At 40.7% G+C, this 72,089-nt stretch overlaps 1 protein-coding gene across 3 annotated transcripts; it reads right to left on the minus strand.

Moving 5' to 3' along the window:
- Positions 1–44,200: 44,200 nt before the first annotated feature.
- Positions 44,201–55,146, minus strand: SNRPB2 (small nuclear ribonucleoprotein polypeptide B2). 3 transcript variants are annotated; one of them, XM_070732602.1, is made up of 7 exons: positions 54,788–55,146; positions 54,041–54,120; positions 53,131–53,303; positions 50,449–50,586; positions 48,987–49,040; positions 48,350–48,438; positions 44,201–45,281 (listed from the first exon to the last, which is right to left on the minus strand). In XM_070732602.1, the coding sequence occupies exons 2-7, from the start codon at positions 54,102–54,104 to the stop codon at positions 45,122–45,124; spliced, it is 678 nt and encodes a 225-aa protein (XP_070588703.1). In that variant the 5' UTR covers positions 54,105–54,120; positions 54,788–55,146; the 3' UTR covers positions 44,201–45,121. The 3 variants fall into 3 exon arrangements, with proteins under 3 accessions (XP_070588703.1, XP_070588704.1, XP_070588705.1); XM_070732603.1 differs by having other exon boundaries at positions 54,777–55,134; XM_070732604.1 differs by lacking the exon at positions 54,788–55,146 and adding an exon at positions 54,653–54,734.
- Positions 55,147–72,089: the final 16,943 nt, after the last annotated feature.

Raw genomic sequence — 72,089 nt, forward strand, 5'->3', positions numbered from 1 at the left:
ACTGTATTTGTTTTTATAGTTTTCAAATATTTTTTCAGTCAAATAGGCAATTTTTAACAGCGGTGTTTTTAAAATCTCCTTTGCCATGAATGTTTTCTGTTTTAATATTTAAAATTATAAACAGAGTTTTATAATTTCTTTTTTCTCTTTTCTTTTAAAATAAAGTTTGGTTTTATATCTCTCTCCTCTTCAAAAAAGGGAGAGGTAAAGGGTTGCCCTTTGTTATTTTTTTTGTTTATTTTAGCTTTAGAAATGTTGAACAGAGACATAACACAGAAGGAGATGATATAGTGTTAAAAAATTTAAAAAGAGAGAAAGAAATGTATAAATTAAGAACCATAGGAAGCAGCATTAGATAAATAAGTAACATATACCAAAAGTTAAATTAGAATGGAATGGAAATAGAAATAAGGAGTTAAGATTGTGATTATATGAAAAGAAAATGACGGCGCCGGACTTACCCGGCAGGCAGGCTTTGCTGGAAGGACCGGGAGACACCGGACCCTCATGGCGGCCGCCATTTTGGATCCCGAGTGAAGTCTCGTGGGGCGAGACTTCGCTCGGGATTTCGGGCCTGTTTGGCCCGGCTGCTGATTGGTCCGGGCGGGGCCTGCTTGCCCTATATAAGGGCGAGCAGGCCCGAGGCTCAGCCTTCTCGCCCGGACAGCAGCCTCGAGCAGACACATGGCTGTCTGCTCGTGGAGTCCTTTCGGCAGCTGCGTGGGCGGCCGCCGCTTTTGGAAGCCTCGTCGGAGGCTTGAGGTGGCTGCAGCTACTTGGGCAGCTGGGTGAAAGCCCCATCCGTGGCCGGCGGTCCGCCCCTCTTCTCCCGCTTCGTAAGAGGCGGCCGAGGGTTGCGGCCGCCATTTTGGAAGCCTCACCGGAGGCTCGTGGAGCGGTCTGGGGGGGCTTCGGGTCCGGCGTGAAGGCCGGGTCTGTTTCGGCCCTCTATTTTGCCCTGGGGGTGATCCTTCTGGTCGCCTCCTCGGGACCGTGGGGGATCGGGCGGGGGGGATCGCGTGGCGCCCCCCCCCCGTTTTGTGGCCCCGGTATAGGGGGCAGTTAGGCCCTTGGCGGCAGCTCCTTGCTGCTGTGCTGCCTGTGCGGGCAGATGCCATTAGCTGCCCTCTTGGCATTACTGTGTAAAAATAAGAATGAGATAACACATTAATAATAATAATGAAACTGATTATATTGGTAATTTTGGTTAACGCGATTAATATATTTATATATATATATTATGAGCAGACAATTATTTAAATATTTATATAGAAACATAGAAGTCTGACGGCAGGAAGAGACCTCTTGGTCCATCTAGTCTGCCCTTATACTATTTGCTGTATCTTGTCAAAATGGATATATGTTTCTCACAGGCATGTTTAAATTCTGTTACTGTGGATTTATCTACCAAGCTGCTGGAAGTTTGTTCCAAGGATCTACTACTCTTTTAGTAAAGTCATAGTCCAACTTCAGTAATGTTATAGTCAAACATTGATTATTTCATATTTGGTAGCCCCACGGTAGCTGTGCCTTGGAGGGTGATGAGGCCCTTGGCCAGGGCTAGCCAGGAAGGGGGCCCCGGTGGGTCCTGCTGTGGGGGGATACGGTTGGTGACACCCGGGCCCAGTTTCTTGGGGGGGGCTCGGGGGGGCACCTGTAACCAGGTCTGCCCCCCCTCACCGGCTCGTACTGCAGGGACACAGGCCCCTGGGGCAGCTCTTTTGCTAGGGCCTGGTGTGTTGGGGGCGGGGGGGGTCTTGGACCCCGCCAATGCTGGCATTAGTGCCTCCGCCCCTTTTGATGGCTTACCCATAGGGGCCAGGGGTATTAGGTATGGGGGCCACCACAGTGTGGGACCCGTTCGCTGCATGTCAGGGCTTTGCTGCAATGGGGCTTGTTTTCGCCCCCTTTTGTAGGTACAGCCGTGCGTGCGGGAGGGCGAGGTGCCCATGCCGCTTCAGTGTGCCCCTGCCCCTAAAAGGGGACGGTTAAGAGGGGAAGGGGTCCAGGGAACAAACCCCACCTACTGGGGGAAAATGGGCCCAGCCCAAGTATTTAAGCACACTCGGGGGTTGGTTGAGGGACTACCACCCTCGCTCGAGAGCGGCTGCTCTCTTGCTAGGTTTCTCACAGGGATTTAGGATCCCTTACATGGGGGGTAGGCAAGCCTTCGTGTCCAACAACCTCAGGTCGGTTGTGGGACACGAAGACATTGTTCGGTCCAAAGTAGCGAAGGAGGTGGCCGAGGAGAGGGGCCTGGGGCCCTTCCCGGAGCCGCCCTTTCCGAATTTTGGGGTGTCCCCATTAGGGGTGGTCCCCAACAAAGGCGAGTGGTGAATTAGATTGATTCACCACTTGTCTTTTCCTAAAGGGGAGTCAGTGAATGATTTCGTTCCTGACGGACTTTGTTCAGTCCGGCACGCATCCTTTGATGCAGCCGTGACTATGGGTAGGAAGTGTGGAATTGGAGCCCTTATGGGAAAATGCGACATTAAGTCGGCATTTCGGCTCCTCCCCATACACCCAGACGACTTTCAGCTGTTGGGCTTCCATTTTGAGGGAGGTTATTACGTGGACAGAGCTTTACCCACGGGTTGCTCTGTCTCGTGCTCTCGTTTCGAGAGTTTTAGCACCTTCTTGGAGTGGGCGCTCAGGAGGCGCAGTGGTCTGGGCTCGGTCGTTCACTACCTTGATGATTTCTTGGTGGCGGGGCCTGCGCATTCGGAGCAATGTTTTGCTCTAATGCGGGACTTCGAAGCCCGTTGTGCTCAGTTAGGGGTGCCTTTAGCCTCTGAGAAGACCGAAGGCCCCGCCACCAGGATTACCTTTCTGGGTATTGAATTGGATTCAGTGGAGCAATCTTCCAGATTGCCCTTAGAGAAGTTGCTTAAGATCAGAAGAAAGCTCGATGAGGTGCTGGGCTGCCGGAAGGTTACCCTACGGCAGCTTCAGAAATTGGCAGGCATTCTTAATTTTGCCTGTCGGGTGGTTGTTCCTGGTAGGGTTTTTTCCAGGAGGTTGTATGACGCGATGAAGGGGCTCCGTTTGCCCCATCATCGTACCCGCCTTTGCGCTGGGGTCAGGGCTGACCTCGGCGTGTGGCGGGATTTCTTGGTCAGGTTTAATGGTTTGTCTTTTGGAGGCACGAGCTTCTTTTGGAAGCCGAGTTGCAGCTCTGTTCTGATGCCACGGGGACTTGTGGTTTCGGGGTAGTTTTAGGTGACCAGTGGTGCTGGTCGGCATGGCCTCCGGAATGGAGTGCCTCTTCGTTGGTTCAGGACCTTGCGTTCTTAGAGCTCTTCCCCTTAGTAGTGGCCTTAGAGCTTTGGGGGGAGCAGTTTAGGGACAAGACCGTGCACTTTTGGTGACAACCTAGCGGTTGTCCATGTGGTGAATGCCCTGTCCTCTCAGAGTGACAGGGTCATGCGGCTTGTCCGCCATTTTGTGCACAGGTCCTTGTCCCTAAACGCGTTGTTTTTGGCTAGGCATGTCCCCGGGGTGGATAACGGGGTCGCTGATGCCTTGTCCCGTGGTCAGTTGTCCAGGTTTCGGACCCTGGCCCCGTGGGCCCGAGAGTCGCCAGGGGCGTTCCCCGGCCACCTTTGGAGTCTGGGGGGGCTCCCGGGCATAGGAGAGTAAAGGTCTGCTGGGCTATGGCCCTCTCTATGGTGCCTGGCACTCTGGGGGATTAGCAACAGACGGGTGCCGAGTTCGGGGAGTTCAGGCAGGATACGGGTTACCCCTATAGCTGGCCTGCCCCAGTTGTGTACCTGGCCATATTTGTGTCCAGTTTAGGCAGTGTGGCCTTTCAGTTAGGACTTTGAGGTCCAGGTGGCCGGCCTCGCCTTTTGTCTAAGGCGGGGGCTGGTTTGTGGATTTATGGTGAGTTCCGCATAGTGAAGATGCGGGATGGCTGGCCAGGGCCTTATCGCTGGTTGCTAGGTCCTTTTGGCCTTCCATCTCATTGCCTTAGTCGGGCGGGTTTTGGAGTACAGGGTTTGGCTAGGCCAAGCGTGGATCCCGCCGCTTGTGGGAACGCTCGTTCCGCAGTGGCGCCGCCTCTAGTGCGGTGACGGCGTTCTCGATACTGAGGATTCGGGGATGCCGACCGCCGGTGGTCGGCGGCCTGTTTTAGGTTACGAACGGCCAGCTGAGGGTCCGGGGTAAGATCTTAGGCCAGGGCTCCCTTTGGTCCCCTTCTTTCAACCCCGACAGGACGCGACCGATGGTGTTGCTTTGGGTCATTGTGCTTCTCTGACCACTCAGCAACATGGTACCATCGGGGGTGGGGACCCTGCCATCGTGGCGGCTGGGTCCTTGTTGGCTGGCGGGGGAGACGGGGTGTGCGGTGGGACGGGTGTTTCTACCGCTATTGCTGGGAGGGCGGCATTACATTGCTGCGCCCAGGTGGTCCTGGGAGGGCGGCATCCCATTGCTGCACCCAGGTGGTGCTGGGAGGGCGGCATCCCGTTGCTGTGCCCAGTTGGTCCTGGAGGGCGGCATCCCATTGCTGCGCCCAGGCGGTGCTGGGAGGGCGGCATCCCATTGCTGCACCCAGGCGGTGCCAGGGGCGGCACCCCATTGCTGCGCTCAGAGTTGTGCTGGGAGGGCGGCATCCCATGGCTGCGCCCAGTTGGGGCTGGGAGGGCGGCATCCCATTGCTGCGCCCAGTCGGTGCCAGGGGCGGCATCCCATTGCTGCGCCGGGATGTCTGCTGGGAGGGCGGCATCCCATTGCTGTGCCCAGTTGGGGCTGGGAGGGCGGCATCCCATTGCTGCACCCAGTCGGTGCCAGGGGCGGCATCCCATTGCTGCGCTGGGATGTCTGCTGGGAGGGCGGCATCCCATTGCTGCGCCCAGTTGGTGCTGGGAGGGCGGCATCCCATTGCTGCGCCCAGTTAGTGCTGGGAGGGCGGCATCCCATTGCTGCGCCTGGATGTGTGCTGGGACAGCGGCATCCCATTGCTGAGCCCAGTTGGTGCCAGGGGCGGCATTCCATTGCTGCGCCTGGATGTGTGCTGGGAGGGCGGCATCCCATTGCTGCGCCCAGTTGGTGCCAGGGGTGGCATTCCATTGCTGCGCCTGGATGTGTGCTGGGAGGGCGGCATCCCATTGCTGCGCCCAGGTGGTGCTGGGAGGGCGGCATCCTGTTGCTGTGCCCAGGTGTTGCTGGAAGGGCGGCATACCATTGCTGCGCCCAGGCGGTGCTGGGCGGGTGGCATACCATGGCTACGCCCAGTTGTTTGGGGAGGGCGGCATCCCATTGCTGCACCCCAGTCGCTGGTCTTGCTCTTTGGGCAAGGACCGGTACTGCTTGGGGGTCGGTTGGGGACCCGCCAGGCTTGCGGAAGCCTGCGGTGGCTTCACGCTGTGTGGCCCGCCACGTATGTGGTGCGGTCTTTGATCCCCTAGGGATCTTTGTGGGTCGCCATTTCCCGTAGGGCCATTCACCGGGTCAGGTGTAGAGGCAATATGGCCCTGGGAAGGGTAGTCAGGGAATTTAGGTGGGGTTGTAGTGGCCCATCCCCTCATCACTGTAGATCGGCTGTGGCTTTACCGGGCCGATGGCGTTCACCTGTCAGTACAGGGGAACGCCATTTTCTTACAGGACCTGCAGCGGTCTCTGCGTGAGCTGGCGCAGCTAGAGGGGGGAGTCGGGGGGCCAAGATAGAGATCTGACCCCCGCTCCGTGGCAGATTAGGGGCGGAAAACTGGGGGGTGGTTTAGCAACCGCGCGTTCTCCCTTGGGCATCTTTGGGGATGATTGACAGGTTCTCTGCAAGCTCATGGAGGGAGCGACTGCCTGAGCAGCTGGGGGGAACCTGTCTTTGGGTCCTGCACCTTTAAATTCCCGGATTTGGGTTAGCCGGTGGGACCCCCCTCATGCAAAGCATGGCAGGGTCGCAGGTGATGTAGTGGTCCCTCACCTGGACTTGCATCGAGATACGCCCATGAGTTGCCCAGGAAGTTTTTGCCCTAACGTCATTTCCGCCCCGGAAGTGTTTGTTTGACCCTGCAGGTCAATTTCCGGGCCATAGTTGATTATGCTAATATATGCAAATTTAATGAATAAATTATGCAAATTTATGTTAATAAAAATGACCCAGTTTAAATCCAGCTCTTGTGTCCGTGTCGTTACTCCGTCTCTCCAGCAATGACGGCGCCGGACTTACCCGGCAGGCAGGCTTTGCTGGAGGGACCGGGAGACACCGGATCCTCATGGCGGCCGCCATTTTGGATCCCGAGTGAAGTCTCGCGAGGCGAGACTTCGCTCGGGATTTCAGGCCTGTTTGGCCCGGCTGCTGATTGGTCCGGGCGGGGCCTGCTTGCCCTATATAAGGGCGAGCAGGCCCGAGGCTCAGCCTTCTCGCCCAGACAGCAGCCTCGAGCAGACACCCGCCCGCCCTCCCTATTTTGCAGTGTGCTTAAGGGTCGCCCTTAGGGGGCCGAATGGGAATTTTTTGCAGTTCTGCCTCTTAGCCGGGCTGTTTTTTCACCCATTCCACACTGGGGAGATGGATGTGCGGTTAGGGGGTGCCTGTATTTTTATTAGATTAGTTGGCTTACCTTTGGTCATTTGGGTAGGCAGGTTAGGGGCGGAAAACTGGGGGGTGGTTTAGCAACCGCGCGTTCTCCCTTGGGCATCTTTGGGGATGATTGACAGGTTCTCTGCAAGCTCATGGAGGGAGCGACTGCCTGAGCAGCTGGGGGGAACCTGTCTTTGGGTCCTGCACCTTTAAATTCCCGGATTTGGGTTAGCCGGTGGGACCCCCCTCATGCAAAGCATGGCAGGGTCGCAGGTGATGTAGTGGTCCCTCACCTGGACTTACATCGAGATACGTCCATGAGTTGCCCAGGAAGTTTTTGCCCTAACGTCATTTCCGCCCCGGAAGTGTTTGTTTGACCCTGCAGGTCCATTTCCGGGCCATAGTTGATTATGCTAATATATGCAAATTTAATGAATAAATTATGCTAATTTATGTTAATAAAAATGACCCAGTTTAAATCCAGCTCTTGTGTCCGTGTCGTTACTCCGTCTCTCCAGCAAATGAGAAAGGTTATCTAGCCAGTTGTTTAATATAATTAAAACTAGCTATTTGAAATAAATTCTTGGATAGACTGAACTACTGGGAATTTGAAATTTGATTTAAGTTATATTATTAGTTTATTACAATAGATTATATAACCGATGGATTTGTATTGAAGGTATATGTGTTGCCATGTATGTTTTTACAATGAGGAGAAAAATTTAAAAAAACGTTTTCAAAAAAGAACCATAGCAGATGTTTGATTCTTGTGCTATGGGACCCTTTAGATGAAATAGAAACTTTAATGGAAAACTTTAAAAAATTTGATGTGATTTGCAGGGTTTTAAAAGAACAAACCAAAGGCAAAGATGTCAAAAATATGTAGCTACAAGATCAAAGAGAGTTGAGGAATAAAACAGGTTTAAATCTTGAAAAGAAGATAAAATATTTGGGTATTAATATCACAAATGTGAATGGTATGTTGTTTCAAAATAATTACATTAAAATCTGGAATGAAATTAAAAAGGACGTTAAAATGGGGAAAAGACATAATTGTCATTGTTGGAGATAATTTCTGTGATTAAGATAAATGTCTTGCCTAGATTTTTTTAAAAAAAAAATTCAGGCAACATCAGTTTTGACATTTGATGTATCATTTCAACAATGGCAGAAAGACACGTCTAAATTTGTGAAGGGGAAAAAGAACACTTAAATATGAAGCATTACAATATGCAAAAGAAAGAGGAAGTTTGAGTTTACCTGATTTGAAATTTTATTTTGCAGCCTGCTGTTTGGCCTGGATGAAAGAATGGGTGTTGCTAAGAAACAGGAAGCTTTTGTAGTTATAAAAGCATGATTTAAAATTTGGGTAGCATGGGTGTCTATAGTATGATAAAGCTAATGTAGATTTAAAATCATTTTGTTAGATACCCCATACTGAGAATATGGAACAGATATAAACTTAGACTGGGCCTGAAAATACAGGTGAGTCCTTGACTTACTATCACAATTGAGCCCAAAATTTATGTTAGTAAGTAAGATATTTGGTAAGTGAGTTTTGCCCCATTTTACAACTTGTAAACATCTCAGCAACATTTACAACATTTACAACATCTAAGAAGGGACTCTTCCTAGTTTTTTGGACTGTAAAAGGAAAGGGGAACAGAAGTTCTTTCAGACTTGCAAGATTCTATCAATGTGACCTTATAATAAAGAACGAAGTAGTACTTCTGGGTATGTTTATCACCTGGACTGCCTCACAAGAGTGATGAGTTCTCACCCAGACTACATTTCAGAACAACTAAATAGTATAATAATTTAAAATATTAATTTTTATCTGTTCTCAAGGTGTTTGATCTATATTGATTTCAAGAAAACAGGAAAATATAGAAGACACACAATTTGTAAATTTTATGCTAAGGCTGTTTAATCATTTACAAAACTAACCAGATATTTTCATGTTGTGGTTGAGAATATCAAAGCAAGTCACTTCAGAAACATGCAGAATAGTTCCCAAATCCCACCTATTTTAAAAGGATCTATTGCATCTTTTTCCTCCCTATAAAAGAGGCTGAAAATTTGGGTGCATTTTATACTCTGAATGTAGCTTTTTTCAACGATCTTCCCAGCTCTTACCCGCTTACAGGTTTTTTCATTGTTACCCTCTTTGAAGAATGTTTTTCAGCCCTATGTGTTTGCAGGCTTTTTTTCATTGCTACTTGCTCTGAATAAGGTTTTTTTATGCTCTAACCAGAGGATAAAATACTAATGTGCTGAACAAACTAACAACACTACCCAGATGAATACTTGGTAGGCAGATTTTTTCCCCCTATTTTGTTCCCCAAAAAACTAAGGTGCGCCTTATACTCTGGTGTGTATCAGACTCTGAAAAATACAGTAGTTACCAATGGATCCTAGTTCACATGTCTGTATGTTATTAGTATGTGTCTACAGTAGATAATAGTAGTTGCTGGAAACTTGAGTTGCCTCTGTCGAAAATTACTTGGCTGATGGTCACACCAGGCTAGTTGACACAACATAATAAAATACCTGGGGATCATTTGACCACGAGTATGAATGGCCTTTTGAGTCTGTTTGCAATACATCATTCTTGGCTGAATGCATATTTCTCTTTATTGGGTGAATCAACATTTGCTTGCTGGAGTGCCTAAGAACAAGAGAAGCAAACTTTCTCCTTAATGGATTTTCATCCATAACCTGACAAGTGAGTAGCTACTGGATTCCTTTTTCCCTTCCAGGTTTTATTCATCTGTGCCTGTTTGTAAGAGAAAAGCACCCTCACCTTTGCCCCTGTCTGTTTGCACTGCAAAGGCTTAAGCAGAAATTCTCCTGGCTTTTGTTTGCTAATTGTTTTAATTTGCTGCATGGCCAGAAGAGTTAGCAAACTGCTGATAAGCTTTCCTTTAGGCGTGAAAGGAACTGCGTGGTGAGGTGCTCAGCTTCCAGTGGATTAATAGCCTCTGTCCAATGGCTTTGTGAAAGGCAGAATAACTCTTCCCATAAATCATGGGTTCAATGGGACAGTGGGTTTCATGTGACTCTCTTTCTCTGCATACAAGCACAGGAAGAAAAGTCAGTTTCCCACCTCGATCTATTCTGAAAATAGCAGGCAGCGAAAATATTTACTATTTAATCAAATAATGTTATGTCCAAAATACTTTATTGGTAGCAGTGAAATCTACTTACTTTGCCTACAGTATCAGAAGCATGCACTTTTTCACCCTCTGCGCATGTGCAAAAGGCTGTGCACGTGTGCAGAGGGATAAAAGAAAGAAAATGGTGACATCCGGGCGGGTGAGCGAGTATTGCAGTGCTGCAGCTACCACTTCTTCAAACACTGGTGGCTGCCACTACTGGTATGTCCAAACCAGGCTAAACCAGTAGCATTTCACCCCTGCTTATTGGCCACTATTGGAATATTCAGTTATAATGGGAGTGTTCAAAGAAGCCACATAACTTTCTATACTTACAAGTCTTGTTGGTACACTGCCATCGCAATCAATGTAGAGAAGACTCCTACCGATAAAGCAAAGAATACCAAGAGATTTCAAGAAAAAAAGAAATAAATAAATAGATAGATGATAGATAGATAGATAGATAGATAGATAGATAGATAGATAGAGGATAAAGGATAAATAATAATAAATAATAATACATAAATAATAAACAATAAACAATTTCATTAATTCATGCTGCCCAACTCCCTGGGGACTCTATGCGGCTCACAACAGAAATATAAAACATCAATAATAATACAAAAACATCTAACAACAGTTAAAACCAGTTTACATTTCACACAGTTAGACCCCTGTATCCCGTTCATGGTCTCATCTCACTGGTTACCACCATAAGATCAGCAGCCCCAGGCCTGTCAGAAAAGCCAGGCCTTTACCACTTTCCAGAAGGTCAATAGGGTGGGGGTAGTCCGGATCTAAGGAAGATGATAAAAATACTTTTCTAAATAAAAGTTATTCTTATTTCTTTTCATGAAGTTTATCTAAATGTATTTGAAGGCTGGTAAAAATTATGATTGTACACCTATGGACAATTTTCTTACTAAATTTAGTTGACGACAAAAATATTACAGTAGTTCCATCATGTAGATTACAGATAATATTAAATATAGTTTCAGAAAAACTGGAATCACCTAGATCAGGGGTAAGCAAAGTTGGCTCTTCTATGACTTGTGGACTTCAACTCCCAGAATTCCTGAACCAATCACGCTAGCTCAGGAATTCTGGGAGTTGAAGTCCATACGTTATAGAAGAGCCAACTTTGCCTACTCCTGATCTGGATGGTTTATTGATAAATATGAAAGTTTGATAACAAAATGTATTAATAAAATAGGTTAACAAGCTATCCAATTTATTAGAGCAAGTTTCATAAACTTTTATAGAAACTAATGTATGAATGAAAATATATAATAATGGGAGGTTACTTGTCTGAATTGTTGTAATAGCAATAGCATTTAGATTTACTTACCACTTCATAGGGCTTTTACAGCCCTCTCTAAGAGGTTTACAGAATCAGCATATTGCCCCCAACAATCTGGGTTCTTATTTTACCCACCTCAGAAGGATGGAAGGCTGAACCAAACTTGAGACAATGGTGAGCTCTGAACTGCTGAACTACAGCTAGCAGTTAGCTGAAGTAGCCTGCAGTGCTGCACTCTAACTACTGCATCACCCCAGTAATAGCTATCCCAATAGTTATCCATTTCCCACCGTCCAGCCAGAGCTGAAGAAGCTTCTTGGATGAGAAGCTGACTATCTTTAAAGAAAAACCAGAATGTCCAATTGCCTCTTGAAAATAAGTACCTTTGGGACAACAATGATCTGGATGACTGAGAATCCCCCTAGCTATCTCAAAAAAATCTTGTTGTCAAACTATTCTCAAATTAACACTGATGTGTGAAAGTCACTGTGTGACTTTCAACTCTCTCAGCCACATATTTCTCCATTGTTCCATGTCTATCTTATAAACAAAACTTTAGCCCCTTTTCGTATGTATTCTTTCACTTGTTCTTCGGTTTCAAATTTCAATAAAAGTATATGCATTTTAATAATTACATGTTCATCATTTATACACTAGCCTATAATTACAGTATGCAAAACCATAAATCTTTTAGCTACTTTAATTCTAAGAACTATAAAAAATACATTAGTGGTTATATTCCTTGGCCACCAATTCTTCTCTTCATTTTATTTTGTATTCCCATTGACAGAATTTTGTGTCTCATTATAGGTTTGTGTTTGCCTATTATTTCTTGTATATAAAATGCTTCTATTTTCATATCCCAAAAAATTCGGATGGGATAATTGACCATAGGGGCCATCTTGATTTTAAGGTGGGCTTTCCAAATTCTGTATCCAATACTCATGTGACCTCTCTTCCACCCATGAGCATTTGTGTCCACATCATCTGAGGAATGGTCTCAAAGATAGGGAGGGATTCTAGAGCAGTTACTAAAGGAGCAAAAGGACTCAGAACAGGTCTACTCAAGTTACATTTGTTGTGAAAATGTGTAACAGATGCCACAATCAAAAGAAAAATACATTGTGAGGGGTATATGTAGAATTATTCTGGATTCAGAATAAAAAATGTAGGTCCAGACATGTAGTAAAATACCTAATGAAGGTTATAGAGGATATACTCATAGGAAAATATATGTAAGAAAGAAGAGAAGAGAAGATATAGGAATACGTAAAACATATCAATGAAAGAAAAGAAGAGATATAGGATAAAGAAGAAGATATAGGAGAGCAATAGGAAAGGGGACGGAAGGCACTCTAGTGCACTTGTACTCGCCCCTTACTGACCTCTTAAGAATCTGGATAGGTCAACCGTGGATAATCTAAGGGTAAAGTGTTGGGGGTTTGGGGGTGACACTATGGAGTCCAGTAATGAGTTCCACGCTTCGACAACTTGGTTACTGAAGTCATATTTTTTACAGTCAAATTTGGAGCGGTTAATATTAAGTTTAAATCTGTTGTTTGCTCTTGTGTTGTTGTGGTTGAAGCTGAAGTAGTTGCCGACAGGCAGGACGTTGCAGCATATGATCTTGTGGGCAATACTTAGATCATGTTTAAGGCGTCTTAGTTCTAAACTTTCTAGGCCCAGGATTGAAAGTCTAGTCTCGTAGGTATTCTGTTTCGAGTGGAGGAGTGAAGGGCTCTTCTGGTGAAGTATCTTTGGACATTTTCAAGGGTGTTAATGTCTGAGATGCGATATGGGTTCCAAACAGATGAGCTGTATTCGAGGATGGGTCTGGTGAAAGTTTTGTAAGCTCTGGTAAGTAGTGAGAGATTGCCAAAGCAGAAGCTATGTAGGATTAGGTTTACAACTCTTGAAGCCTTCTTGGCTATATTGTTGCAGTGGGCTTTGGCACTTAAATCTTTTGTTATTAGTATGAGCTGCAAACGTTTGGATGATCACCAGACGGAAGTATAAGAACCGTATGTATGGATATTCTTCTCTCTTCAATTTGCTCCACTACTTTCCAGTGACAAGGAATTTGCAAGTTTACATGGCCAGGTGATGGAAGTTGACAGGGACCTTTTTGTAAGGGCATCTTCTAAATAAATTCTGGAGATTAGGTGTGGCTGTCCAAGATGTGGGGTTAAGCAAGAAGCTATCTGAAGAACCAAACACTTTTGCAATGAAATAACAGAGAGAAGCATGTGCACTAGAGCAAGAATGTCAAACTCGTGGTATCCTGTGACTTTTTTTCTCTTTGCTAAACTGGGTGTGGCCAGTGCATGACACATCTGGCCTGTGGGCCATGAGTTTGACAGCTCTGCACTAGAGAAACATTTAAAAAAAAAAAAAGTAATTTGTGGTTGAAAGGGCATGCATTTGTTGAATAAACTTCTGGAAACACCTACAATCATTTTTTAAAAAGGAAACAGTTAAATATTCTAAAGCAGGGATGCACAACATCTGGAACCCTACTCTATTTTTATTTTTATCGTTTGGGGCTCCTACTGGCTAATCCCTAAACATTGGCCATACTATTGTCCGGGGCTGATGGGAATTCATACTCAAAGAATACAAGTTGCTTCTGCCTCATTTTAACACTGTTGGGTCATTTTAACTTTGTTAGCTCCTTGATCTGTGTTTTATATTTCATTTTAAAGTTCTATTTGCTTTGTGGCTTGACTAAAGAACCCCTGCTATGAGTTGGCTATATAAATATACTTAATAAAACAGCCGGAAGATTAAACTGTGCTTCAAACAGAAAGCAACTGCACTACAAAAAGAGAACAAAAATATATCAGGTTTGATGCTTTGATTTGCCTTATGTTTAAAAATTAAGCTCTGCAAAAGCATTACTCCTTTTTGTTAAAATATATATATACAGTGAATTTCTTAATTCATGACATTCCCTCTGAATTGTATTAGCTAAATCCAATTTTCCTAAATCTATCAGGGACTGTATTTCCTCTGCATGCAAGTAACAAGCACCTCCAGGTTAATTTATGCAATATCTGAAGACAAAATGATGTGTTTAATTTCTATGATCAATACCATAGTTAAAGAATATGTTTTCCCAAGCAGTCCAACCACCAGTGCATATAGCAGTGCATGTCCAGGTTTTATCCTCACATGCCTTTTAAAAGTTCTGTCTTCTGCTTTTGTTTTATTCCGAAGACCAACATAGAGGCTATTGATACTCACATGTCGCTGTTCCAGATAAAACATAGAGTTTTCTCTTTTCTTCCAGCATACTTTTCTGAAATGATTTACAATGCCCATACATGATGTTGAATGATGCAGCCAGAAGATGGACTCTGCCCAGTTTTGGCTACATCATTCAACATCATGTATGAGGTATCTGAGGCTGTGCCCAGTCCTGGTCATTTTCATTTGGACTGCAACAGAAATTGGGCTTTTGTAAAGGAACCTGCTACATCAGAGGGCTTCAAACTTGGGAACTTTAAGGCGCATGAACTTTAAGGCTCGTGGACTTTCCCAGAATTCTGGGAGTTGAAGCCCACAAGTTTTAAAGTTGCCAATTTTAAGGACCCCTGCGCTACATAATGCCTATTGGGTGTAACAATTTTCTATGCTTAAAATATTCAGTACTAGCACTTAGATGAACTTTCTCCCATATACAGAAAAAGAAGGAATTCACCTACTGCTTTGGTTCCTCCACTATTAAGAGCCCACCATAATGCTGGAATTGGTAATACTGATCAGCTTTGACAAACAAAACATGCTGACTAATCCTTTGCTTGGATCCATTAATTGTTCTGTCTGGGTTTTCCCAGACCTCAACACCAACTGAAAAAACAGCCAGACACTCTGGTAAAAGCCAAAAGTATTTTATAGCTGGAAAAAATAAGCACAAAGGAAAACCTGTCTTCACAACAGACAAGCTATAATACGTTACAGCAGGGTCCTGATGTCGAGTCAATACCACAAGCTTCTTGCTGGCACCCCCCCCCCCCCAAGGTTTCAATAGTCCAAGGCACAAACCAGGATTGTGAGCCCCCAAAGTTCACAGACAGGTCTCACGAATCTCCAAGATAAAACTCCACAAGCCAGGAAGGGTGGGTCCGCCTTTTATCCTTTCCCAAGAGCACCACACCCAAACCCAGCTGTGACCTCTAATGCTGGAAATACTTAGCCAATTGAGTCCGTCTCTGATTAGCTCTCCTTTGTCGCATATCTATGATGTCTTGAGCATTTTCCCCTAAGGAATCCAGGCTGCTTGCTGGGGAGAGCTCCCCCTGGTGGGACTCTGGCTGTCCTTCTTCTTCAGCCTGGGATTCCTCTTCCTCGTCAGTCTGCACCTCCTGTTCCTCAGCCTCTCCCTCTGAGCTGGAAACCGACAGAAGGTCAGCCATTCCCGGAGGGGTCCCAGACTGAACCACAACATTAATCAGATCTCATTTCAATGGCTTCTTGTGGCCCCCAGCCACCTTACAGGCATCTGGTTCTTTGGCTTTGAAATCCAAAGCCACCAACAGCATATTGGATAAGGCTATAATAGAGCCCAAAGCAGTGCCTGCTCCATTGTTCAAGCAGTACCTTCTAAACACTGGCTTGAACACTGGGCCCTAGCTAACAAAATGAAATTCAGGTTTTAGGCAAGAAAAACCAACTGTACACTAGGTGAAACATGGTTCGACAGCAGTAATTTTGAGAGGGATATTGGAGTCTTAGTGGACAATCACTTAAATATGAACCAGCAATGTGCTGTAACTGTCAAAAAACCCCAATGCAATCCTAGGCTGCATTAACGGAGGGATAAAATCAAATTCATAAGAAGCGATTCTACTACTTTATAACACCTTGGTAAGACCATACTGGGAATACTGCATCCAATTTTGTCACCACAACATTTAAAAAAAATATTGAAATTCTGGAAAGAGTACAGAGAAGAGTGACAAAGATGGTTGGAGGGATGAAGGCTAAAATAAACAGATGAAGAATGGTTGCAGAAACTGGGTATGTCCAGTCTAGGGAAAAGAAGAGCTAAGGCTGGTATGATAGCAGTGTTTGAGGGGGTGCCATAAAGAAGGGAGGGTCAAACTATTTCCCAAGGCAAGGCAAGGCAAGCAGCAATGGATGGAAACTGAACAAAGAGAGAACCAACCTAGAACTAAGGAGAAATTTTCTGACAGAATAATCAACCAGTAGAACAACTTACCTTCAGATGTTGTGGGCATTCCAATACTGGAGGCTTTTAAGAAGGGACTGTCTATAATGCCTATTGGGTGTTACAATTTTTTGTGCTTAAAATATTCAGTATTAGCACTTAGATGAACTTTCTCCCCATATATGGAGAAAGCATAGAAAAACAAGGAAGTCACCATTTGTTCAAAATGGTATAGGGTCTCCTGTCTGAGCAGTAGGTTGGACTAGAAGACCTCCAAGATCTCATTCAACTCTGTTATTCTGTTTGTTAATCTAAACCAGCAGAAGGAAAAATCAAAGGCCCTTTCTCAAGGGGAGAGAGATTGTTTCTGGTAAACCAGTGCTGTTTCAAAGTAGCACTCTTTTCAGATTAGCTCAATTACAGAAAAAATGTTGAACCTATGTCCAAAAGAAGCCTGACGGTCCATTTGTAGTTGGGTCTTTGAAAACATTCCCAGAAGACATTTGTGCAAAACTAAGGCAACGGTTGACAAACAGCTAGTTTAATACCTATAGCCATTGTATTCAGGACAATGACTACTGGATTCCCCCAACCCCTGCCATCTGGTGATATTTTGCAGAAGGACAAACCAAAAAGGGAATCCACCAATCCTTTCCTTTACATTGTTCTTTGTCTCCAGGTGGCCTCATTACTAGGGCAAGAAACATGGCTGGTGAAAAAGATCTCAGTCAGATTTAAAACCAGCTGCAAAAAAAAAAAAAAGTAGAAACTCTTATCAGTATTCCAAATGCCACTGTCATCTCACTACTGTGGTTGGCAGCCTTGTAATTTAAAACTGTTCTGTTATATAACTGAACTCTGGAGTCTCATGATTTTCAAACTTGGCAAGCTTATTATGCATTTTCTTTTTTTCTTCTTCTTTTTTTTGTTTCAAGACTGGGGCTATGAGCTGTGAGAATGGTTTTCTAAATATCAGCACCGTGACTGGGAGTGCTCTAATATGCCCATAGATACTTATTGAACCAAAGGAGCAGTAATGTTATGGTCTAATTAATAAACAACACTAAGATTGCACCAAAATCCACAAGGGAATCAGCCACACACACACACACACACACACACACACACACACTCCTTTGTGCTGTGCTCTGCAGCAGTGGAAATAAAGAACAAATTAAAAGCCTAAAAAAATTTGCAATGAGAAAAATCACACAAAGTCTTATTCGGCAATCATTGCACAGGCTGGACTCATAGCCATTAGTGCCCACTTCAAGGTGAGAGTCTGCAGGAGGAGGTGGGCAAGTGACATCCCAAAAACATCATAGCATCAGTGCATATGATATAATGACAGGGCACAACGCAACTGATCCACGATTCATCATGTGCGTTGTTGATACAATGAAACCATGGCTTCTTGCAGATTTCTGAGATAACACCATGGCTCCTTACAAATAATTATGCTTTCATGCAATCCCTAGCCACTTTTCTTTGTCACTCAAGTATCAGTGAGATTGTGAAAGTGTGCTTTGCATGCCTAGATGTCAGTGTCCAATGACCATTCAATTCAAAGAGATTCTCATTCATAAAGAAGGAGCTCTATTAATACCTAACAATATGCAAAGAGTTTCTCTTCAAAACATAGATATATAGGTAGTTACAGCAGGAATGGATGCTAGTGTGGAGGACAAGATTAACAGAATTAACAGAGTTGGAAGGGACCTTGCAGGTCATCTATTCCAACCCTCTGCCAAAGCAGGAGATCCTACATCTGCCTCTACCTAGGATCAAACTCACAACCTCCTGATTGTGAGGCAAGAGCTCCACCTCCGGGCTACAGCAGCTGTATCCTAGCAGCCAGTCAGGTCCCACAGAGTTGGCCTTCTCCAGGTCCCATTAGCCAGACAACGCCATCTGGCGAAACCTAGGGAAAGAGCCTTCTCTGTGGTGGCCCCAGCCCTTTGGAACAAACACCCTCCAGAGATTCGTACTGCCCCCACTCTCTCCACCTTCCACAAGGTTTTAAAAATTCACCTCTACTGACAGGCTTGAGGCCACTGAGTCTTAACATCTAGTCCTGGCCAATGACTGAATGCATGGTGCATGATGGGATGGATGTGAATGATTAATTTTAAGTATTGGGGGTTTTAGAGTGTATTTTAATTCAGATTTCTTACATGTTTTGCATTAACACTTGTTGTGAGCTGCCCTAAGTCTACTGAGAAGGGCAGCATAGAAATCTAATTAATAAAATAAATAAAATAATAAATATTATTTATCTGTGAGCTGGGGTGGCACAGCAGGTAGAATGCTGTACTGCAGGCCACTGAAGCTGACTGTAGATCTGAAGGTCAGTGGTTCAATTCTCATCATCGGCTCAAGGTTGACTCAGCCTTCCATCCTTCCGAGGTGGGTAAAATGACGACCCGGATAGTGGGGGCAACATGCTGGCTCTGTTAAAAAGTGCTATTGCTAACATGTTGTAAGCTGTCCTGAGTCTAAGGAGAAGGGCAGCATAAAAATCAAATAAATAAATAATAAATAAATATTAAACTAATGGCAGTTGCTGGAAGTCTTCCCAGGAATAGTAGGAAAACGCTGCATTGCAAAGCCTTTGCTTTTGGGGCTGAGAATGTAAACCCCAGCCACATGCATACACTGTACCAGAAGTATGTGATCACAACAGCGCTGGAACAATGCACAGCAACACATAGTAACAAACCAGGATTAAAGGGAATGGAAAGAGAGGAAGCTCCCTGGATCCAAGAGCTGTCCAAGAAACTGCAGTAGTTAAAGAATTAGACTAGACAATTTGAGGATTTTGATTAATGTGCTCGCTCATCCATAGAAATACATTGAGTCCAGGGATGGGTCCTACTTACATTCCCCACCGGTTCGCATTGTTACAAAAATGCACGTTTTGCTTGTGTACATCCACTACACTTGCATGCAGGCACGCATCCCCTCGTGCAAATTAGTTTCAATGCATGCTCAGTAATTAAAAACAAGCCCAAAAATAGCTGAGGAGCTGATCAGCTGGGCTTCAGAAGAAGCAATAAAGGTCTGTACAAACCCAGGGGTGGGAGAGCAGGCCCACTTCCAAGCACACAGAGAAGAAGGTTCTACATGTGCAGAAGAAAAAAATCCAGAAAAAAAAAACCCTGGGGAAAAAAAAACAATTAAAAACATTTTTTTTAAAAAAGATGGCAGCTACCATGGACTGGCACTGACTGGTCCGGTACCATGACATCACCAGCAGGCAGGGGTGGGCTGCTGCCCAGATTGGGGGGGGAGGGGGACAGGGACGCATTGGGGTAGCAAAAATGGAGCTCCACCCCAGAGCATCCAATTTTCACAGAAAGATGTTGAAAGAAAATGCAGGGCAACCGGCATAAGTCACACCCACAGTGTGGTAGTAAAAATTTTGGTAGCCCTTCACTGCCAGTGGGTTGCTACCAATTTGGGCAAAGCGGTCCAAATCAGGAGGAACCCACCTGATTGGGTCCTTTTTTACCTGTCATTTTATCCAGACCAACCTAATCACTGGTACTTGTGGGTAAGTAAAGAGAGATTTCCTTGGAAGTTGTCTTGAGCTTCTAAAGAAAAGGCAACTTATGGATGGATGGATGGATGGATGGATGGATGGATGGATGGATGGATGGATGGATGGATGGATGGATTTGAATGGGAAGGGAAGGGAGGGGAGATGGGGTGGGTTCCACTTGCCTTCCCCACTGATTTGCATCACAACATTTTGTGCACACATGCTTGCTCTGCGTGCATGTGTGTATGTCCCCTCATGCAATTTGGTTTCTGCACATGCTCAACAGCAGGAATCAGCCAGAAACACAGCCAAGGAGCTGATCAGCTATGCTTCAGACAAAAAATTAAAGGTCAGTATTAAGTCAGGGATGGGCAGGAGGGCCCTTTTTCAAGCAGCGGAAGAGGAGAAGCCATTCAAACAGGGAATAAATTGCAACAAATTTTTAAAAAACAGACTGGCACTGACAATGATGTCACCAGCAGGTCACTATCAGTTTGGGTGATCTGGTCCGAACTAGGTGGAACCCACCCCCAGATGGGAGGATGGATGGATGGATGGATGGATGGATGGATGGATGGATGGATGGATGGAAAAAAACATCTTTACTGAAAGCAGCTTGATACCTCATTTTCCTTATGGCAAATCTTTTGGGAGGTCCTTGTCCCATTTTCTATTGGATGCTGTGTAGTGTAGAGCAGTATGAGTAAAGTTAAGAGTCTATTAGAGTTGAACAACTAGTGAATTCAAATAAATAAATAAGAAACTATGGCTCAATTCATAGATGCGATAATTGCAATGTAATCGTGTAATAATTTCAAGCCCACCACAGGGAAAGAGAGTTTATGATTCTATTGAGGGAAAACTGTGTGAAATGACTCAGTTTGGACATCTGGTTCCCAGTTTGAGATGTAATCCTTCACACAGCAGATCACTTGTCTCCTAGAACCATGAAAACCAACCTCATTGCTTAGTCAAGGGAGCTACCCAAGTGTGCATCAAATATCCAAGAACTTTCCAAAAAAGGAAACGAGAATGGTGCTTTAGCACAAAATAATATTTGTGGAGAGCATAATAGATTGGTATTTGGTTGACATGTTGAATTATCTCCTACACCAGTGATTTTCAACCTTTTTTGAGCTGCGGCACATTTTTTACATATACAAAATCATGGGGCACGTTGAGCGGGGGGGCAATGGGGGGGATAAAAAAAGTTTGGACAAAAAAATTCTCTCTCTCTCTCTTCCTCCCTTTCACTATTTCTCTCCCTCTTTCTCTCCCTTCCTCCCTCTCTCCATCCCTCTTTCTTTCTCTCTTCCTTCCTTCCTCTCTTTTTTGCTCACTTTCTCTCTCCCTCCTTCCCTCCCTCTCTTTCTCTCTCTCTTGCTTTCTTTCTCTCTCTCTTTCTTTCTCTCTCTCTTTCTTTCTCCTCTCTCTCTCTTGCTTTCTTTCTCTCTCTCTCTTTCTTTCTTTCTTTCTTTCACTCTCTCTCTTTCTCTCTCTTGCTCAGCTTCGCGGCACACCTGACCATGTCTCGCGGCACACTAGTGTGCCACGGCACACTGGTTGAAAAACACTGTCCTACACTGTAGAAATCAGTCAATGATAGCATGTAGATAAAAAGGAACTGTGTGCTGCCTGTCACAATAATGGTTGTCCAGACTTTTGCAACCCAGATTAGGCTTCCTTACCTGGGGGGGGGGGGGGGGGGGACCCACTATTTCAGGACCAAATGACACAATCTCAGTATCTGGAATCTAAAAAATTAAAAATAATTAAAGGTTTGCAACCAAAGTCTGACGGGTACGGATAAGTGGGAAACAGCATTTCTAAATTTTCCCTTCCCATTACTTCGTAAACAACTTGAGTTTTATCTTACTGTTGCTTTTATACAGAGACAAAAAAACCCCATGCATATATACACAAATATAAAGACTTTGATAGGAAAGTTGCAACCTTAGAAGGCTGTTAACACACGTTATGTCAATAAGAACATTCAGATGAATTAATTCACTAACATGAAAGGAACTTGAGAGAGGGATCTTGAGCAGACACCCATGGATGTCAAGTTTCACCCTGCTGCTTTTATGCTTCAGGCTGCTTTCCAATGCAAAAACAAATGTTCCAAAAGGAAAAAGAACACATAACTACTTGAAGGATTCTTCTTCACCCTCTTACTGTATGAAGACATTTGGGAAAATCAGCTTCTTTCTCTCCTACCACATCAACACAGCACATTTTAATTGCCACGTGTATTTGTGCAACAATGCACACTGACTGTCAGCACAAATCAATACCATCCACCCACCCACGCTGGGTTAGAAATCAGCTACATCGGTTGTGAATCCTGTTTAATGAATCATGGCAACACAGAAGGCTGAAGTTCTTCTCTTACTTCCCACTCAGAGCAAGACACAGTCAGCAATAGCTAAGAGTTGGGGAACTGGTTTCAGAAAGCACACACCATTTGGAGAATAGGTTATTTGTAAGCAGGACAAGTTATACTTTAGTTGCCCTAAAGTACAACTGCCTTTTTAGAACTTGCACCCAGCGAAGTAACTCTGAGTTAGGAACTCCAAGTTATAAGGTTCACAAATGCACTAAACCATAATCAAAAGCTAAGTTCACACCACATTATACCATTTTAAATTGCACGGTGATTCTTCATGGAGACCTGAGACCTCTTCTCTAAACTGCCATCCTTTGCATATAGAATTGCATCGATATCCCCACTTTGATCAGAAGCCTTCCCTACTTAAACTTGTCTTAGAGATTCTCACCTATACAATAATGTTTATGAGGCATCTTCCTTCCTTTATTCTCTCCCTCCAACCACCAGCTGACGTAGACATGTGTTCAGGTGTAATGCCTGTGCTGCTTATAAGGATAAATATAAGGATGGGATTGAAAAATTTTACCAACTGGTTCTCTATCCGGTTGCTGGGTGGGCATGGCCCCTCGGCCTCCTGTATCATGGCAGGGCAGAGGGCATTTTCACTTTTCCCAGACTCCGGAACTTTCCTTGAGCCCTTGGGAGAGCGAAAATGCCTTCCTCCAGGCTCCAGAGGCCCTCCAGAGGTTGGAAACGGGCCTGTTTTCAGACTTCCAGTACTTCTGGTAGGCCTGTTTTTTTGCCCTCCCAGAGCCTCTGGATCGGCCCTTCACTTACCTCGCATCCAAAACAGGAAAGTCCTGGGAGAGGTAGGTGGTGTGGGTGGTGTCAGCCACTCCTTGCAACTACCAGTTCAGTGAACCAGATGTAAAATTAACATCCGGTTTGCCGGAGCCAGTCTGAACTGACTGAATCCCACCCCTGTATTTAAACGTCCCTTATGGAAGTTGGAGCAAATAGAATAGAATAGAATTTTGTTGGCCAAGATTGATTGGACACACAAGGAATTTGTCTCTGTGCATATGCTCTCAGCATACATAAAAGAAAAAAGATACATTTGTCAAGAATCACGTGGTACAAATCTAGAAGTATCCTGTTTTATAAATGGGACTGGATTATAAATCTCAATGGTGATGATCGCCGTAAATGCAAGAGCAAGAAGAAACCATATTTTAAGAGAAATGGAGCTGAAAACTTTTTCATGGAACTTTTTCCTGATTGTGAAAAACAATCACAAGGAAAGGTTCAATATAAAGGCCAGCCTGAAAGGGAACTTCCATTTTAAGTTTCTTTGTCCATCAACAATGCAGCCACTCATGAACTATAAAACTGAGTCACCAGCTCTGAGCTCTCGCAAGTCTTTGTTTATCCTGGAGAGGAACTCTCTTGAGCCAACATTTTCTCTCTCAATCAAATAAGAGGATTTCTGCAGAGCATATACCGTACTTTTCCATAAAACCTTCTGTATACTTGCTGCCCTGTTGTTTAGGGCAATTCTCTTAGTACTACTTAAATGCTATTTCCATATTGAATGCTCTTTCCCCAGTGATTGCTACTTTATCCCTTGTTGCTATTTCCCATTGATTGTTCCTTCCCCTACTGACTCCTCAGTGACCACTTTCCATATTTTCATGGCTGTTCCCTCAACAATGTTTATCGTTTTAAATAATATTTTCCCACTGATTGCAGTTTTCCCTACTTTGTTGACATTTTCCATTTGTAAGTTTTCTTTGTGTAAAATCTACCTCCTTTCTTCTGAATTGTGTATGGTCACCATTATTGAGGCCCATATTCGCTGTGGGATGAGTAGGCGGTAAGAATGGGGAGATAATGAGTTTGTAGATGCACATAGAAGTTAATGAGGAGGGAAATAGACAATAGAAAAGGTTCTCAATTATGTGTGACTTCCTAAAGACCTTCTGACATTCAGACTGGTCATGTAAAGCACAGCCAAAAATTTTACCCAGCTTTCAGTATGCTGATATCCATGATAATTGCACACTTACTGTGGAAATAATGAATATAATTTATATAAATCTTATATTAAAGAATCTGTACTAGGTGGAAGATGTTCCTATTCTTTTGGTAAGTCTTGATGTTAAATAAATTCAAGGCTGTGGCAGCACCCTTAATCTAGATATAGTGTTTTTCAAGCCTGACAACTTTAAAAGAATGGATTTCAGCTTAATGAAATGATAGAGAAGCTAAGTTTGTACTTAATGCAAATTAAAGTGAAATATGTTTACTACCACTTGAATGATTTAGGGGATTTTATTGCTTTTTAATCACATTATAAAAATCCAACTTTGATGAGGCATTAGGCATCAAGATAGCTAGAGATTCATATAAACCTTTATCTATTGCAGAGCTATATAGTTCCTTTACTGAACCTAGAAGGACATCTAGAGGTAAAAAAAGATGCTATTAATTTAAACCTTAAAAGTTTTGTTTTTTCCAAAATTAACGCTGTGCCTATTAATTATATCCCTTGATTACTTTCACCAGTTTGGTTTACTAGCATAGAAACATAGAGAAACATAGAAACATAGAAGATTGACAGCAGAAAAAGACCTCATGGTCCATCTAGTCTGCCCTTGTACTATTTCCTGTATTTTATCTTAGGGTGGGCATATGTTTGTCCCAGGCATTTTTAAATTCAGTTACTGTGGATTTACCAACCACGTCTGCTGGAAGTTTGTTCCAAGCATCTAGTACTCTTTCAGTAAAATAATATTTTCTCATATTGCTTCTGATCTTTCCCCCAACTAACCTCAGATTTTGCTCCTTTCATAACCTCTGTTTTATTTGTTTTCATAATTTTGTCATTGTGTACTGAGAGAATAGGCAAATACTAGAATGGACATTGGATCATTGAAAGATTCCAGTACCAATTTAGCAACTTTAGGTTTCTTATTCTTACCCATATCCCCATTCCTTCCCTGGGCCATGTTGTGTTTTATTTTGCATGGTCTTAATTTCAGGGGTGGGTTCCTACTGGTGCAGTCCTGTGCATCGTTCCGGTAGTGGCCCGCCGATTGCGCAATTTGGGTGCAATGGCTCCGGTGCTGCCTTTGCCAGTTCATGAGTGCCGTCATCCTTTTTTCTAATTTCCATGATTTTTTGGCTCTCTGAGCATGCACAGATGGAAAATCATCCCTCTGCGCATGTGTGGAAGCAAAATCACATTAGAGGATGCACACGCACAAGCATAGCAAGCATGCACATGCATGAAATGTTGTGATGCACACACAGCGCATTGGTAGGGGGGAACCTGCCCTTGGTTAGTTTAATATTGATTTATAACAATCCTGTGTTTTTGGTAGAATATCTAAACCAAATTCCTATGGCATCAACAAACCATTATAAAACAAAATAAGGTTTAGCATGAAATATTAGACCAGCTAATGACAAGTCTTTAGAGAGAGATGGAACAAGTATTGGCTGGATATATAATCAGACATCATGCAATGCTTCATAGAGAAAAACATTTTTTTTCAATTTTTTTCAAAAAATTAATATATCCACCTTTCTTCAGCATCTTTGAATGGTTTACAAGAATTTTATAAATTGAAGATGGAGGTGGAATTAATGACCAAGGCAAAAATCAAGGTCCCAGAGTATAAAACAATTCCTTGGAACCTCTCTAAATAAAGGTAAAATGGGAGATTCTCCACAGGTGTTCCAGCGAAGTTTTTTGTGGGTTTGAGCACGAGGAGACTGTGATATTAGATATTAGACATTAGACATATTAGACATTTTGCCAACAACTACGGTGGAGATTTTTAAGTGGTATTAGCTTTGAAAATCTTACTTTCTAATCACTTTTATAAATTGCTTATTAACTACTTCTATTAGAGTCCTTCATCCCAATATGTTTTTAAAAGCCAGGTGAATAAATAGGACACATTTTATTTGAAAGTACCATAGATCTACAAATAGACAGGCTAAGAAAATGGCTTAGAAAAGGATGTTATACTGGATTTACAAAGGAAACTGCTTTTCAAATTTAAAATGAGAATACAAATAACAAACCAAAATAGTGACCTAGATAATTTGTTCCTATTGAATTTACTAAAGAATCTTTGAAGAACTCTGTATAATCGGGCAATTTTTTTACATTTTTTAATTCCTTGTTTCTATTCTTTCTTTCACAAAGTTTAGTTTATATTAAAGTTTACCATTATAATCAACATTCTTATTAAAAACCAGGCAAATTGGCTGGCTAGCAAAACTAAAACTCTACAGCTATGCATAGTTATTTGTAGTTTATCATGCTCTTCCTTAAACATTGTGCTTTCTGTAATATACATGATAAAATGTATCATGTTCTTCCTTAAACAATGTGCTTTCTGGAATATACATATCCTCTGGTTTTTACTAAAATGCTTTGCATGTCAGCTGCCAAAATAGCATCCTGCAGAGAGCAATAGCAAAGCTGACTTTAGAACTTCAATACCTATACCTTTTTCTGAATATTTTTTCCTATACCATCTGAATGAGTTGCTCTCATCTTCAATGATGTTAGGCTGACAGTACTGCAGTGCATTATATAACATGCCTTTAATTGTAAAAAAAAAAAAACCTAGAGTACAATATTGCCACTGGAGGTCACTACAAACCCACCAAGCAAATACATTTTTTTTCAAACATGAATTCCTTATCAGTCCCATCAAAGATGCACCAACAGTATCTTGAAGCAAACAAAACATATGCAAAATGTAAAGCTAGTTGGTCAATTGAAACAGTGTCTGACAAAATAAATTAAAGTAAAAATTTTAATATAAAGAACTCAGTTTAAAAATTTATAAGGGGTCTACATAACAAAGAAATGTAACAAGGCATGTAAGAATCTTTCACTTCAGCAGGTAAATGACAGAAGTTTCCTAGTTTGTATTCATTCTTACACAGATGACCACATTATTTGCTTTACAGGGGATGCTGCTAATGTCTCCACTGATCACCCTTAGAATGTGTGAGGTCTCCAGTAAATATAAATATATTGTTGTTTTCTAAAAACAAAGAAAAGATAGGACCAGGAATCCAATTTGAATTCAGAAACTTGTATTTCAGTTGATATAGGTTCAATAGCTGAGAACGATGAATGATTTTAACATTTTTGTTGCCGTGAGACATTTGTTAAGTGAAATATGCACCATTTTACAGTCTTTCTTGCCACAGTTAGTAGTTAGTAACATAGTTGTTCTGTGAATCTGGCTTCCTCACTGACCTTGCTTGTCAGGTCAAAAAAGGGCATCACGTGACAGCAGGACACTGCAACGATCATAAATATGGGTTAGTTGCCAAGTGTATGAACTTTTATCACATGAACATCAGGGGTGGGTTCCATGTACTGGTTTACATCGCTGCCACCACATTGCACAGAACACCCAGAAATGACCCTTTGTGCATGCACAGGAGCCTTTACATGTGCGCAGAGAGGTTTTTTGCAAGTCACAGCAACCAGAGGACCGGTTCGGGAACATGGACCACCAACCTATCAAAGACTACTTCAGCTTCCACCACAACAACACAAGAGCACACAACAGATTCATGCTTAGTATTAACCACTCCAAACTTGACTGTAAAAAATATGACTTTAGTAATCGAGTTGTCGAAGTGTGGAACTCATTGCCGGACTCTGTAGAATCATCCACTAACCCCCAACATTTCACCCTTAGACTATCCATGGTTGATCTCTCCAGATTCCTAAGAGGTCAGTAAGGGGCGTATATACGCGCACTAGAGTGCCTTCCGTCCCCTGTCCTATAGTCTTTACTATATCTTATATTTCTTCTCTACTATATCCTCTATAACCTTCAGTTTGTATTATTGTGTATTGGACAAAATAAATAAATAAAATAAAAATAAATAAACCATCACTGCCAGTTTGGTGAATGGCAGTAAATTTCTGCTACTGATTCTAAAGAACCAGTCCAAACCGGCAGCAAACCACTACTAATGGGGATGCTGGAATAGTCATGAGTGTGAAAAATGGTCAGGTCACTTTTTTCAGTGTTGTTGTAACTTTGTATGGTCACTAAATGAACCATGTTGTGGCCCGCCAGCAGCTAGCGGGGCTGGTAGCAGACTCAGACAGTGAGGAGGTTGGGGTGGAACATGGGCCAGTCCTGGAGTCTAGGGAAGCCTCTGATTTATTTATGTATTTATTGCATTTATATGCTGCTCACTCCAAATGGACTCTGAGAAGCTAACAACAGGTATAAATACAATACAGTATAAGTAAAAAACCAATTAAAGACATTAGTGTTTGGTGAACCCAACGAAGTTCAGGTTTGGCAAACTCATCTGAACTTTGCCGTGAAGTTCGGGTGAGTTTGCCAAACCCAAACCCAAATCCAAACAGCAGCAAGCCGCTGCGGCATCCTTTTCTGTAAAAATAAACAAGGAGGTGGGGAAAATGATGCCACAGCAGCGCTGCAAGCAAAAGTAGGTGGGGGAATCCCATGATGGGATTCCGGGAGCGGGGTTTGACTTCTCTGAGACTACTTCCTGGCCAGCCAAAATGGGGAGGAAGTGGTCTCCGTGACGTCAAAGCCCTGCCCCCAGAATCCCATTGTGGGATTTCCCACCTCCTTTTGATGCAGCGCCGCAAGCAAAAGGAGGTGGGGAATCCCACAATGGGATTCCCCACTCTCCTCCCGGGCGGTGGCGTTTCACAGTGTTCGAGCGAACGCCGAATCCGAACTTTATCCGAACTTCTTAAAAAGTTCGAGTTCAGGTTTGGCATGCCGAACACTACAAAGTTCAGCACGAACCCAAACTTTGCAAGTTCGGTTCGCCCAACACTAAAAGACATCACTAAAATCACATGCATTATAAAACCATACTTGCAGCAATCAGTCTTAATTCCAGGCCTGCCGGAAAAGCCAGGTTTTAACAGCTTTCCAGACAACCGGTAGGGAGGAGATAATGATGAGTGCTCTGCATCAGAGGCAGAGATGAAGCCAGGGCCATCCCACAGTTATCAGCTACCCTCAGAGTCACAGATAAGTGGGGCAGAAGAACAGCTGAAGCCTTTCCTGAATTGCGCATGTGCAGAGCTATCAGGAGAAGGGAACAATTAAGGAACAGGGGTTAACTTGGGAGTAAAGATACAAGTGTATGCTGAATGACCCCTCCCATAGGGAATAATTAGGAGTAAAAAGAGAGTGGTGTTTGCAGGAGACAATTAGTTTGTTTATTAGTGTGAAGATTTGTTTATCTGAATCCATGCCTCACAGAAACTCCTTAACAGGTATTTCATTGTACAGCATTGCACCTGAAATCTATCTGCCTGGCAACTCCAAGGACTGATAATGTCTGTTTTTACAATTCACCCTTGAAAGGCTTATTGCCAGGACTTATCTGTATGTGAATGCTAGGAATTCATATTAGCCAAATAAAAACTGTTTTTTCAGGACAAGGAGTCTGTTTCATGCATTTGTGAAACCTAGGCCAGAACAAATTGTTGTAAGTCGAGGACTACCTGTATGCATTTACCAATCTCACTTTTTCTTCTTCTTTGTTTCCTACTTTGGAAGGATAATAATGCAGCAGCACTAATAAGCACCTTCTTTCTCCATGATTGTACCCATTCTAAACATACTGAACTCTCAGTATACCCAGATCTATTCACAGTTACCAAAAACTGAAATACACCCAAATTTTTAGAGATAGACAGAAGCAAGTAACCTCCTACTGACCCCCTCTGGAATGCAAAGACAAGAAAGAGACTTTACATTTTATTTCAATAATGCCTATGGGATTTTTGTGTTGCCCAGACACTATAAAATAGCTGAAAGAAAAAGAAAAGCAGTTCCAATAGTTCGCACTCTTTTCTGGTTTTTAAGGAAGCTCTGCACAGTTTCTTCATGATACTCACAAACCCGACCTTATAATAGTATGTTACTATGAAATCTTGATCTGCAGCAGTGTTAGATAAAAGAGTAAGAACAATGTTCATTCATAAAGTATATTCAGAATCTAGTTATTTTTCATGCTACTTTTTACGAACTTTCAAAAATGAGATGTGAATTTAATCTTAAGAGCCTGATTCAAGGGCTCGCAGGAGTTCATCCATCTTGCCAAAGCCAGGATGGGTTTGCAACTTTAATGAAGACATTTGCTGTAATATCCTGGAACATGGCAATGCTGTTAGAGCATGCTATCTTTTTTTATAAAGACCTCTAATGTTTTTTTATTACTGTTTAGATCTGTACAATCTCAAAGCAAGAAATGTTATGGCATAAAGTATGTGTTAAGTTGTTAGGCAGGTACAGCTGACAAGAATGAGGCAGACTCAGTAGTAATGAACAGCAAGGTTTCTTCAGCACCAACATCAAGAACAGGGAACAGCAGCTTGACAGCTCCCTTTTATAGTGGAGCTGTCAAGCTCTAAACCAATAGCGGGGCTTTGTTTTCCTGCTTCCTGGCTTCCTGTGTCTGAGCCAATCAGGTTCAAATGGCAGCTGGTATGGTCATCAATGTGAGGACTCAACAGTATGATTACTTCAGATACTGCATCTTGCTTAAATGTTCCTTTTGTGATGAAAGAACAACACTTAAACAATAGTGTTGACATCATAGACATCATGCATTCATCACCCTTTGACATTATGCTTTGTCTACAACATTAGATAACCAAGTGTCTGGTTATCCAGTGTAATCCAGCTATGCTATTAAACTAGGGATGTCAAACTGGGGATCCACAGGCCCCATGCAGGCCACGCCCACCCCAGCTCCACAAAGGGAGAAAACATCACAAAAGTCACATGATGGCAACATGATGCTGTAAGTTTGACACCTGTGTATTAAATGAACCTCACTAAAAATAGACTTGAGGGCAGGAGAGAGGTAAGTGGCAATTTTTTTTAGTACTGTATAGCACAATAGTACCATGAAAAGCCCTTGATAAACAGACCCCAGGCCAAGATTCTTGAACAGATGGACCTCAGTTTTCGTTTCTCCAAAAGTTCTCCAAAATTTCTGCAGTGGAGAAGTTGTAAAAGATAAAGTGTGTCTTTCCAATTCCACAGAGTGTTATAAGCAGGAAAGTTTAGCTCTCAGATGATCTTTGATTTGTGAAGTCAACTTGGAGCATAATAGATGGTAAGATAAGAACCAATCTTTAAATAAAAACACCATAAAAACCTGGAGTTCAATGATCTCCTGTGTTCTATAAAACTGGAGACAACAACCTAGAAAAAAAAAAGAAATATAAAAAACAAGAAAAATCTATTATAAATATCCAAGTAGAAAGCTTCAACAGTTGCAATGAAACTGAAGAGTTTATTTGACAAGTTAAGTAGTTTAGCTAAGTAGATTGTATTGGTTTTGTTAAGAATTCTCTGTTTGATGGTTGCTTTCCCTTTATATAACTCATTCCCAATAAACTCTTGTTTATTTCTATGGATTTCTATAGATTTGGCTTTATTGAATTGCAGGATTTTTCTTTTTTAATACATTTTCAGACATTTCTAAAATCCTGTTTTCTCTTTGCCGTTGTGGAGCACTGAATGTAGATTAACGAGGAAAAAAATGAATTTCAACAACTGTAGAATCAGGCTGCAGCATAACAAAAAAGTATTCAGTGGCTGTCTGAATACTTTCTGAATGTATTGCACATATACCTATATTCAAATAACAATATTTGGTAATGACTTCTCAATTATATTAGAAGCACATAATGAGGTTTTCTTATTTAAAAGGTTTAAGATAAATTAACTTGTTCATATTTGCTCAGACTGTAATAGAAAGGCACAGTATCGTTTTGCTAAATATTTTTGGATGACAGACTATTATTCATAAAAGAAATGTGAGGAGTCTGGAAGCAGCCTTCACCTGATGCATGGGGTGGCTGAACAAATGTAGGGTTAAATTAGGATGTGACATGGGAGCACGGGATAGTTGTACGGATATAAATGAGTGGAGTTCATGAAGGCTTATTCCTTTTAATAAAATTAATTCCATTGATATAGGCACCAGTCACCAATACATGATTCTGGGCATCTTACAGCAATTAAAAGCAATATAAACCTAACCTCAAACCTAATCCAATAATAAAACTTAAAAAGTGTATGACACCATGAAACAACCCCCCCCCCCCAAAAAAATCTACAGCTGAAATATAAAAAAGTGAACCTCAATAAAACCACCATATAAAATGCTGATTTCTTTTTAGCATTATGAAAAGAGTTCTGACTTCTTGGCATGCCAATCTTAGTTTGAGATTATTTCTTTTTCTTCCAAACAAGAGAGACTTCTTAACATTTTACTTCCATTTATATGGAGCTCCAGGGGTGAAATTCAGCAGGTTCTGTGGAAATTTTTAGTAGTTCACAGCAATGTACCCTCTAATTTTTTTTCGGTGTGGGCGGAAAAGTATAGTGTCTGAGCGACAGTCCCTTTGGGACTGGGCAGCATAGAATGAATGAATGAATGAATGAATGAATGAATGAATGAATGAATGAATGAATGAATGAATAAATAAATAAATAAATAAATAAATAAGAAAAAATCCCTTCTTTTTTATTAAAAGAAATTAATAATTAAAAAAAAACAAAATCCATTACTATTAAAACTAAATCAACCAGCAAAACCAAAAACATAACTATTAATAAAAACAGGTGAGGGCTGGGGTTTTTTTTCTGTTATTATTTAAGTGCTTTTACCATATGCTTTAAATCAAGAGTCACTTTCTGTTTCTCTCTCTTTCCTGTCATTCTCTGCCTCAATCATTTTCTCATTTCTCTTTTCTCCCCTTTTTTCTATCATTTCTCTCTATCTCTTCCTTCCACTCTGCTCTCTCTCTCGCTTTCTCCCTCTCTCTCCCTCTTTTCCTTCCTCTCTCATCTCTCTCTTTCTTTCTCTCTCTCTTTCTCTCTCTCTTTTTCTCACTTTCTCTCTCTTGTTTTCTTTCTCTCTCTTGCTTTCTCTCTCTCTCTCACTCTTTCTCTCTTGTTTTCTTTCTCACACTCTTTCTCTCTCTTGTTCTCTCTCTCTTGCTATCTCTTTCTCACTTTCTCTCTATCTTGCTGTCTGTTGCTCTCACTCACTCTTGTTCTCTCTCCGTTCTTCTCAGCGGAGGCTGGCGAAGGTGATATTCAATATCGGGGGCGCGCGGGTGGGGGGGCGCGCTCCCTATCTCCATACCAGCCCACTCGGAACATTCAAAATAAGAAAAGCCTTCGCCGGCGAAGGTTTTTCTTATTTTGAATGTTCTGAGTGGGCTGGTATGGAGATAGGGAGCGCGCGCCCCCACCCGCGCGCCCCCGATATTGAATATCACCTTCGCCAGCCTCCGCTGAGAGAACGCCTGCCCCGCCTCTCCTGCAATCCCCTTGCTGAGAGCCCAGGATGAAAGTGCTCTCAGCAAAGGGACTGTGAGATGGGCAGGGCGTGCGTTCCGGGTGCGGGAGGAGCCGCGCCCAAAGGCAGGAGGCGGTGGAGAAGCAGAGGGGGTGGATCGGGCTGGTGCAGGGCAGCGCCGAAAAGCCGAGGGGGCCTTCCCTTCTGCTGCTGGCGCCTCCCTGCCCCCGCCCCTCGCAGGCTGGCAGGGGGATGGGGAGTGCGCAGCCGTGAAAAAGAGTGCGCGGGAGGTATTTGGGGGGGCGCGCACGCGCGCAGCTTTCAGGAAACAGTGGTTCACAGTCTATGGGTCTGAATGGAGCTTATGTAACTTCTCCCCAAAATTAGAGCTGGGGTGGCGCAATGGTTACAGGTGGGGCAGGCTACTTCAGCTAACTGCTAGCTGTAGTTCAGCAGTTCAAATCTTAAGGTTCAAGGTTGACTCAAGTTTGACTCAGCCTTCCATCCTTCCAAAGTGGGTAAAATGAGGACCCAGATTGTTGGGGGCAGTATGCTGATTCTGTAAACTGCTTAGAGAGGACTGTAAAAACACTATGAAGTGGTATATACATTTAAATGCTACTGCTATTATTAAGATGACAGAAGCAGAAATTATTACGTCCCCTGGGGAATGTTGATATTCTTTGCTGTCATTAATTTAAATTTAATTAGCAATGCATTTAATTTGTAAATGCATTCTTAGTGGTGCACATACACACATCCCTCTGTAACATTCAAAAGCCAGGTCTGGCTTTCAACTTGGAAAAAAAATGTTGTGTGTCTATGCTTCAGGATAGCTACATATTGTTATGCTGCATGAATCCAGAATTTTACTACTTTGAAAACTCAATTTCAAACTACAGATTTGATGGTGATTTGGAAGTTGGATCAATCTTAAGCACAATTTTAAAATGAGCCACACTACATTGTTTATTACATTTAATATTTTCTTCCTGCGGCAGGGGAAGTTAAGTTATTTCTAATTTCAGTTAAACTATTCCTTTCCATCCAACATGATGGCCTCTCCCTGAATGTACTGAACACTATTTTTAAAAATGCCTCAGCTATCAACAACTGCTCTTGGTGTGAAGAAGAAAAAGGCATACGGTTATGACACTTTTATACCTTCTTTCTCAGATTTAATAGCAACATGGCTGGGGAGAAATAAAACAGAAAAAGGATACACAGGTCAAAACTCTCTTTTGCTCCACCTTAGCCGATGCCTCAATTCTATGGCTGCCTTAAGTTAAAAATTAAATTCTGGATGACCTGACATTGCACTCACAATAAGACCATACTGAGCCCCAAATCTCTACCTGAATCCTGAAATAGTACAGCCTTGGATTTATGATCTTTTCTCTATCTTGGACATGCTTAAAGGGTTCGGGAAAGGTTGGAATCTAAGCCTGACTTGCACAGAGATGCAAAAATAAAAGAATCATCCAAAGAAATGACTATTTCTTTTCTTATTCAGACTTCATTTCCTTGGAAAGAGGCTTGTGTCTCTTGCAGGCCTTACAGTATAGGCTTGTTAGAGAAGGACAGATATCTTGTTTTACTGACAATGGAAAGAAACAGCACATATTTCATTTGTTTGATCTCTCTGCAAACTTGCTCTAATTCTGACAAGTTATCATCTGTTCAACTCAATAGGAAGCACATTCATTTCAAAAGAGGTTTATATGTGGGAGGAAGGGGGAGATGATTTTGCTTCACTTGAATGGAACCATTTATTATGTGAGAAGACATGCCTGCTGAGTATTTTTCCCCCCTTCTAAAATCAGTCTGAGAGTCTGACTGAAGATACTTTAAATCTGAATGGCTAGAGAGGAAGAGTGCTCAAACAATGAGAACAAACATTTGGAACTCTCTGTGTACAATTTCTGTAAGAACTAAAAGGATTATATTTAAGAAACTATAATCATGTTTTTAGAAGAATACGGAGGAAACTATTTCTTTGGCAGGAAAGGAAAGGAGAGGAAAGGAAAGGAGAGGAGAGGAAAGGAGAGGAGAGGAAAGGAGAGGAAAGGAAAGGAAAGGAAAGTTTGTAGAATAGCTTGAAGACTTGTCAGGAAAATATTTGCTTATACTGTAGCAACAGAAAACAATCTTGCCCATAAACATTGTGTAAATCTTATTCCCAGGGCAATAGCCCAGTCAATAAAACACTCTGCAGAAACGTATTCAATAATTTCAATGAAACTATTTTGTCACACTTGATTAGCTTAGCAGAAATATTCAGCTGAACAGGGAAAGTCATCAATATTTATCATGAAAAATGATTAAATTTAGATGCTAAACCAGCACTACCCAGTGCAAAAATTTACATAGCAATACAGCAATATTTTTCATGCAAACACCTACAGTATGTTTACGTAGCTGGTTCATTTCTTGTCTTTTGGAAATGATCTTCTTTGTTTTCTGAATGACATGTGGTTATGGAACATCTCTTGCAGAAATAATCAACTGTGCTCATTTAATCCTCCTAATAGTCAAATTATGCCCTAAAACCCCCCAAAACCGTTAGAAGTTATATGAAATACCAACAGTATTAAGAACGGTAAAGGACCCCAAACGGGTAGCAAAAGTTGAGCTGCCTGTGTAGCTTCTGGTGTCTTGCTTGCGTGCATGTGCATCCCCGCATGTTTTTGCTTCTGTGGCATGTGCAAGAGGCAAAATCTCATGAGGAGATGTGCATGTGCAACATTTTGGTGATGTTTTTGCTTTTGTACATGCTTCGGCACATGCGCAGAAGCAAAAAATATCACCAAAATCTCTCATGTGTTATGCCGTGAGATTTTGCTTCTTGCACATGCGCAGAAGCAAAAAACATGCTGGGACATGCACATACAAGACACCTGCAGCTGCACATGCAGCGCACTGGTTAGCAGCAATATGAGTAATCCGCCCCTGATATAAATATATATCAGTGGCGGTTCCACGTTCCTGCATCCCGGTGGACTGTGCGCGCACCCTGCTCATTTGGCTGGTCACACACACTATATATATATGTGTGTGTGTGTGTGTGCTTTCGTAGATTTTCATGTGTACAGGTATGATGGTCTTGGCATATTCGTGTTTCTTCCCGTGTAGGATTCAGAAATTTCTGGCGACGTTTCAATGAGGTCCCATTCGTCATCTTCAGGCTGGTGCTTCTGTCCTTGTTCTAGGGCAAACACAGCGAAACCTGAGCTGCCTTCCCTCTATAAATACTGGTGGGTGGGTGTGGTTTGATGGCTTAGCAGCTGCACGCTGTGTTGAAACTTCCTGGTGAGTCAGTGGGGTAACACCCGGGGTCGTTGATGTAACTGAGGTATGCTGATTAGTTGATGTTTGTAGATTGGGGGTGATATCCTAAGTAGTTGGAACTTGCAACTAAGATTTTGAAAACAACTAAGTAGCCTGCAAGCTCCAACTACTCAGGATATCACCCCCAATCTACAAACATCAACTAATCATAATACCTCAGTTACATCAACAAACCCGGGTGTTACCCCACTGACTCACCAGGAAGTTTCAACACAGCATGCAGCTGCTGAGCCACCAAACCACACCCACCCGCCGGCGGTTTCAGACTCCCTTTGCTCCAGGCTGCTCCGCCCTGCCTGTCATGTGGCGGCAGACCGTCTTTGTGGTTTTTCGCTGGGGGGGGAGCAGGAGGACCTTCCTGACTCCCTCCCCCAGCGCCGGACCTCCTGCCCTCCCTCCCAGACAAAAACCCAAAGTGGCCTCCCGAACCCGAACGTTTTCCATCTTACCAACCTGCCACCACCGCCGAGAAGCCCAGCCGCCCGGCTGTCACCTTTTAAAACAGCCGGGGGGCTTCCCAGAAGCCTCCCGAAGCCGAACACCAAACCCAAACATCCGGCTTCGGCTTCGGGAGGCTGCTGGGAAGCCCCCCGGCTGTTTTAAAAGGTGACAGCCAGGCGAACGCCGAACCCGGAAGTTCGGGTTTGGGGTTCGTAACAGGAAAAAAGTTCGTAAGAAGAGGCGAAAATTTTAAGAACCCCGGGTTCGTATCTCGGGTTGTTCATAAGACGAGGGGTTCGTATCTTGAGGTACCACTGTATATTGTAATGAATGCATGGCTGAATGGCTGTGGGGATTGCTAGCTAGATGGCTAGATTGTTAGACAGAGACAGACAGACAGAGAGATAGATAATGATAGATAGATAATTATTATTATTTATTAGATTTGTATGCCGTCCTTCTCTGAAGACTCTAATGATTGATAGATAATGATAGATCGATAGATCGATAGATCGATAGATGGATGGATGGATGGATGGATTATACATAGATAAATAGATAGATAGATGATAGATAGATGATAGATAGGATGGATAGATAGTTAGAAATATAGAAAGAAAAAGAAAGAAAGAAAGATAGATAGATAGATAGATAGATAGATAGATAGATAGATAGATAGATAGATAGATAAACAGACAGACAGATCATCTTTCTTTCATCAATTTTAAGTAGACATTTAATTTTTAAATATGTACAGTATTAGCAAATATCTAATCTGGTGCACTATGGTGAACTTTTACTGTTGCCAAGGAATGTAGTATTAATGCTGTGTGGGAAAACCATAAGCAAAGAAGACTAATTTATAAGTAAGAAAAATTTGGGGCAGGATGAGAGCATCAAAGTACATCGGCAAACATAACCATTTTTCATCTGCTGCCCTATTTTCAGCAACCAAGGAACAAAGAGCTAAAGATCACAGGCAAGGCACTCCTTTGTATTAGTGCTCCTCATCGGCACCCAGCTTTTTGCTAGCAGGATTGTGCAGAAAGAATTGCTCTTTAGAATTGGGAAAGCATATCCAAGGCACAGTAGCAAGATCAGCAAAGGAACTGCAGGTGACATTTTTTCTTCTCTCTTTTGCAAGCAGCACAATCTCCCTTGCAGAAATAAAAGGGAGGTCATGGAGCTTCTTTTTCATCCAAGCATTAATGTATATGTGCCAGGGCAGGGAGAGCGGGACAAATTCAATATATTTGGAAATCAACATTTTATCCTCTTTGAAGAACTGCATGGTTCCAGGAGCCCTGCAAAGATTTCTTTTTGCTAAACAAGCCTCTTAACCAAACTTTCCAATATTCCATCAAGCACATTCTGCACAAGGAGATATTATTAATCAATCCACACTGCAGGTTTGTGCCAGCAGCAGAGACATCATCAATTATTTGCTGAATCTAGACAAAAGAAGGATGACATCATGACTAAACTGTGCCAGTTAAAGCAAACCCTTTAACTCAAGGGGACAACCTGTTCTTCCAAGCAGAGGAAGAATTTCTTAGAACGGGCCGTACCCAAGTAGGATGCAAAGCAGTGTAAATCCTTATATTATTCAGACACCCGTTCTTTCCCGTTCCTCCTGAGTAAAATGGTATTTCCAATTATTACTTTACGAATCAGCAGCAGCAGCTAATAACATACAGCATCTTCATAACCAGGATTAATAAGATGGTACTTGCATGCTTACTCTTTATTAAGTCACCTAAAGTCATTAATGTGAGAAGCTCTAGGTATTCAAATGATAGGAGAAAATAAATCATTTGGAAGGGTCATTTCTGACTTATGTGAATGCAGCAACTCTCTTCTAATCACAAACTTAGTATTATTATTTTTGTAAATGTGATCTTTTAAAAAAAACATGAAGAGTTACTCATGCAGAAGCTTGAAAAAGTCAGGGTCCTTTAAAAATAGCAGAGAGACGCTATGCTCGCATTGGCTTGGAGCCCATTTTATTTCCCAATAATGCCTGGCTGTATTAACTATTTAGTACAATGTTAGACTGGATTGGCTGGAACTGAAAAATCTTATTGATAGAGTGAGGTTATTCCTCACTAATTCTTATGTTCAGAAAAAGCTTCTTTGATTCCTAACAGAGCAGAGGAAGTAAACAGCATGACAGCATTTGCTGTTGTTTTATGCATCATCTTTTTATCCTTTGAAGGATCTACCTGCCTCGGAGTTGGTTTAATGTCAGTATTCCGAGTAATGCACCCATTGAAATCAGAACTCCGAGTCAAGTAGATTCCTTAAAGGACATGTTTATTGGATACATCATATCGGCACATCATATCGGCACCTCGTAAGGACCCCTCTCCAGGGTTACAGTAGAAGATGGTTAATGGTTTTGAAGGCAGAAGAGGGCTCTACAACCAACATCAGATAAAGCGGCAAAATCATCTTGTAGAAGGAAAACTCTGATTTCAAACCTCCACTGCCTTGTGGCTATATCCATAATTGGAAAAGGCTTCAGGAGTAAACCTTGAGGAAAAATCCAAAGCCAGAATCCCAGAAACAGTTCATGACTGAGTACAGCCACCTTCTGATAACTCCTGTGACTCAGCTGGAACCAATCATATTGGCTTTTCCATTTCATTGGATTATTTCAGCGATGTGGAGAGAGAGGATCTGCTGCTTGGGTAACAGTATATCCTCTATACTAACCTACCTAGGCCTCGGGCTCTGGAGAGGACACTCCAACTTTGCATACAGCACTGAAACAACATGGAAAGCAACAGTCACAGGTTAAGTCTTTGCTTGATTGGCACAGAGCGTGATGCCAGGGGCTGCCTTTCACAGTGGAAGAGGTCAATATGCCTTATTGGCATAATGACAAGCAGACTGATAACTTTCAACTGTGCAATAACCATAAGAAACTTCAGCCCTAAAGCTGGGCACTTGGCATGTTCAGACAATGACCCCCAGTTTCTCGGACGATCTACAAAAAATAGATAATGTACACAAGACTTCCGTTATCAATATGGAGCTGAGCAGAGTGCAAATGGACATCATTGCCCTTCCAGAGACAAGGCTGTTGGACTCACGATCAATTAAGGAGAGAAACTTCTCATTCTTCTGGCAAGGAAAACCATCAAATAAGACTAGGGAATATGGGGTGGGCTTTGCTATCAAAAATATGCTACTAGGACTCCTCACTCCACTGTTGTAAGGAGCGAGAGGATTTTGTCCTTACAGCTCCACTTGCTAGCAGGACCAGTCACTCTTATTAGTGCATATGTACTGACTTTATCATCATCAGTAAAGTCTAAAGACAAATTTTACAATGATCTGGTCACCGCTATCAAGAAAGTATCTGAGAAAGAATCACTGTTTATTCTTGGAGCACACTCTTGTATTGCAGCGAGTCTTGGATCCTTTATGCACGGCAAGAAAGTTGAATATCTTCCCAATGTGCTGTGTCTGAAGTATCCTTGGCATCAGCTGGTATGACAAAGTTCCAAATAGCACAGTCTTGGAATGTGCTGGAATTTCTAGCATGTATACACTATTGAAACAGCGACGTCTTTGCTGGCTTAGGCATGTTGTGAGAATGGATGATGGGCGAATTCCAAAAGATCTCCTGTATGGTGAACTAGTGAACTTTTAATCCCTGGATAGTTCAATGGATTTGCAGCTGGCTGAAGCATAGACATCAGAGAGTTATTGTTAATGGCGAGTATTCTGAGCAGAGTCAGGTTACAAGTGGTGTGCCACAAGGGTCTGTTCTGGGTCCTATTCTTTTTAATATGTTTGTGAGTGACATAGGGGAAGGTTTGGTAGGGAAAGTTTGCCTATTTGCCGATGACTCTAAAGTGTGCAATAGGGTTGATATTCCTGGAGGAGTCTGTAATATGGTAAATGATTTAGCTTTACTAGATAAATGGTCAAAGCAATGGAAACTGCAGTTTAATGTTTCCAAATGTAAAATAATGCACTTGGGGAAAAGGAATCCTCAATCTGAGTATTGTATTGGCAGTTCTGTGTTAGCAAATACTTCAAAAGAAAAGGATTTAGGGGTAATGATTTCTGACAGTCTCAAAATGGGTGAACAGTGCAGTCAGGCGGTAGGGAAAGCAAGTAGGATGCTTGGCTGCATAGCTAGAGGTATAACAAGCAGGAAGAGGGAGATTATGATCCCGCTATATAGAATGCTGGCGAGACCACATTTGGAATACTGTGTTCAGTTCTGGAGACCTCACCTACAAAAAGATATCGACAAAATTGAACGGGTCCAAAGATGGGCTACAAGAATGGTGGAAGGTCTTAAGCATAAAACGTATCAGGAAAGACTTAATGAACTCAATCTGTATAGTCTGGAGGACAGAAGGAAAAGGGGGGACATGATCGAAACATTTAAATATATTAAAGGGTTAAATAAGGTCCAGGAGGGAAGTGTTTTTAAAAGGAAAGTGAACACAAGAACAAGGGGTCACAATCTGAAGTTAGTTGGGGGAAAGATCAAAAGCAACATGAGAAAATATTATTTTACTGAAAGAGTAGTAGATCCTTGGAACAAACTTCCAGCAGACGTGGTAGATAAATCCACAGTAACTGAATTTAAACATGCCTGGGATAAACATATATCCATCCTAAGATAAAATACAGAAAATAGTATAAGGGCAGACTAGATGGACCATGAGGTCTTTTTCTGCCGTCAGACTTCTATGTTTCTATGTTTCTAGTGCAGGGAAAGCAACCCAGATAGCGACCACAGCTGCGCTATAAGGATATCTGTAAGAAGGATTTAAAGGCCTTGGGAATGGACATTAGCAGCTGGGAAACCTTGACCTCTGATCATTCAGCTTGGAGGCTAAAGATGCATCATGGCTTTCTCCACTTCGAGGAAGCACTTGTTCGGGAGGCTGAGGCAAAGAGACAGTACCATAATCAGTGAAATCTGGGGGCCGGGCAGAGGACAGAATAGATCTGTCCTCAGTGTGGAAGAGATTGCCATTCTCAGTTTCTCCTTTTTAGCCATGCTAGATGCTATTCTAGGAACTCTTTCCAGAGCACGATACCAGTCTTTCAAGACTATGGTATCGTTGCCAATGCAGACCAGCACAGCTGGTGAAAACCAACTCTGAACCGTTCCCAGGGTTTTCACCTAATTAAGAGAATAAAATTTTCCCTCTCCCCGTGTCACTAGTTACATTGTCCAATGAGTATAGCTGGGAGCCTCCTCTCCCCCTTCACCAATCAACTGTTATGATGACCTTGGTTCCCACAGGAAAACTTTTTATTTTGACTGTTAGCTGGGCTATCTCCTTCTTCCCAGGCTTCGTGGCGACTATGAGGCAGCACAAGATGGCTTCAGCCAGGTTCACTTCAGAGTTGACACTCTTCCTTATGATTAACATTTTGGGACTGCAAACTTAACATGCTCTCAAAAGTAAGTAGGGCCCCTAGTCTCATATGATTGGCCAGACATGGATTAGAAGACCCTACAGAACATATTAGGTGGGTGAAAGAGGGAATATTTGAACACTCAGTTCCATTCGTAGGGAGAATAACTTTTATTTCAGGAAAAGCATCTTCAGTGTCCTACAGACTGATTGCCTGTAAATTTTACCTCTTTTCTGGAGAGGAAGATATGTGAGAATAGTATTCGGCAAATATTGCAAGGGATTATTATTAAGGGGGAAAAGTGCAGACTCAACTCTGAGCAAAACATAAAAGGTTCCTATCAGGGACAATATAGGTTGCAATTGAGACTGGCAGCTCTGTTGCTAAGCAACATAGTTAAATAAAACATCATCTATCAGTGACAGATTTATGTCAGATCCACTGTGGTTGTTAAGCAAATCACCCAGTCATTAAGTGCATCATTAGGTGACTGTGACTTCTCCATTAATTTTACTTTTTAGAAACTGGTTGTGAATCTCACGAGTAGTGATCATGTGACATGCAACTATCATAAGTCTATGTTGGTTGCAAAATGCCCAAATGGCAATAGTATGAATGTGAAAACAGTTGTAAGTTTAAGGACCAGTCTAAAAATTACTTTACAATAGTATCGTTTAAGTTCAAACAGTTGCTAAACAGACAAGTTGTTCACCAAGATTCTATGTAATAAAATAGTTGCATTAAGGTTTTAGTTAGGCTTCTACAAAATTGATTCCTTGGTTATATATTTGTTTAATTATCTTATTTGGTAAACGTTATACAGATATTCACTAGGGATTAATTCATTTAAGATTTGTTTGGAACTCATTTTTAAAAAATGACTTATGTAACAGGCATTTAAATGTTGTAATTCTAAATACTTTTTATTTAGTTGTCTTAACTCTATGTTGTTCTTCATTATTGTTTGACCTTTCTTAGTATATCTTATAAATCAGTGCCTAAGGTCATAAAAAACATTACTTGATTTTGAGCTACAGCATGAATTATTACTAAATATACCGTATCATCTTCATAGGAATACAGCCATCCCAGCTTAACCTCAGCAATGTATGGGATTGACCAAATTCAAGCACAATTCCAGGGATATTAGGAGCTATTTCTAGACATAGGACACAAAGGATAGCCACTCTAGTAATACCCTCCCAAAAAATTGAAATATCACCTTTAGGGCTTAAAGTCAATTGCCTGGGTGCACCTACATTCCTTCTAAATATTAAACCAAGACTGCAGCTGCCAAAGATTGAGTGATTTAGGGCCAATAACTCAACATAACAGTATCTTGGAGGATTGCTGTTTCAGAAATAAGAGCTCTCCCAGCCTACAATACTTTTGGCATATTATTTTCAATTGTGCAGATATTTTGGATAAGCCTTCACACAATATTCTTAGTATAGGAACATTGTGTACAGCAGTGTATTGCTCCTTACCAGGTGCACGTTTTAATAAAAACTGGAAATTTGCAAATTACACAGAAGACAGTGTCTTTCCTACCCATCTCTACATTTATGAATATCTTTACATAACTAAACCACCAGATTTGAGATATTATCTATCATCAGGCAATGCAAGTATCATTGGTTACATTTATTTTCATATTTGGCATTAAGTCAGCCTATCAATTACAATAGTCTCTAAAGAAAAACTTTTGAAAACAACTTTAGATACAAGGCAAGTTTTTTTCTCCCCAATTCTACGAACGTATGCCCATCCATATGTATAGATGTCAATGTGACGAACAAGTACAATCCCACTGTGCCTTATTAACTCCTAATGAAAATTTGGAGGCAGGAGTGGGTGGAAAACCTTTTCTCATCAAAGGCAGCATTTGCTTAGGAGAAATATTTCTAGAGGCCATATTCTAGCAATAAATAGAGATGAGGATGGTCGGAAGCAGAGATCAATACAAAATGAAACGAGGCCACCCACTTTCTTCACTTCCCCAGCAATTATTCTAGGGGGGGAACATGACTCCCCCCCCTCCCCAGTCCCTTGCAGGAAAATATTAAGGCAAAACTCATTCCTTATAAACTTTCTGTGTTGGAACTTGGACCTTTGGCGATGCTAATCATAACTGATAAAAGGTTAACAACTTCAGATTAGAACTTTCAAAGATAGCCAATTTCTAGATTGGTAATTAGCTACATTTAATAATTTTGATCAGATGAAACAGCAATCAAAGAGGAACTCTTAAGAAACAGTTTTATTTCTTATTAAGCAAGTTGAAAGGATCTGAAGATCACAGTATCTTAAACCAATTTATGTACATCAACAAAAACTAACAGGGTCAGCAGAAATGTTAGCATTCTTTGAACATGTTTAGAAATGCAAACATGCCGACTGGATGAAACCCCAAGAGTTTTATATAACACACTTTCCTTAAAATTAAGGAACCATCATTTAATTTATTCAGCTTTGTCCTAAAAAAAACCCATGGCACATGAAAAAAAGCACGTAAACAAGTTCTTTCAAAAAAATGTGAGTTCATTTCCATCACTTTTTGGCATATGTAATTTTCATTGCATGTGATGGGGTAATTTTAAATCCTTGGAGGGCGTCCCGAGCAGCTCCAGCCTGTCCTTCATTTTCAAATTCCACAAATGAAATGTCATGTCTACCAGGAACTAGGCGCACTTCTTTAAAACCAGGGAATCTAGACAAAAAAAAATTATATAAGTTTATATTCTTTATCATTGCCAATCATGGAGCTAGACTTACTCTCTTCACTAATGATAACTTAAAATTGAAGTTCATTATTAAAAAAATAATAATTGAACACTACAGATCTGGGCAAGCCAGAAAAGAAAAAGGGAAAGCAGTAATACTTTTCCACTCAATGAAAATGATGCAATTGACATACAGAAAGTTTGAATTCAGAAAAGTCTCTAATGATAAAGTTCATAATTAATAAAATGAATTACTATTCAATAAATCCTTATGCACCAGATAGTAAATTCAAGGATCTATTTTGTTCAGCCTTCAGCAAATCTGTAATCTGTCCTACATACCGTACTCGTCAAACACTTCTGTATTCTATAATTTGTCATTAAATAATCATTAAAATAAAAAGTCATGTTCAATTAGTGAAATGGAATTAGCAAAAATTAGAGGGAGGCACTTGAAAAAATGAAAATGGGTAAAGTTAATATGACTGCGAGAGAATTTCAACTAAATTGTGGCTTGATGGAATATCTAAATGCAATTGCTTGCCAAGTCAACTCAGTTATTATGTATTATTAAGCTTGTATACTGCCTGATTCCCAACTGTTCTGGCATATGCAGATTTCAAACCAATTCAAAAATTGGATTAAGCAAACTGTTCAAAACAGGCTAAATATTTCAATACTTTGAGTCAAAGTCCTTTACAACCAGAACCAACACTTCGAACAAAAAGGGCAAATGAATTAAATCATATCTGTAATAGTAAGAGATCAACCTCTATTAACACATTATTGAATGTTAGTACCAGAAATATGGATTCATTCAGTTTGAGTAAAAGCTGGGAGGCCTATTCTTAAATCAGAAGCATGGCACTTCATTTCTAACCATGTTCCAGTTCCAGTTTGGTGGCGTAAGAGGAAGGAAAAGATCACCCGCAACTGGAAACTACGGTTTTTATTAAATTGGGACTATTTTAAACAATGTTTTCATCCAGTACTTACACACCAGTGTCCCTGTTAGAATTCTCTTCCTACTGGTACCTAACTTTATTCGAAAGCGTGAGTGAGAGTGGCCAGCATTGAGGACTGCAAGGACAAAGTGGAGAGCAAGTTGGAGGCAAGTTGGAGGCGCTGGGAATAACAGAGCGGTAGACGTTGGCTGGTGGGAGCAGCCAACGCTGAGGGCATTGGGAATGGAATGTTGGAGACAACTGCTCACTTTGTATTGGGAACACTGAGAGCACTCTGGAACTTCGTTATCATACCTACTTCCCCTTGGTGGAATTTTAAAACTGGATGGTGGTGGTTGTTTTGGGGTCAAGGAACAGAGAATGTACTGATTGCAGCTTCCCCCATTATTAATTTTAAAGACCTAAGAAGAGGAGAAGACAGGACTCAATGGAAAAGAGTACAGTTAAGGAACACATATCAAATCTGGGCCCTTTTGAAGAACTGAGACTGTAATTCTCTAGATTTTTAATGGACCCTGTGCAATAGTTTAACACCTTAACTACTGTTTTAACATTTGCAAACCTTGTTTTTAATTCTCAATTTTAATTAATTTAGTAACTATTGGTTATAATATTTGGGGGGGGGAAGAAATGGTGAGGATGCATTATGAATGAATGGATGAATGAATGAGTATGCTTGATTGAAATACATATATTTATCATTGCTATTTTATTACTGCTATTTTAATTGAATTAAGGTGGTTTAGTGATGGATGAGTGGATATCAATGAATGGTGAGGATATTTGGTATGATAAGATAAATGGAAGGACCAGTTTGCCTGGTGCTTTGGAGGCAGGGGGCGGGGAGCCCATCTCTGAGGTGGCAGAGGGCCAGAATATTCCGGTCATGCTAGGGAGGGTCAGATATGGCGGGAGACATGGGGTAGGCCGCTCTCGGGGAACAAGAGCTTGAAAGCGATCCCTTGTTCCGGTCCCATGAACTCAGCCCGGGGTACTGGTGACAAGCAAAATCTGGACCCTGGCTCAGGCTGTTGCTGCTCAATGCCAGGTTGGCTGTTAATAAAGCTCCCCTTATCCAGGATTTGTTCCTGGAGGAGGAGGCCGACCTGGCATGTGTGACTGAGACCTGGCTGGGCCCTGAGGGAGGGGTTCCAGCCACGACCTCAGGGAAGGGAAGAGGAGTGGCTATTATAGCCAGGAACACCATCAGCCTATGCAGGCTCACTCCTCCTGAGATAGTGGGATGTGAGTCCCACCTTGACCTAGGGGTTCAGGTGGGCTTATTCCTTACGTATGTGCCTCCCAGCTGCATGCCTGCGCTACTCGAGGAGGTAGTCAGGCTGGCGGTGGAATTCCACACTTTCCGTAAAAGTCTCAAGACTCCTTTATGTCACCAGACCTGGGGCTATTAGACTTCTGCCCCTGGCCAACAAAAGTTATGTGAGTTAGTGGATTGAATGGGTATGAGTGTTTTTACGGTCTTTGTGTTTTTAGATTATTAATTATTGATTGGATTCAGGATATTATATATTGTTATTGTATATGTTGTAAGCTGCCCCAAGTCCTCGAAGAGGGGTGGCATAAAAGTCCAATAAATAAATAAAGAAATAAAATAAATGTTGTCAAAGAATTTCAGAAGCTATCATGCATAACAAAAAATGGGGTAGGCTGAAGTCAAGATATCTACAAGATACATATCCTTTGACTGAATTTAAGCACGCACATGCACACATATCAGGGATACTGTCACGCCTGGAAGCCATCTGTCAACCCAGAGAGATATAGCCATATAAAATCATGTGCAATCAATATAATATTCATAAACCTTTCAGCTTAAATCAAGAAACCCAGCTTCTTGCATTGTCCACATCATTCTTGAACAACTCTAGGAAATTACTACAAATAAGAAAAGGTCAGTAAAAACTACATGATTTTAGCCCTGTGTATTCATAGCTTTAGTCTATGTAAAATTGTTGACAATCAATCCCAGGTAATTTACTAAATTGATTTCAGGGAGCTACATTTTGAAGTAATTGCATGCAATATTGCAGCTGACATCTTAGGAAAAAGGAGTAAACATATGCACTTACTGATTAAATAACATTGATAACATCATTTCATTTGTCTCTTCTGGTAGGTTGTTGAGGAAAAGTATATGGTTTGGTGGATTATCAGGCACCTGTAATAACAGAAGTGGTAAACAAAGTGATATAATAAAGGATAGAACTGGGAAAAATATAAGCAGTTTCTATATTAAGTTTTAAAGTTAAATAGGAGGTGCTGCATTTGTGGTCATAGTCTGTTATCAAAAAGATATTTATCAGAAGGTGAACTGATAGATGAATGATTGTTCTCTTTCACCTACTATCATCTTTTCCTAAGAAACAGATAACATTCCAACACCACACAAGATAGAAATCAATATTTTTAAAAAACTTTTTATGACTACTTACAGGACTATATATTGACTAGATTTAATCTAGGGAGATAAAAATATTTTTGAATCTTGCAGCAGGTTAACTTTTATTATTAAAAAAAATCTGAAGACAATAAATCAGAATATAAAGAATCTGATTTTTACTGCCTCTGTGCAATATTAAAGTCTGAAGCAAACAACTGGTTACAAATTATTCACAAAAAATATATCTGTTTGTTTACACAAATGTTATTCTAAAAGGTCAAATACAATGATGGGATGTTTAGTTGCACTAAGGCAGTAATATTTACCTGTTGATTCTGTGAAGCATTTCCTTGAGCATTTGCTGAATTTTGATTTGCTTCCTATTACAAAATAAAATAGTGTTTAGAAATCTTTATTCTTTTTAATCACATTACAAAAATTATAAGAATAAACTTTAGACAGATACAAAACAACTGGTTCAATTTCAAAACAGAAATTTAAGAGGGCCAGAATAATTAGGAGGCAATATTATTTAAGGGAACGTTAGTTAAGAATTGACAAAAATCCTATAGCCATAAGGCACCTAGAGGCTATATCTAAGGATCTTTCTGCCATAGGAATTTTACAAAGCATACCATACGTTTATGGGAACAGGAATCTAAGAAATATTACAAGAGTGATGCAGTGTTTCTAAATTTTCAGATTTTTACTGAGCTATAAGAGGAGAGGAAAGTAATTGTCTATAAACTTTTTGTATTTTCCTACTGTTTCTTATGTCTTTTTTTTCATAAAATTTAAAAGAAGTAATTGAATAGTATTTTAATAGCATAAGGATAAAATGCATTTTTAAAGGAGCTTAGACAAGTTACCTGTGGGAGATGTTTTGATAAGTAGTCTTTGGGTTACGTCCATTTGTTTAGCAACAGTTCAAAGTTACAACAGCACTATAAAAAGACTTTATGACTAGTTCTTGAAGGCTGGTCCTTGGCTGTGGCAGTGTCTCCACAGTTATGTGATCAACATTCAGGCACCTAGAGATTTTCTCTTTTGCACTATCCAATTGATCTTTGGTGTCTTCTTCAACTGCCTTCCTTTAGCTGTTTGTCTGAAGCCCTACCAAGCAGGTGTTTTGCTGGCCATGTTGGGCAGGTGCCTCCTGCCTCCCCCTTTGGCACATAAAGCCCTCAGCCAAGTAGCTGCCAGGAATCACTGCCAGGCATTTGGCCACACATAGGAAAGGTCTTGAAAATGTCATCTCATTGCTGCTGAGAGGATTGCCTCAGTTGGTAGTAGGATGTAGAATCACAGCCCTGGCACTTTCTATTCCAAGCAGTGGCACCCAGCTGCCCACAATCCCTAGCACTCACCCGTGGCATCTGCCCTCCATCCTAGCTCTGATCTTCTGACTTCCTTGTCTGGAACTCCTGTCTCTTCCCACATTACAGTTGTGTGAAGTCCTTATAACTGATTAAACATGCTATGACTAAACAATGTGTTCATGTGACCTTGTACTTTACTACCACATTCTGCCACATAGTGACAGAAATTTTGATCTTAATTGCTGTCACAACCCAAGGACTACATGCATATAGATCTAGGCAGTGAACAAATGGATAACATTCAACAGCTTAAATAGCCTCTTCTATTATTCATCTGGTAGCACTCTGAGGGCAACACATGCCTTTCACATAAAACTAACAAAAAGAACATTCTAATGACCATATAGAGCTTCATAACTTTTCTGTATTGCTTAAGTCTAATGAGATATATACTAAAAATGTTTGTTACCTGATTTGGCTTTTTGGCAGCATTTGCAGCCTGTTCCAAGGATTTGGTCTTCTTTTTCTCTTTTCTCTTTTCTTTATCAGCAAATGTACCACGCATTTTAGAAATTACTTCAGAGTCTGTTTTTGCATACTGAATGCGCTGTTTTCAAGAAACAAAATTTCACAAAAACAATATCTTGTGGTAAGCTCAAGGGAAATCTAAGAGAAATCAATATGAGTTCAAGTGCACAAGGTATCTTGCTCTTTAACTCTCTGAAAAGTTTAAAGTATATCCTATACTGAGATCTAGAGATGAACAGAATCCCTTGTACAGTGGAACCCCGACATAAGAGCTGCTCTACTTAAGAGCAACTCGAGATAAGAGCTGGGAGGGGAGAGATATTTTTGTTCTACTTACAAGCCCAAATTCGAGATACAAGCGCCAAGGAGCTGTCTCCTGAAGCCGAACGCTAACTTCCGCGTTCGGCTTCAGGAGACAGCTGCGAAGCGGCGCGCGTGTTTTAAAAGGTTGCAGCCGGCCTGGGGGGCTCGGGGGGGGGTGCTTGCAGCTTTCTTTCTTGCTCTTTTTCTTTCTCTCTTTTACCTTCCCTTCCTCTATTTCTTCTTTTCTTTCTCCTTCCCACCTTCTTCCCTCCCTCCCTCCCTTCACTCATTCCTCTCTTACTCTCCCCTTTCATAAGTTTCCTTGCTTCCTTCCTCTGTTCCTGCCCCTTCCCTCTTTCCTTCCTTCCTTCCCACCCTCCGTCCATTCATTCACTCATTCCTCTCTTGATCGCTTAAAGCCGGTCCCTGGTGCAAAAAGGGTTGGGGACCTCTGTCCTACAGGATTGGGTGGCAGAGAAGTTGAACATATGTAAATTTAAAAGTTTAAGAAAGTTTACAAGTTAAGTGAAAGAAACTTCATTATTCATTTATATGTACATGTACATTTCTTCATTAAAAACATGTCTTTCTGCATAATTTAGACTAACTTTGTGAGTTTTTTGAGGGCTGGAACCAATTAAAATTATTTACATTAATTCCTATGGGGAAAAGTCGTTCGAGATAAGAGCTGCTCGACTTAAGAGCCCAGGTCCGGAACGAATTAAACTCGTATCTCGAGGTACCACTGTATTTTGAGCAATTTACTATTAAAAATTGCAATATTGTTCCAACAGTGAATTAATAAAATGAATCATTAATTATAGCCAAATGTCAGAGATAAAAGGTACAACTGAAAATAACTTTTAAAAAGCAGACTAATTAATACAGTACAGGCAACTGAGATAGTTGATACAATAACTATGCTTATGTTGATGACCTTTCGATAACTGATGCCTGCTTTTCGCCGGCTGCTGCACAGTATTTTACTAGGGTCTGAGTTATAAATGATTTACACTCTGAAAAAAGGATGAAGATATATTTATTGTCAGACTGTCCAGGGTGCCAATGTTAAAGAGGTAGAATATACTGTATATGAATATTCCTAAAGCTGGCAAAACAAACTAACACATGTTGGACTGTTTTCAACAACTTCCACATGGCAAATATATTGCTCAAATGGGATTTTAGAATGTTTTTCCTGTGGTAATGTCAATAACAAAATCCAGTGCCTAGACTAGGTCTAGAAGAAAGTTTTCTCAAAAGCCTCCTTTCATCCAAATTCTATTTCTCTCAAAAGTCAGAATGTTATTTACATTAGGCAGTGTCTCAAGCCAATAAAAATGTTAACAAAATGTTATGTTCAAGTAATGTTTCGGATTGTTCCCTGCAGATAGCTACATCTTCAAAATTAACTGTTCAAATTCATTTTTTACACAAAGTGAAATCTTAATTTTGTGGACTTAAATACAAGACTAAATATCCAGTGATATTTATGTAATTTTAGCAAATTAATAAGATAAATGGCTCTACTTGGCTCCCACCGTCCTTGCCTTTCATAAGAGTCTAAAGACTCACCTATGCCACCAAGCTTGGAGTCATTAGATTCTCCCCCCTGATCGATGAATGTATAGAGTTTGATGATTGAATAGTTATGTATGTATTTTAATTGGTTCTTTAGTTTTTAGTTGTAACTTTGAATTTTAATTATTTTGATTTCAATATATATTGTCTCTTTCATATGATTTAAGCTGGCCCAAGTCCTCGGAGAAGGGCGACATATAAATCCAATAAACTTAAACTTACTTATACATTTATATTGAAACTGATATTCATGAATTGATACCCCTCCCTATAAATCAGACCATAAATGCAATTCCACTTGTTTCTAATCAGTCCAAAATGGAAGTTTTCTATATGGATTCTAAGCTATTAGAATTATAAATTATTGTAAAATTCTACTGATAACACAAAAAATGCATCATAGTTAAAATAATTTATATTCAAATGTTAATTAAAAAATGAATTGAAGTGCAGACACTTCTATATGTTTGGCTTAGAAGTTGGTTTCATTACTTCAAATAAGTGGATAAGTATATAGGAATTTAGTAATATTTTTCCGGTATTAACCACTGAAATGAAAATTAAAATATCTCTTTCCATCTATAGTAGAAGTGGCAGGATATAAATAAATACCCCTATCATATTGTGAGTTGATTCATAAAGTTACAGTTTAAGAATGTAATGAGAAATCTGAAGTTTATAAGATACTGTCTACATGACTATACAGTTATATTTCATGATAAAAATTTTAACAACTTACCATTGGTTTGCCATAAAATGGAAAACCTTGTAACTGCCTCAGAGCATTGGTGGCTGATCCAAGTTCTTTAAATATAATAAAGGCTTGTCCTCTCATCTTCATTGTTTTTAAAGCCACAATATCCACCACATGACCAAATTGGGAAAATAGTGCATATAATGATCTTTTGAGTTCTGTTAGGGGGGAAAAGGAAAGGGAATTGTATTATTTGTAGCTAGCTACTTAAAAGAACATTCAGAACTTTATAACTGGTAAATTACCATATTAATAATTATTTTATGATTTGAATGCAGAAATTTCTATCTCTAAATGAAATCTCTACACATAACTTAAAATATCTGAAAACTAGAAGAATTCCTTTCAATAATCAGTACAATACTGGACTAGAAACAGTGAATATCTGATTCAACAATAGCAATTCACAATGTGCTTACTTTTGTTTCTAAGATACAGGTGACAATGGTTGAAAGCAGGGAATAGATTAACTTAATTTCTCAACTTCATTTATACATATGTCCTGGAAATGTAAATGTATCAAATACTATTAGATTGATTAATCTGCATTTCCTTCAGTCAGCAAAAGTAGGTTTCTGGATACCAACTGATGTGATACAGACAAAAGGATCATGTAGTATTCATATATCTCCCATGAACATCTAGGTGGGCACTGGGGGATTAGATCTATGACATAAAGATCTATTGGCTCTTTCTTTCTATACATACTCAGAGAAAAGGATAACAACCTAATGTAACTCAGCTGTGCTTCAAGTTAAAGTAATTGTAGATTTGTGACTTGGATATATTAATTTCATTTCAAATTACAAGATCAATTCACAGCTGAGAAAGAAAGGTATGACAATGCCTATGTCTTAATTCATTAGGACATAATTAGGAATAATATATTTCATACCTTCTTTTTTAATTTTATCATTCACATTATTGATATAAAGTGTATGGTTTGGTCTAATATCCATCTTCCGATAGGCTGACCTGAAAAATAAGATATAGCACATTCATATATCCTAGTTTCTCCAAAAAACTAAAAGTACCATACATTAAGACTACGCCCACTAATCCACAACGATTCTTCAGAATTTTCTAATTAAAAGGCAAACACTGATTATTATAGTTACATACTTTCGGGGATGGGAAAGGGCGATCACCCTAAGGAGGGATGGACATACATACATACACACATACATACAAACGTACATGTATGTATGTCCCTACTTAGGGTGTGTGTGTATACACACACACACAAGTTTAAATTTCAGAGAGTAACAAAAGCAATTCTTTGTCACAACCTGACATAGAATCTAAAACATCTGATCAGCAAAGACACTGAATGAAAGCGTTACCAGTTATATTCGAGAAATAAAATGGAAATTTTCGTTTGACTGCTTCACTGCAATTGCCAAAGCCATGAAAAGAAGCTAATCTCATTAAGTGGCTTTTGGCAAAGCACTTTAGTAACAGGAGCATCAGGTCAAGTGCTTTACTCAACTGTACTGTATTGCATTACCAATAATTCCTTAATTTCTTCCAATTTTTCCTCTCGCTGTTACACTGGGGTGAGACTGCCTCACTGAGATCCCCGCCTGGAAGAATGAAAGGACTCGGGGGTCCCTCCTCTTCCTCTTCCTCACCCGATACTCACGCTCTATCCCACAGGAGCGGCACTCAACTCAAGAGGTCCGCGGTTGCAACCCCCTCACTTTAAGAAGCCTGAGGCGATAGAGAGGGATGGCAGGAGAAACTTTTCTCCGGTAAAAGAAAAAAAAAAGCGGAGTAACTGCCAAGCCAAACAACTTTCTCTATCTCCCCTTTTCTCCGCGTGCTCCTTCCGTTTCCGATTAAGCCGGTTTAGGAAAGGCTACTCGTTCAGCCACTTCCGGTATACTACAATTTTTAACCATAAAGAAATCTATCTGGCTTGGGGCTAATACAGTATATTAGTATAACTTCCGGCTAAGAGAGAAAAAGAAGACGGCATTCTGAGCTCTGTAGGACATATCGTCTCTATGATAACCGGCCGTGCTTTGGAAAACTCGTTCAAATTTAAGCCGGATGTGGTATCCACTGGGTGAAAGAACCATAGAGCTATATAAAATGGAAGAAGTTATACTCTCTTCCAATGACAAATTGATTCCATCGTAATACAGTACTTGCCGCACTCCCAATCGGCGATCCTAGGCTGCAGAATGCGCACGTTTAATTGGGTTTTAAAGATACAGAGCTCTCGTGTTCTAAGAAGCTTGGATTGTCTTTTAATTTGATGACGGGAACTTAATAGAAATATCCTTAGTGTGCAAGAGGCATACCCAACTCTGCATGAATTGAATAATCAATTGTGAGCCACCTAGAGTCCACTGGAGTTGGGCGGCATATAAATTTTACTAATAAATGAACAACACATTTGTTTTATGACATAGGTGTTCAAGAGTGAATGTATACCGTAGGTTAAGATTCCCAAGGAACTGGTGGGACGACGGGACAGGGTTAGAGGTTATACGGTTAGTAGAATTCAAGACCAAGGTACAAAGAATAAACTGAAATCACTGTATAATTTGTAAATATTGTAATGTTCTTTGTTTAAAATGCTATAAACTAGGTATACCCTCATTTTGGTGGAGGGGTCTGAATGATGTTGTGTGACAGGAGCACTTACCACTGTGTACTGTGTTTTATGCAGTGTGTATCTGTTATTATTATAAAAAAATAATAAAATTTATTATATAAAAAAAAGATTCCCCAGACTTCCTATTCTTTTGTGTTTCAACTTTTTTGTTACGAATACCATTCTCTGAAATTCAAACTAAATTCACTCCGTGAATGTTTTTGACATTTAAAAGACACCCTTCCAATAAATATGGGTTTTGGCTTGCTTTGAATTAACCTTAATTATAAATCTGATTTCAAAATACTTCTGTTGGAAGTATTCTTCAGTTGGAATAAACTGAAATCTGTTTTACTCACAAAATATCAGCAGTTGAATTCCAATGGCATATATCATTTACAGATTTAAAGAACTGCATGTACAGTATTATATTTGGCTGCCTGGGGTAGATTACTAAATAGTGCTGTCTCCCTGTTTTAATATTAGTACATATACCGAATTAATACATGCATACTGTACCCAATAATATTATTTTCGCATTTGCAATATAAAACTACTCAAATAGATCTCTTTCAAACAATAGCAACAATAACATTAATACGGGTAGCCCTCAACTTACAACAATCCTTTTAGTGACCATTTGAAGTAACAATGGCACTGAAAAAAGTGACTTGACTTTTTCACACTTACTGACTTGTAGCATCCCCATGATCATGTGATCAAAATCCAGATGCTTGGCAACATGCATATTTGACAATTGCAGTATCCCTGGGACATAGGTTCATCTTTTGCAACTTTCTGACAGGTAAAATCAATTGGGAAGCTAAATTCACTTAATAGCCAGATTACAGCACTAATTTATCAAATGCAGTGATTCACTTAAGAAGTGTGGCAAGAAAGCTTGTAAAATGGGGCAAAATTCACTAAATAACTGTCTCAGCAACATAAAATTCTGGGCTCAGTTGTGGTCATAAATTGAGACTACTTGTATTAAAATAAAAAAAATAACAAACTATCCTTTCAGGTGTACCTATTTCATTGCATAAGAATTTAAGAGGACAAGTTCTTAAAATTTACATTTTAGTCTTAAAAATTGTGTATAAAAAGTAACAATTTTCCAGAAAAGCTCAATGGTAAGCATACAACAGATCAAAAAAGATAAATAAACAAAAAATAGACATCTTATTTCTAGAGGCTCGAAAGGCACCGTCCTTTTGATTTAGAACGACTAGGAAACCTTTTTTCAATGAACTTTCAATTCCAGCAGATTGGTACAGGGGTCTCCTCCATATTTATTTTCAGTAAAAGGTTTTTTTCTCCCCCCCACATCAACAATATACACAACATACATCACATATACCTTCAATAGAAAATCAATATATGTATATTATCACTTAAGCGCAATAGCACAATAAGTTACGTTCCAATTTTAATTTTGTTATTTGATCTGTCTCAGTCTTCCCTCTCTCCACCTCCCTCTTTCTATCTCAGGTGGCTATTCCATCTCTAATACTTACTTTCTTACATCTTCTCTCTCTTTCCTAATACATCTCCTCCTTCCTTTTTACTTCTCTACCTCTACTCACTCTCCTTCCTCCTCTTTGCTTCCTCCTTCTCTACCTCCCTTTCCTCTAAATTCTTCCCTGATTGGATGATTCTAATTACCACCATTTTTTTCTTATTGTTTTTTCTTCTCACTAGAAAAAACATACATCATATTACATTAATACAACTTAATAAACAAATATCAACTAGCAGATATCATTAATGCTACTTGATTTCATATCTATTACTCTCTGTATATGTCATTAATCTCATGCTACCTCCTTTGTCTAACTTTGTCATCCTATTTACACAGATTATTTCTTTCTTCAATTGAATTTAAATGCTATTATTTACTTCCTCTGCTAATTGTTTCTATCTCAGGTGGCTATTCCATCTCTAATACCAATGTGCTTCATTCAATTCCTTACTTCCTTACACATCCTTCATTTTTCTAAACCTCTATTTTCTCATAACTAAATGCCCCTAAAAATTCCATGATTACTTATTTTCAATAGTGAAATGTCAATGTATATTAAATATTTTATATCTTACATACAACTAATATCATTTACAGTATAGGAGAAGGCAGATATTCTTTAAATTTCAAAACTTAAACAGATTCATTATTCATTATGGTGTGTCTTCTTCTTTAATGTTTCAAAAATATCATTTCAAATTTATTTCCACAAATCCAATTTATATCCAACTATAATATCACTACTGTATATCATTAGTTACTTTTAAATACTTTAGTTTAATACATAAATGAAATAAGTCAATATCAATGTCAATATTAATTTTTATCATCATTAATCATTCAAAATCCCAGATTTCCAAAAATGAAATAATTTCATCCATTAGCAATTGTAATAATAATAATAATAATAATAATAATAATAATAATAATAATAATAACAGCAACAGCAACAACAGAGTTGGAAGGGACCTTGGAAGTCTTCTAGTCCAAACCCCTGCTTAGGCAGGAAACCCTACACTACTTCAGACAGATGGTTATCCAACATCTTCTTAAAAACTTCCAGTGTTGGAGCATTCACAACTTCTGGGAGCAAGCTATCCCACTGATTAATTGTAGTAACTGTCAGGAAATTTCTTCCTGAGTTCTAAGTTACTTCTGTCCTTGTTTAGTTTCCACCCATTGCTTCTTGTTCTACCCTCAGGTGTTTTGGAGAATAGGTTGACTCCCCCTCCTTTGTGGCAACCCCTGAAATGTTGGAACACTACTATCATGTGTCACCTGGTCCTTCTTTTCACTAAACCAGCCATGCCCAGTTCCTGCAACCGTTCTTCAAATGTTTTAGCCTCCAGTCCCCTAATCATTGCTCTTCTCTACATTCTTTCTAGAGTCTCAACATCCTTTTTGCATTGTGGCAACTAAAACTGAATATAGTATTCCAAATGTGGCCTTACCAAGGCCTTATAAAGTGGTCTTAACACTTTGATGATCTTGATTCTATCTCTCTGTTAATGCAGCCTAGAACTGTTGGCTTTTTTGGCAGCTGCTGCACACTGCTGGCTCATATTTAAATGGTTGTCCACTAGGACTCCAAGATCCCTCTCACAGTTACTACCATATATACTGTACCTGTGCATTTTGTTTTTCTTGCGTAAATGTAGAACCTTACTTTTTTCATCATTGAAATTCATTTTGTTAGATAGAGCCCATTGTTCACATTTGTCAAGATCTTTCTGAATTTTGCGCCTGTCTTCTGGAGTGTTGACTATTCCTGCCAGTTTCCTCCCCTTCTCCATATTTTTGTTCTCTTGCTGATCTATTATTTTATTTGTGCATCTTTACATTGTTGTTCCCTCCCAGAGTTGTAAGATTAGCACTGTTAAAAGTAGTAAAATGATAACAGATTGGAGGTTAAAGTTTATTCATCAAAAATTGTACTTAAGTTGTACTGGATTCTCCAAAGAATGTATTTGAAAGGATGGTTATGTTTTTCTATGCTGGAGGTGTAAAAATGATGGTATACTGATGGATGTAATAAGAGCATGGGGACATGTAGTATTGTGCATTAAAGTTTAGCAGTAGTTTTATGAGAAAATCTTGTTGGGAGAAATATCCATCTGGTTCAATTCCAAGCCGGCAGAAAGGCACTGGAGACAAAATGGAGGCTGGAGGCTAATTGGAAAGAGAGTCCATTTATTGTTGAAAAGAAATACATGTTTGTGATTCTGGTGCAGCTGAATACATGGAGTTGAAAGTGAGGAGTTTCTATACCTTCTCATGGGCTTTGAACTTGTACTCTCTGTTGCTTTGAAAGAACATGTATTCTGTTGGCTGTTGTCAGACTTCCATGGGGCTATGTACAAATCCCATAAGTTTGTATAAGGTAATCTTGATTGAAGTTTGGCTGATGCAATGAAGAGGCTTGTTGGGCAATTCCTATTGTGGCTGAATGGTTTTGCCCTAAAGGATGATCCCATCATCCTGGAACTGAAGGTCTTTAAAGAAAAACATGTTTATCATAAGTGTTACTAGGCAGAAATTCTGTGATATCTTACAATAGTAATTTGTATTGTTCATGTTAATCGCTAAAGTAGTGACTATTGATAAGTATAAAATATAAGATAGATTTCCTTCTGGTCCCTTTTTTCTCTTGATATTTTTAGTTTGTACTTTTTTTTTATTCTTTAATATTAAAGTGCAGTTTTGAAATTGTAAAATCAGTAGCAGGTTGTCTTAATAAATATATAGAACCAGTGAGGCGAATTGAGCCTGGCTAATAATAGTGCATTAGTGCTAATGGTTCACTTCAGTGGTGGGTTGCTATCAGTTTGCCCAGTTTAGGCGTATGGGTAGTGGTGGTGGGAAGCCCCCTGGATGTCATCACAGACAATCTGTGCATGCACAGGTTCTGTACATGCATAGAAGCGCCATGTGCGAGTAAAGCACACACTCATATTTACAATTCTGAACCAGTAGCGAAGGTAAGTGAAACTCACTACTGAATGAAATCCACTACTGCTTTACTTCTTTTATTAACTGGCATTTTTCAGTAACTGTTAACAGCTGAAATGTTCTCCAAGAACAATTGAATAAGGTACAATAATCCAAAAGTTAAATAACTATCGTTTGAGGAAGAAATTAATTTAATTCTGAGATAACTAGCTGGGTGAATGAAAATATTTTGCCAATTTATAGGAAAGACAGTGGGGAAATCTGTTTTGAATTCAGCAGGATTTCAGGCGATTTCATGGACATTTATGGAGTTTTTCTTAGAATTGAGACAGGACTGATATGCCATTATCTTCTGGAATTTTAAAAAATTTTTCCCAGTCTAGCTACAACTTTTATAATCCATGGTCTTCTCCAATTCTAGTTCTAAATAATTCTGATACTTTTAATCTTGTTCAAGGTCATTGAGTGCTGCCATCTGTCTGAGATAGCAGAGTTTGTTATGTAAATATATACAGTACACCTTTACTTAGAGGTAATTAGCAAGCTGGCTAACTTTATGTATGATACTGAATGATTCAAGTTATTAGAGAGAAAAGGTGATAATTATTATCCCTTGTTAAGTGTGATAATATGTACAGTACATCACACTTTAAATTGAGTAATCAGCCAAATGGCAAATGTAATGTGATCCACAGCTCACATTAGAAAACCATCTCTCAGCTGTGGCGAGGGGGGCGTTTGCCCAGGTTCGCCTGGTGCACCAGTTGCGGCCCTATCTGGACCGGGACTCATTGCTCACAGTCACTCATGCCCTCATCACCTCGAGGTTCGACTACTGTAATGCTCTCTACATGGGGCTACCTTTGAAAAGTGTTCGGAAACTTCAGATCGTGCAGAATGCAGCTGCGAGAGCAGTCATGGGCTTACCCAGGTATGCCCATGTTTCACCATCACTCCGCAGTCTGCATTGGCTGCCGATCAATTTCCGGTCACAATTCAAAGTGTTGGTTATGACCTTTAAAGCCCTTCATGGCACTGGACCAGAATATCTCCGAGACCGCCTACTGCCGCACGAATCCCAGCGACCAATTAGGTCCCACAGAGTGGGCCTTCTCCGGGTCCCGTCAACTAAACAATGTCGGTTGGCGGGCCCCAGGGGAAGAGCCTTCTCTGTGGCGGCACTGACTCTCTGGAACCAACTCCCCCCAGAGATTAGAACTGCCCCTACTCTCCCTGCCTTCCGTAAACTCCTTAAAACCCACCTCTGCCGTCAGGCATGGGGGAACTGAAACACCTCCCCCGGGCATGTTTAATTTATGCATGGTATGTTTGTGTGTGCGTCTGTTAGTTTATGGGGTTCTTTTAAAGCTTGTATAAATTTTAAAGTTTTCTGATTATTTATGATTTGTTCTATTCTGTTGTGAGCCGCCCCGAGTCTTCGGAGAGGGGCGGCATACAAATCTAAATAATAAATAAATAAATAAAATAAATTGAATTGAAATAAGTCTAAAGAGATGCACATTGGGGTAATCAAAATACCCCTAACATTGCATACATGCTGATGAAGTCTGAGCTATCTTTAATGAAGAAATATATACTCAAATTAAAATGAATAGCATAATAAAGGTATCAGCTGGGTGTGTAGTCACCGAGAAAGAGGCGAATTCCATGATAGAGTTCATAAAGAAAGTTGTTGAAAATAAAATAGCATTTTAAATATTGTCACACAAATCTATGATACATCTACAGTAGTCCCTCGCTATACCGCGCTTCACCTACTGCGGCTTCACTTCATCGCGGGTTTTCAAGAAATATTAATGAGAAAAATCATTCGCGGATCTTCGCTGGTTCGCGGGTTTCTGAGGAAGTCGATCGGCAGATTTAAACAGCCGGCCGAACTCGATCGGCAGGTTTTTTTAAAAAAAATATCTAAAATTGTAAATACTGTATTTAAATACTGTATCTAAAATAAATACTGTGTGGGAAGGGTTTATAAACACTTAAAACAATGAAAACTTACCAAACAATTACAATATAAATACTTAAATAAGTACTATCAGTCGATAAATTCCCCATCGCGGATTTCACCTATCGCGGCCGGGTCTGGAACGTAACACCAGCGATAGGTGAGGGACTACTGTATATTTATATACTTCTGGATGCCACATTTGAAAAATCTTTTTTCTAAACTAAAAAGTGCACAAGAGGGCAACAAAGAGAAAAGGTTAAAACCTGGGGGAGTCCAGCTTAGGAATAAAATAGACTTCAGTCAAAGACTTCGATAGTGGAGAAGAAGAATACCAAAAGTCATAATGGTGACTGTGATCTTAGTGTTGCTTATGTATGTTAGAATGTTTATAAAAATGACCTGGTTACAGTTGCCATCTTGGTATTTTTGACATATGCACCAAAGACAAATTCCTTGTGTGTCCAATCACACTTGGCCAATAAAGAATTCTATTCTATTCTATGTACCCTCTGGAGACATCCGTCTTAGAGGGGAAATGTTGAAATGTATAAAACTATACCTGACATAGAAGAACTGGATAAAAATACACTTTTTCTTCTTCTCAAAGCATTAAGGCCAAGGGACAGTCAATAAAATTGATTAGAGGGAAATTTAGAACACACAAAAGAAAATAAATGCCTTCATATACCACACAAATTTTGGAATGTGGTACAAAATCTGGTCATAGTTATTAACATAGCCTTTTAAAGGGGGTTAAATGCATCCAGGTGTTTGAAGGACTAGGCAATATGCTTCCAAATTCTACTTGCAGGGGACATTGAGGAAAAGGATGCATATCTCCACTTTTGGCTTGCATGAGATTGGCTTCTGAGAACCAAAAGGATAGCCAAAGAGGTGTTTTGACTCAGCAGGATTATTCACATCTCATTTTTATCTACCTCCATCCCTCCTACCACTAAAAGAATCTTCACCATCAGTGACTTAAAAATAAATTAATTTGCTTTGGAAAATATGTTCAAAAATATGTTTAAAATATCCTTTGTGTGTGGACACTAAGGGCAGCCTGGTTTACAGATTGATTTGTTGTTATTTAAGAGGCTTGCTTTTTCAAAAATGGCTGTTAGTTACTTCCCTCCTGGGTGCCAACAGCTACTTTGATTCATTGCCACAAAGGACAGATTAAGCAACTAGACATTAATTTGAATGCTTCTAAGTATCCTTTTCTACAATTATAAAACAAACATTAATTGCTGCACAAGATTGGTAAATTTCACTTGATGCAGAATATAGAAGCCAATGCAAGTGATTTCAATAAAAATATTGATAGGGAACAAAAATATACCTTACATACCTTTGTTATTCTTGAATATATTATGTAAGACAGATGTATACCCAATTTTATTCTACTTATTTAATAGGATTAGCACCTAATCAGTATCCTTATAATTTATGAGTTTATAATCTTCAAGATTATAAACTTGGTTGTTCAAGAACTCCTCCAAACAGTGCTTAGGCTATAAATATTTAAATAAATAATTGTGGGTGAGTACAATGAGACAACTTTTGTTACTGTTCCACATTCAGGATTAATCTGTGATTTAGCAGCTTTGAAGACTCAACAAAGCTTGTACTTTACAAATGCCTAATCTAGACAAGGAATGCCGATACAATAAAATGTGTAAGTAAACAACTGAACATGAAGATTCTCAATATTTTATTTTTTTTAAAAAAATTCTGAAACGCTCAAGGGCATAAACATTTCTGTGTGTATACATTGTGAATATTTAGAATCCATTAGTAAAATGTCTTGATTTATATGCATTAGCTATGAAAAACAATGTTCTGTGAGAAATGCATACAGAGGTGAGACAAAATAAAATATTGCAGCTATATATTGACAGTAGTATTACTGAAAATAAAAGTATATGGCACTTACTATTTAGATTAGTAATTGTGCTTATAAACAGTGAAAAGTAATTTCTGAAAATCATTCTGGCATTCATTCATCTCTATATTGTAAATTGCTAGGAGACAACAGGGGTCAGTGGCAGACAAGGAAAAAAGAATGCAAAAGGGAAAAAAGAGAAAAAAGATTACACAACTATATCTCACTTCTCCTTTACTCAATTTCTCTCCTTTCCTTAATCTCTTTTTCCTACAAGTAAACTAAGTCAAACATGACAGTAAGAGATGGACATTGTTCTGTATTTCAGGTTAGTAGGGGCTGTTTGTGTGTGAGAGAGGAGGGATAATGGCTTGTGACAGATATTACATCCAAAATAGGGTGGTTTGCAACAATTCCGCAGTGTCCCCCTGAGATATTTGAGCTATATTGAAATTGAACTGTAGTTTACTTCAGTCCTGAAGTGTTATTGTTATTTTTAATTCCAAATCACAGGTTGGACTCTGAAAATAATACACAAAATTGGATCTACTAATGTTGATCTCAATAAGTGGCAGATGCTTTTTATCTACGCCTTGGTTTATTGCGAAGTGTCATATGCAAGATGGCATTGCATGTCATAATTATCTTGAGACAGAGAATGGACATGCATTTCCATCAGTCATTTGCAGGGGTAAATAATTTTTTCCAGATGGCTGGCTTCATTTTACCGTCACATCACATTTCTGTCCCTCCACTTGTACCATATTATGACATTTCATGCCATTTTTGACATAGTCACTTGGCAGTGCTTAAAACTTCTAATTACTTTCATTAAATGAACTATGCTGAAAAAAGTGTGCCTTCTTGACATTTATAGTTAATTGCATCTTGTGCAAACTCTCAAATCGTGCCTTCGTCTTTGTATTTTGTTAACCATGCAACAGCAAAGCACCACTTACAGAAGAAATGGGAAAATGTAAGAACTGCTACTTACTAAAAGTTACCATTCTGAAAGATTGGGTCCTTGTAACAATCAGGCAGGTAATATGATAATATCAATAGTTTTTTCATATTGTCTTTCATTAGTGTTAGCATTTTTCTTCATTAGCCTTGGAAGTTAAATTATTAGAATTGCAATTCAGCAATGTCCAGGAGATCATAGATTATTTGTCTCATAGAGGCAAGATATTTTTTATTTTATTTTTTAAGGATGCAGAGTCCTGAGGTAAAAATTAGGATTTTTTTTTCCTTTGCTGTATCTCTCACTTTTCTGTCTTAAAGCAGGAAATCAAAGGGCTATTTCTACTGACTTTGGAGAGAAAGAGTGTGCATTAGCAATTTGTTCATATTTCAATTCAGAAAGGCTTTTCATTGATGTTTGGAGACCCAAGGGGGCTGTTGCTCCAGCATTGACGTAATTCAGGCTGCTGATTTATAACAGGCTACTCTTTTTTTGTTTTCAGACAAACTTTGATGTTGACAGGTGTTTCCATATGCTTCATTTGCCCTAAGTTAGATGAACATTTTGCCAGCAGGCCTGTAGCATTCCTCTGTTGCTGTGATTGTGGAAAGCTAACAGCTGGTTAGGAGTCCAGACAGTTGGCATAGAATTGCAATCCTGTAATTGTCACTTCCAAATACAAAGGCTCTCCAAGTTGCTAAGAACATTGGTACCTCTACTTATGAACTTAATTCGTTCCGTGAACAGGTTCTTAAGTAGAAAAGTTTGTAAGAAGAAGCAATTTTTCCCATAGGAACCAATGTAAAAGCAAATAATGTGTGCGATTGGGGAAACCACAGGAAGGGTGGAGGCCCTGTTTCCTCCCAGGAGATTCCTAGAGAGCCTCCATGGAGGCTTCTCCTTCCCTTTTCCGGTTACAGTTTCAGAGGCTCAGGTTTTGGGTTCTTGAGAAGAGGCAAAAAAATCTTGAACACACGGTTCTTATGTAGAAAAGTTCGTAAGTAGAGGCGTTTGTAGGTAGAGGTACCACTGTATATGTAGGTATGTTGGGAACTCCTGCTTTTCCTGCTCATTCTCTAAAAATACGTCAAGTTCAATCTCTGTGCAGGATTAAACCCTAAAAGCAACCCTAAAAGTTCTCAACTTTTATTGGACTGCACTGATCTAGATACTATCTAGTTGCTAGAGATAATTACAAATACAAGTTATAGGAATGGGCAACATAACCATTTTTAAATAAATCATGAGGCTTGTTATCATAGATGTAAAGTTGGAAAGTCTTACCCTTAGGTAATTTTAGTGTCACATTATTGTGAAACAACGATGATTGTGCAAAAGATTAAGATTGCTATGGGTGTTTTGAATACTATTGACAAAGATGCTTCTGTTTCATGTGGAAACCTTGTATTAACTGCCTAGCAGCATAGAAATTAATACATCTGTAGAAGCATTGGCTGTAATTATTACACTGAACCTCAAACAGTTCTTCCCAGCTGTACTCTGATATATTAGGAGGTGGGTTTCAATCTTCCCTTATTACTGATGTGAGTAATATTATTAATACAGGTCTTCACATTTCCCCAAAAAATTATTACAGTGAACCCTCGATCATCGCGAGGGTTCCGTTCCAGGACCCCACGCGATGATCGATTTTTAGCGAAGTAGCGGTGCGGAAGTAAAAACACCATCTGCGCTTGCGCAGATGGTGTTTTTGCTTCCACTGCCGCCCGCCCTTCGCCCGCCCACCCCGTTGCTCGCGCCCGCCCACCCCATTGCTCACGCTGTTGCTGGGGCCGCTTCCCAGCTGGGGAGCCGAGCTAGGGAGTCCCGACCGCCCGCGCGTTGCTGGGGAAAGCGCGCGCGCTTGGGGAATCCCTAGCTCCGCTCCCCAGCTGGGGAGCCGAGCTAGGGATTCCCCAAGCGCGCGCGCTTTCCCCAGCAACGCGCGCGCGGTCCGGACTCCCTAGCTCGGCTCCCCAGCTGGGGAGCGAGCTGCGATGTCCCCAAGCGCGCGGGCACCGCCCGCCCGCCCACGCTGTTGCTGGGGCCGCTTCCCAGCTGGGGAGCCGAGCTAGGGAGTCCGGACCGCGCGCGCGTTGCTGGGGAAAGCGCGCGCGCTTGGGGAATCCCTAGCTCCGCTCCCCAGCTGGGAAGCGGAGCTAGGGATTCCCCAAGCGCGCGCGCTTTCCCCAGCAACGCGCGCGCGGTCCGGACTCCCTAGCTCGGCTCCCCAGCTGGGGAGCGAGCTGCGATGTCCCCAAGCGCGCCCCGCCCGCCCACGCTGTTGCTGGGGCCGCTTCCCAGCTGGGGAGCCGAGCTGGGGTGTCCCCGCGCGTGCCGCCCGCCCGCCCACGCCGTTGCTCGCGCCGCCGCTGGGGTCTTACGGGGGCAAGAGGGGGAAGACCCAGGGAAGCCTCTGCCCGGCGGGGAAACTCCACCATCTACGCATGCGTGGAAGGGCACGCATGCGTAGATGGTGGAGTTTACTTCCGGGTTGAAAACTCGCGAAATAGCCCTTTCGCGATCCTTGAGGACGCGAAACTCGAGGGTTCACTGTACTAGAAAAGTCACTAGAGATTGTAATTATCTGGTTTGAATTACAAATTTGATGAAGAAGAGTAGTGCTGGATATATTTCAAACCGAGTACTTGTTTCTCAAACCACCACAATACTGTATGTTATCTACTAAAGGTAAAACATGATTCTCCATGTAAGCCTTCTACTACAATGTCTCATTTACTGTTGACTATTTTTCTTAAAGTGGCATGTATGCTTGAATGACAATTAAAAAAAAAACTTCCCATGGAAAAGTGGAAGCCCTTCAAAACATTTGTAAAATGTTTTAGCCCAGCAAATTGAAAAGGGAAAGGGGAAAATGAAGGAAAAGGCTGTGTAGCATAATTTTCCCCCAATGCAGTCTCATACTCACAATTTTTGAACAATAAATAGTGGTTGTATAATGCGTGATACCATGAGCCATAAATTAGTCAACCATATTTTAGTTAGCAGCAATTCATTTATGGTGCAGTATGTCATTCAAATCCTGAAAACTGAAATCTTGATACATTTAAGCATAGGTATTACTAGAGGCTAGTAAAGTTATGCTCAAAATTCTTCAAGCTAGGCTCCAGCAGTATGTGGATGGAAAACTACTGGAAGTATCTGACATCAACACAATTGAGAGAGTCCAGAAATATTTCACAAAAAGAGTGCTTCATTCCTCTTCTTACTCCGCCAGACTTGAAATTCTTGGTTTATACAACTTACAACTCCATCGTCTCCGTTCCGACTTAATTATAGTTCATAAAATCATATACCAAAATGTCCTACCTGTTAACAACTACTTCACCTTCAACCGCAACAACACATGAGCACGAAATCGATTTAAACTAAATGTCAACTGCTCCAAACTTGACTGCAAAAAATACGACTTCAACAACAGAGTAATCAACGCCTGGAATGCACTACCTGATTCTGTGGTTTCTACTCCTAACCCCAAAACCTTTAACCTTAGACTATCTACAATTGACCTCTCCCCCTTTCTAAGAGGTCTGTCAGAGGCGTGCATAAGCGCACCGCTGTGCCTACCATCCCTGTCCTATTGTCTTCTTTTGTTACTTTTTATCATTACTTATCTAATGTTTTATCTGTACAAATTATCACCCTATAATTGTTTGACAAAATAAATAAATAAATAAATAAAGTACAGGCAGGATTTTGAAGAGGCAGAAGAAATAGAGTTCAAATTGCCAACATACTATGGATCATGGAGAAAGCTAGGGAGTTCCTGAAAAAATCTGCTTCATTGACTATGCTAAAGTCTTTGATTGTAGGGATCACAACAAATTGTGGCAAGAGATGGGCGTACCAGACCATCTTATTTGTCTCTTGAGAAACCTACAGAACGGGCCCCGGAACTGTGCTGAAAGGTCAGGGGAGAAGAGGGACACCGTCAGGACCTGTTTGGGGTCAGCATATCCCGCAGGAACCTGACACAGAGCCCTCAACTGGTGGCAGTGAAAGTCAGTCTGGGAACATGTTTTTCCAGCTGGCTTAGCCGTGGTGGCTGCACAACAAAAGAATGGATTGTCTTCTTTGATGGACGTCATCTGGAGAGAGGAAACTTAAGCTCTGTGCAGGTAAGACAGAGGAGGTGGAATTATAATAAGGTTGGTGATTTTTGCCGATAGAAGTGACTTTTAAAGCAACTCAAAACTTAAAGGGGAAAGAACAAAGGGACCGGAAATAAAATGATGGCTATAATAGCAAATGGAGACATTGTTAGTCTATCAATGAGCTGGGGTGGCGCAGCAGGTAGAGTGCTGTACTGCAGGCCACTGAAGCTGTCTTGTAGATCTGAAGGTCAGCGGTTCAAATCTCATCACTGGCTCAAGGTTGACTCAGCCTTCCATCCTTCCGAGGTGGGTAAAATGAGGACCCGGATTGTGGGGGCAATAGCCTAGCTCTGTTAAAAAAGAGCTATTGCTAACATGTTGTAAGCCACCCTGAGTCTAAGGAGAAGGGTGGCATAAAAATCGAATGAATGAATGAATGAATGAATGAATGACTAATTAATTAATTAATTAATTAATTAAATAAATAAATAAATAAATAAGTCTATAAGTAGATTGGGCTGAAGGGGTTAGTCTAGCCATCAGTTAATACAACTTGTAATGGGTAGATGAGGTGAAAGGGATTTTCAATGGGTCAACTTGCCACAATTAACTTGCCGTGGCCAATTCACCACAGCCAACTTGCTGCAGCCAACTCACCACATTGTTGTCCCACAGCGAGTTGGTCGTAACAAGTTGGCTGCAGAAAATTGTCATTAATCCTTTCAAGGATGCAGAACCACTCATAGGCTAACACAGCTCTATGTTAGTCAGATTGGTGCAGTAATGTTCCAAAGCAGGATCTCACTAAGTAAAGACTTCCACAGCCGGTGAATTTCTTCTAGTTTAATATATTACTAAAACACTGCTATCTGTATGTAACCTTAAAATAGACAAAATTGGAAGGCACAGGGCAACAATTATTGGATCAAGGTAACTCTAATACCATAGGCTAACTTACAGAATACCAGGATCCATGATTCCTGAAGGTTTGAAATTGGGGAAAGTGGTTGCTGCTTCATCACCGCTATGCTGTTGCTATTACTCACCGCTGTCAAGTGATCCTCATTTTCAACATTCCCTGAAAACTTTCCACAAATTGATGGGGAAGTGATTGATCATGATCATTCTTTGCCACCTTTCCATTAGCAAAATCTTTGCTTGTGGGAAATTGCAGGGAGAAAGTCCATGGTGAACCTGACTAGGTAGGTCGCAAGTGGTCTTCCCTTACCAGCGCACCCTTTGACAACCTCATTTGTTTGCACTGCACTGGCCACTTGATCCTTTCCCTACCCAGCAAGAGCCTCTTACTTGCCTGATGGCTTTGGGTTTACAGCTTCCTGCCTGGGAGGTTATCCGGAGAAAGTCAATGGGATACCAGGCTGGTCATAAGTCTCTCCCACCCACTCATTCTTCACAGGTTCCTCTATGCTCATGCTTTGTTGGTCACTTGTGCCCTTCATTGCTATCTCTCCCTCACCAGGCAGCATTACAATAGTGATGTGTGCACTATTAGAAACATAGAAACATAGAAGACTGACGGCAGAAAAAGATCTCATGGTCCATCTAGTCTGCCCTTATACTATTTCCTGTGTTTTATCTTAGGACGGATATATGTTTATCCCAGGCATGTTTAAATTCAGTTACTGTGGATTTACCAACCACATCTGCTGGAAGTTTGTTCCAAGCATCTACTACTCTTTCAGTAAAATAATATTTTCTCACATTACTTCTAATCTTTCCCCCAACTAACCTCAGATTGTGTCCCCTTGTTCTTGTGTTCATTTTCCTATTAAAAACACTTCCCTCCTGAACCTTATTTAACCCTTTAACATATTTAAATGTTTCGATCATGTCCCCCCTTTTCCTTCTGTCCTCCAGACCAGTGTTTCCCAACCTTGGCAACTTGAAGATATCTGGACTTCAACTCCCAGAATTCCCCAGCCAGCATTCGGTGGCTGGGGAATTCTGGGAGCTGAAGTCCAGATATCTTCAAGTTGCCAAGGTCGGGAAACACTGCTCCAGACTATACAGATTGAGTTCATTAAGTCTTTCCTGATAGGTTTTATGCTTAAGACCTTCCACCATTCTTGTAGCCCGTCTTTGGACCCGTTCAATTTTGTCAATATCTTTTTGTAGGTGAGGTCTCCAGAACTGAATACAGTATTCCAAATGTGGTCTCACCAGCGCTCTATATAAGGAGATCACAATCTCCCTCTTCCTGCTTGTTATACCTCTAGCTATGCAGCCAAGCATCCTACTTACTTTTCCTACTGCCCGACCACACTGCTCACCCATTTTGAGGCTGTCAGAAATCACTACCCCTAAATCCTTCTCTTCTGAAGTTTTGGAAGCTTTGAAGGACCAGGATAGGCCCATGTGATTGCTAGGAGTTGAAAATGGCTTGGTGGCACATAATCAATTTTATATTATCAGTTTTTGTATGAAATGCATCCCTCAGCCAGGAACACAGGTAGCCCAGGCTTGCAATTTCATGAGGGTCATAGGTTCCTATTTCTGATGCAAACTTCCTCCAAAATATGATGGAATATTGCCATTAAAAAAATCCAAATTCAGAAAACTTTTGCTGTTTTTAATGTGGAGGAAAATCTTCTTCATAAGTTTGGCTGCTTTATTTTTATCTCATTCTTCTGTTAATTGGCTTCTGAAAATGGCTTGCAAACAATCAGGAACAGCAACAGACTTAACTGCAAATTTTGTCACTGACTTCAACAAGAGTGGGGGTCAAATCCTGGGAGAAATCTGAGAGAATTAGCTCCTGACATAACCTTAGACCATATGGCTTTTCAAGAAGGTCTGTTTGACTCTCCCAGCTGCTTGATATTTATTAGCTCTTCCATAAACCTTACAACTTCTGCTCACCATGCTCTTCCGTGGCTTACTGCCAATTGCCAGCCTCTATATATCCATACAAGCATCTGCC

Source organism: Erythrolamprus reginae, chromosome 1 (genome assembly GCF_031021105.1).
Source record: "Erythrolamprus reginae isolate rEryReg1 chromosome 1, rEryReg1.hap1, whole genome shotgun sequence".
Classification (NCBI taxonomy): domain Eukaryota; kingdom Metazoa; phylum Chordata; class Lepidosauria; order Squamata; family Dipsadidae; genus Erythrolamprus; species Erythrolamprus reginae.

What these genes read in the sequence shown, in the direction of transcription:
- SNRPB2 (XM_070732602.1), bottom strand. Translation starts at nt 54,104, where the DNA reads ATGGATATTAGACCAAACCATACACTTTATATCAATAATGTGAATGAT. An exon ending in TGATAAAATTAAAAAAGAAG is followed by an intron (nt 53,304 to 54,040) that starts GTATGAAATATA and finishes CCCCCCTAACAG; the next exon opens with AACTCAAAAGATCATTATAT. An exon ending in CATTTTATGGCAAACCAATG is followed by an intron (nt 50,587 to 53,130) that starts GTAAGTTGTTAA and finishes TCTTGAAAACAG; the next exon opens with CGCATTCAGTATGCAAAAAC.